The following is a 72,089-nucleotide window of genomic DNA, read 5'->3' on the forward strand; positions in this document are numbered from 1 at the left end:
GAGCAGGGCTCAGAAAGCTTGTGATTTTAAATAGACATGTTGGACTATAAACTGTTGGTGTGTGACTTCTGACTTTGTCCACTACAGTCCAACACCGGCACCTCTATATCACCCTTTATTTGCACATGGAGAGTACTGGATACTGATTCAGTTTCCTCAGAGCCAGCTCTCAGACTGACCAGAACCTCTGACACTCCTGTTTATATCTGTCAGCCAGGGCTCCTATTTGGACCTGATGAACTGGCCCAATCAGGGAACCCCTTCGATGTGGTCCACCTGGATGAACCCATTACAATCACCACCCCATTCTTGCAGGATATCTAAACAAAATAGACTGGTATTGCTACCAATGCTATATAGATTTAGACATTTTATAGGGAGCCACATGCAATCAACCTGCATACGATTTTTTTTCCTCAAGGCACTGTGGCATGGTTTTGAAACCAATATGAATATGAATCAAAATCTTGTCATCTGTGTTTTTGAAAGGAAATTACATCACATGCTTTTCTTTGTTTTAAAAAAAATCATGCGGTTATTTAATTGGCATATACTGTGGCATTTTTACTGCTGGTGTTGAAATTCTGGAACATAAATAATTGAAGGTCAGTCCTCTAATAAATTAAAGGTGTGTTGGAAATATTGGATGAGGGAAAGTGAATTTATCTAGATGAAGCAATACAAATGTTTGAGAAGCAAAGATACAACAAGAAACAAATCCAAGGAAAATAACATTTATTTTAGCAAACAGTTCAGGTGATTTGTTGCAAGAAGGTAAATTATTAAGCCAAAGAAGTTGAATTCAGTACAAAGTTAGAGTCCAAAACAGGGGCAGTCTGGATGGAATCTAGAAACACAGGGCACATTCACACATACAGTATGAACCAAAATTTTTCAAGATCTCTTCATAAAACTTGCACAAAGAGTAAATTTTGAACAGATTTGAAAGCTTAATGCTTAAACAATGAAATAATTGTGAAACAAAATGATTGCACATTACAAATTTCAAGTTGAAGTCTTCACATAAGTTAATGTTCTAACACCTTTAGATGATGTGTGAATCCTTCATTGCTCCTTCAGGAGCCTCCCACAACTACTGTGAAGTTCCTGCTGATTTTATTAGTTTTTGTGGGGCAGGCAGTAAGACAGTGCATATGTACTGCCACATTCACACTACACACACACACACACACACACACACACACACACACACACACACACACCTAATACCAACTTTAAATTTTCACTTGTACTTGTACTTGAGTGAAGGATTCCTGTTCCAACTGCTGGTGATAAAAGGGCAAATTTTTCTGTTATACGTTTATATGCACGTCTGCATATAATCATGCACATTTCTGCCAGTGTACACATTTGTTTACTCTTTAAAATGGCAGATTTATGCAATTTATTCTATTGGGTGTTTTGCCAGTTGATTCTTTTGGATAAAATCTCTTTGTTAAGGAATTCATTACAAGCAAGAGTTCCTCAGTGTCAGAGTTTTGTTGGCTCCAGCTTCCAAAGATGTCAGAAAAGGATCCAGTTTGCACTCCAAAATAGTTCTGATGATGTTCTGCCCTGTTGGTGGTACAATTTTTCAAATGAGGTGTCAAACTAAGGCCTTGCCTGGCCTTCCTGTTGATACATCATGGCATGAATTAAAAACTATTCTTCCCAACTGGTGTCCTGGCCAACGTGTAACCTCCAAACAACGTCATTTAAACCTTTTCACAATATTACGTCCTGTTTGACTTGCCCCTCCCCACCTTTCTTTTTCACAGAACTAAACCACCTTTTCCATCTCGTAAGTTCTGACAGAAAGCTATGTCACAGTGGAAATATTTACTATGTTTCTCTCTCCACAGTTGTCAAACCTTCTGACTTTCTCCACCATTCTGTTGCTATTGAAGATTTCCAATATTCATGGTACTTTGCTTTTGTCACTTTCTGTTTATTTCTGATACCAATCAACTCACCAATAGTTCAATAGTTTGTCTATCTCAGCCTTGAATGTATTCAATGATCCTTCCTCCATGGATCTCTGGAGAGACAATTCCAAAAGATATGCAACCCCTTCAGAATTAAAAGAAAAAGCACCCTTGTCATATTAAATGCATGAAGCCTTTTTTTTCTGAATCATTGTCCTCCACTTCTACATTCTCTCAACATCCACACTATTAAGCTCCTTCGGAACCTTGCACATTTCAATGAGAACGCCTCTCATTCTTCAAATCTCCTTTTAGTCACTTGTCTCCCTCTGTGCAAATGACATGTAACAAGATCAAAATTTCTTTCAAACTCAATTGATCTCCTTTCTGAAGTCAATGTTGCTATGTTTATAATATTGTAAGCAAGACACTACAATGTCAGTTTCATAAATTATACTTGTTCTGTTTGCTTATATTTGCTTCAGTCAAACAGGAAAGACTTCAAAGCACAAGGGGGCAGACATCCCACATCAACTTGTTGTCAGCAATAATTACACATAATGTATGTTCTTTGGCAAAAAAGTAACAGATATATTTCTTAGAGCCAATGAAGGAAAATAATAAATGCCTGATGAAGAACAATGGCATTCATGACCACACCATTATAGGTTGGTAATTATAGTAATAGATTTCATTGAACAGAAAATTTTATAAGAATGTCACCCTACTGCTTAAAATGGCATGAATGATTAATATATTAGGTCATCTTTTTGAAATACATCATTAAACATTTGTGTTGTCATGTCTGCAGTTTATGGTTCCTGATTTAGATTAGATTAGATTCCCTACAGTGTGGAAACAGGCCCTTCGGCCCAACAAATCCACACCACCCCTTGCAGCATCCCACCCAGACCCACCCCCCTTTCACCCACACACTCCTGAACACTACAGGCAATTTAGCATGGCTGATCTACCTACCCTGCACATCTTTGGACTGTGATTCAAACAGTCTATTAATTCTAATTTTCAGATTGTTTTGCAATGTTACATTCAATAAATTGCAGATTTTTCAGACTCTGTTTAACTAAGCCAGCACCATGGAATAATACTGAGTTCTGCGTTGAGGAAAGGACTACAAATGAAATGAAACAAATATACTGAACATTATGTTATACCTTAATGCTGAAACTCTGCAATTATATGAGAGCGGAGGTCTCAAAATTATTTCCAAACACTTCAATCCAACAAAGTTTCCTGCATTGATTTTATACTTACTGATAATGTTCAGTATATTTGTTTCATTTCATTTGTTAAAGGCTTGGGAGAATACATTATTTTAGGCAGAAGGAAAATACTCAAGACAAGGATACATTTGGAATTCTAAAAGTTGTCACTTATAGCTTCTGCTATATGAACATGTGCGTCAGACCATAAATACCAACTTTGCTGGACATGTCAGAAGAGACTTAGATTCAACAGTATCCGCCTTCATATAAGGACCAGTCATTGAGTTAGAGCATCTGATCCAGTCTGTCTAGCAGTCAAATTCAACAATGTAAATAATTCAACCTACAGCTATAATGCTGAATGCTGTACTAATCTTTTAAGCAACTGGACCATTTCTAAGCCATCACAGAAACATATGCCAGATTAGCTATCCTGCTATCCATAGACACATTGAGCAAACAACGAGCACCAAGTTTGCAAGAGAAAACATCTTTTTCACTTTACCTATGGAAAGGAGTAATCAATTGGACTGGTAACAAAACTGATACTGTCCAGCAAAATTCCCACAAGTACCAGGCACCAATGAAGCAATCTGAGATCCCTGCATCAACTCCAAATGCTTTATGAACATATTATCCTTCGATGTTCTGGGCTATATTTTAGGCATTATTTCATGATGCCTGAAGTATTGGAAAGGACAGAAAGACTAGACTAGAATAGCCCATGCCCAATGATTCCATTGAGAAAGAGCAAGTGAACAGAAATACAAGAAGGTGCATGCTTTAATCAGAATCAGTGTGGGGCACCCTCTTTGGTTTCCACAAAAATTTGACTTCTTAGTTCAATAATGAAAGTAGAAGGATCCTGCTGTTTACTCGTCAACAGTTTCAAATCCAAACAAATTGAAAAATTGCTGGAAAATCTCTGCAGGTCTGGCCATAGCCATGGAGAGAAATCAGAGTTAATGTTTCAGGTCAAGTGACCCTTCATCAGAACTCACTATATCCTGTTCTGAAGAAGGATCACTGGACCCAAAACATTAACTCTGTATTTTCTCCACAGTTACAGCTAGAACCTGAGATTTTCTAGCAATTTCTGTTTTTGTTTGTACACTTTTTTTTAACCTGTATCAAATCGCATCGCTATGACTAGACGCCAAGCGGCATTCCCAATATGAGTTCCTGGGTAAGAAGGGATGAACTGCCCCTTCTTTATTCACGACCTTCAGTTGGTTACAACAAGATTAATTTTAAAATGATCCCTTCCCATTCACCTTTCTCCCAGACCAAAATGAACTTACATTTTAAAAAGAGTCAATTAAACAATTTAAATGTTGAATTAACAAAGAGTTTACTAATTAGGAAATGTGACAAAAATCAGTAATACGGCATATTCGAAATAAGCAGTGAGTCCAAAAATATAAAAGTTTAAAATAAAGGATCAGTCTCTGAATTGTTTGTAATGAGTAGATAGTTGAACATTTTAGCATTTCCAGTGGATGTTACAGTAGCTTTAACTTTGTAGCTAAATGGTTACTTTTTGAGCAAACAAGGTGTAGAGCTGGATGAACACAGCAGACCAAGCAGCATTATAGGAGCAGGAAGGCTGACGTTTCGGGCCTAGACCCTTCATCAGAAATGGGCATTTCTGATGAAGGGCCTAGGCCCAAATGGTCAGCCTTCCTGCTCCTATGATGCTGTTTGGTCTGCTGTGTTCATCCAGCTCTACACCTTGTTATCTCAGATTCTCCAGCATCTGCAGTTCCTATTATCTCTATTATTTGAGATTCGTGGTTTTATGGGTTGATTGAATTTCCTTTATCCCAAGTTTTTTTTTAAAACTAACTGTACTCAGGATCTTCCTTTACCAGCAGCATTCAGTAGCTGTGAGATAGTCCTTTCACTGTGATCTTTACAGCACTCTAATGCCCGAATCCAGGCAGATACATATGAAAACAATCAGTTCCACTAATCCAATCCAGTAGAGTTGGAACTGACTTTTTAAACCCTTGATTTTGTGTATCCTTGAAAGGGGAAAAACACAAAATGTGTCTGGAGTTTGGGACACAACTTGAAGGGGTGGCTTGCTCTTAAGCAGGGTGTTGTCAGCCCTTCATTATCCATGTAGTCAAGAGATCACAGTCCGGCCTGTTTGAAGTTTCTTTGATACTTTTGGGTGTTACATTTCATTGGTCCTGAGCAGAAGTTTCTTTTTTAACATCTGCAGTCATTGTCCTTCTGGCAATCCTCTTTTCAAAGCACATTTTAGACATTACAGCTACAAATATTCACAGGATTTTAGGGTTCTGACCCATGGTCATGACACCATTCTCACCTCACCGGGGAATTATGCTTAGTAACTCTAAAACTCAATGCATTGTTTCAAGATCATTATGCTTATTTAAGAAACCCTCTACAGACTTATACCAAACTTACTACTGCAGATTTCTCCATCCCTATAGCCCAGCATCCACTCCATATGTTTCTGAACCTACACTGTTGTCCATCACAGTCTGTTCTCTGCTTTATCCCAGAGGGCTAAACTTCCAGCCAACATGGCACTTCAATTCAGTGAGTTCGGTTACTCTCTGTCTTTACACATCTCTAAGCTAGCTCTTTGACCAAGCCTCCAATTCTTCACAGCCCTGTTCTGTGCTCAATTCTACAAAGCATTTTAAAATATTTTGTTCAGCTCAGGAAATATAACATCACATTACAAACTTTACACATGCCACTCAGCAGCTCCAACGACAGTCATGCTTCACTTTTGATCCATGAATGTTGTCACGTACGCAGCTCCCCTGCTGGAGGAACAGAATACTTTGTTACCGCAAGGAGCTTCTGGCCATGATTGCACCCTTCACCTTTAATGCATTTTCACACCATCTAAAACTCTGCTGCTCATATTAGATTCTGCACCATGTTCCGCTACTTCATTGTTCATCTGCATCTTCACAGTTACTGGCTCCCAATTCTCTAACGTTTCATATTGTGTTTAAATCTCTTGACATTTCTATCACCATGAACCCTATGTGTCACTTCCTTGAAAACTCTGCAATCCTTAGGCCTCAAGCATACCCTCCACAACAACACTGATAGTCATACCTTCAGCTACCTAGTTGCTACTCACCAGACATCCCTTCCTGAAGAACTATGCCACTCTATCTCCTCCTTTAAGTTCCTTTTTTAAAAAGTATTTCAATATTCCTAACACTTTTTGTTGGCTCAGTGTTAGTTTTCCTTTTCTGATTATACTTCTGAGGAGCCTCAACTGCTTAAGTTGTTGTTAGAGGCATGTAGCTGCCTGTTGTTGAGATAAAAAGAGAAAAACTCATTCATTCTCCATGTCATCCTCTTATTTGGGATGTTGTGTATTTTTCAATTCCTTTCAATGCCTCAGTGGCATCAGCTGATATAACAATGTTCCATAGGAAATCACAAATAGCTGACTAACTACATTTGTACGGAAGTAGTGCTCCTCCACATTCTGTATTTGGGGCATACTGCCTTAGCTCAGTGAGGAATGAACAATGCTCTGAAATTTAGTGCAATTTGAATATTTTAATTCACTCCTTATGAAGAGCTGAAACATGTACTGCTCTGTTTTTAAATGTGTTAATAAGTTAGGATCTTTGAGATTAACATGAAATGAGTGTTTTTTTCCTATTTGTTTTACGCTTGCTAAAAAAAATCTGCAACACATTTAATAGATTTGGCAGCGCTTGCAGGTCATTTTTCATTCAAAATCTCTTGCCTGCAATAACCAGAACTTGCAATCACTGTATTGAGCACACTGGAAACATTAATATTGATATTTTATGGCTGCTCTGCTCTGAACGTAGGTAAAACTTTATTGCTGTTAGAGTACAGACACTGTGCACTCTGTGTGCTGATGTTCTTTATTACCTCTGTCTGACAAAGCACAAACTAGCACTTGGAAATTTTAAATTGGTGTGAAAAGGTTTAGGTTATTCTCTAAGTTTCCAGGGGCTCTGCAAATCATGTCACAACCAAAAACAATGGCCAAATGTTTGAGAGATATACCACGGGTGTGTTGATAATTAATTTGTACAGCAGCTATAACACCTGAAAGGAAAGCGTTCACCACTGAACTGCGATATTTGCCATTATTTATTGGATTTGCGCACAATGTGGCTTCCAAATAAGTGTGTGTCATTTATATGTCTCTCTATGAGGAAGAAGGGTTACCATAAAAATTACATTACAGGTGCATGAGAACTGTCCTGCATTCTCTGACACTGGAATACATGCCATTAGCCAGCTTCAAATCTTGCCATCTGTCTCTATTTGCTGTCTATTTCATGTGTAATTAATAAGAACTTACGCAATTATTCTCATCTGGTGTACTCCAAAGCAGGTGGAATACAAACTGTTTGCAGTGATCAATTTACAGGTAAGCTCGCAAATGGCAGTGACAATATTATTACAGGTAATTTCAGGTCTCAAAACAGTGTAGTTTCTTCACAATTAGCAGCATTTAATTTAATTTTGTTTTGCCCATCCACCTAATAAATTTACATGAATTGCCACAGCCCAAGGTAGAGGAGCAACTGTGGTTGAAAAAAGTGTCACAACAATGACAAGCAAGACCAAGCCTTGATTTTAAGGGAGTGTAGATTGGACAAAATATTGGGGAGGTCAGAAGTCCCACAGCTTGGAAAAAGATGAATTTGAGATGGTGGCAGCTCAAAATGTTTTTATTTGAATACCGTGAAGAACCCATAAGAAAAAGTGTACAAGATGGTTAAGACCTGAGACTTTGTGTTGCTAGTAAAATACTCGCTTCTGAGCCAAATGTTGGGGTCGAGTCCCAGTCTGCGGTCCCGAATACATAATTTAAACTGACACTTGCTTAATCTTTGCCTGTTCTGAGGCAGATATAAATAGTCCTGTGACACTATTTAAACTAAAGAAAAGATGACTGCTCTTTGTGTACTAATTACCTTTTGTTTTTCAAATGATGCCAATGAGCCTGATGACTTTGTAATTACCTTGCTGTGCATGAATTGGCTACTATGTTCCTCTACATAACAAGAGTGACTAAATTTCATCTTGGGACTGAGATCATCCTTAAATCACAAAAGATGCAATAAAAATGCAAGTTCCTTCATTTTCTCTTCACTGATTAACAATAGCATGAAAGGCAAATTAATTGGGGCAAAGAACAAACTAGTATCAATGTTATAGGAAAAGGTCATAACAGGAGATGTGATTGATGGCGACCGTTGAGGTGTTCCGTTTAGGTCTGTAAGACAGGGTGACAGAACCCAACCTCTTGCTTTATTCAAATCATTGATGGGCTTGTGATTTACACAGTTACTGATGGCATGCGTGATTAATGTAGGCAAAGTTAATTTGTAATTGAAGGTAGCAGAAACACAGTTTTGCACTTTCAGTTCCAGAAGATTACAAAAAGGTTCATTCAACATCATGCAGGCACTAAACAGTTATCATTCATTTGCAATGCAATGTCACACACGAAAGCATTTGATTGATTTGCAATCCATAATGATTGACTGGTACATAAAGTGTTCAAATGCACAGCATTTTGTTACCCTCCCTCTACCCAAACTGCAAGTTTCCTTCAACTGTAAGAACAGCTGACAGCTGGTCCTAGAGAAATCGCATCTGCCAAAGAACCACATCACTAATTAATAGGAATCTCTTTATTTCACCCTGCTGCATTACAGCCAAGGCTACAATAATGGGAGCTGCGAACCTGGTGGTAATGTCGCTTCTTTCTGCATACGAATTGGGTCACATGCGCCATCTCATTTGTATAACAACAGTTAACGAGATGCACTGCCAGTGATGTAATGTGCCATGTGAGTGAAGAGGGCAGTGAAATGAGAGGAAAGCTGAAAGCTTTTACAGCTGCGAATGTTTTCTTCTAAAGAAAAATGAGGAAAACATTTAGCTAGGCATTCTTTAAACATCCAAGTGTCAGATGAATCTTCAATACATCCTGTACATATTATCTGCTCCAACAATGCAACAATATAAATCAAAGTCCAAAAAAGAAATCATTGTCTGTTGTTATAATTTTAAAGTTGTTGACACCACAAAAATAAAAACTAAGCTGCATATTTACTCGTTTTATTTATTCAGTAAATAATGTACCATAGTATTCTCCTTATTCAGCCCGTGAATAATAATGGAATATCTCAACATTCAACAGTCCAATTATGCATTTTCCTCAATAACAATCTCAACACAATGGCAATTGTGACCATTAGCACAGGATGGCATTAGATAATATCAACTTCTTACAAAGGCAGTTGAGGGGAGAAGTTGCATTTCTAGGACAAATGGCAGAGGTAATACTATTGAACATTATTGTAATTATCTGAGTAATGAATGTACTATTTGTAGTTATGCCCTGACATCCACACATTGCATTGCACTTCCGAAAAGTTTGTTTCCATGGCAGATTTTTGGCAATTAAGCAAACCGAGGACATGCAAACCCATGAATACAAGAGTATTCATTAAATTTGTTATGATGTGTACACTACTGAAAATCTCAGTAGAAGGGTTTAACCAAGGATTTCATAGATGCAAAAATATATTTCACATTACTGTGAGTGTGTTCTGATCAGCAGATTCATTTGCTTTTGTTAATCTGATATGGTTTTATTGTTCATTATATCACAGTGTTTCATTCTTTTCAAAACATAAGATCATTGGTCGCCAACATTATCACCTTCAGAATGTTTCTGAGCATTCAGTTACCTGCACCAATAGTTATCAGCGAAAGAATTTCTTCCAATTTGGTGGATTATATCTTCATTTTTGACATGAATTTCAAAATGTTCCCTCTTGTTGCATTATGGTAATATCTACAATAAAATTTTCAGTGGCAGAGGTTCATGATGTCACAGCAAAAATTGGCAGTGATAAGGAAATATATCGTCAGAGAAAAACTTGAACAGAATGTTCATTAACACAAAATAAAATGGAATATTGTGAATTATGTATTGAATTATAAATTAATTGTTCTGTCAGATAACTTATATATTCCCGATCATTTGGATGGTGTGTGGTGTGCACAAACAGTTGGATCTTTTTCCTCATGGATAAATGTGCTATGCCATCATCATAGCCCACATCGAGAAACATTGGGCCAAATCCTCTAGTCCCCAGCTCATTGGAGACCAAATGTATCATGAACGATGCATGTTACCACTCAATTAAATTCCCAATGGGCAGATCCAGTTGGGAATCTCCCAGAAAGTATGAACTACTAATGGAGAATTTAAACTAGAGTCAGAGACTCCAGACAGACCCACAATGCTTAACTGAATAGCTATCTAGGTAAAATCGTATAGATTAAAGCCAAATGTAACACCTAGATAGCTCCACAGTTAACCTTTCTGATCAACATCGCCCACCACAAAATTACCCCCACCAACCCAACTACCTTCCTGATCCAACTACCTTTGATTATCTAAATACCTTCCCTGACCTGACTAGACTTCCCTCAACCAATTGACTATGCTCCAAAGCCAACTAAATTATCACCTAATAACAAGATGATCGACATGATCCAAGTGCACCTGAGCAGCTGACTGCACACCCTTGACCACCAACTTACCAAATCACCCAGCTACCAATTTTCTACCTGGATAACAAGGTGTGGAGCTGGATGAACACAGCAGACCAAGCAGCATCTTAGGAGCAGGAAAGCTGACATTTCGGCCTAGACCCTTAATCAGAAATGGGGGAGGGGAAGAGGGTTCTGAAATAAATAGGGAGAGAGGGGGAGGTGGATCGAAGATGGATAGAGGAGAAGATAGGTGGAGAGGAGACAGACAAGTTAAAGAGGCAGGGATGGAGCCAGTAAAGGTGGGGAGTTAGGGAGGGGTTAGGTCAGTCCAGGGAGGACGGACAGGTCATGGGGGCGGGATGGGGTTAGTAGGTAGGAAATGAGGGTGCGGCTTGAGGTGGGACTAGAGGATAGGTGAGAGGAAGAACAGGTTAGGGACGTGCTGGGCTGCTTTTGGGATGCGGTAGTGGGAGGGGAGATTTTGAAGCTTGTGAAGTCCACATTGATACCATTGGGCTTCAGGGTTCCCCAGCGGAATATGAGTTGCTGTTCCTGCAACCTTTGGGTGGCAGACAGTGAGCAGTTTTTCCGCCACCTTCGCTTCCACGCTTACTTCTTTAACCGTGCTGCTCCCACCAATTTTCTACCACACCCTTTCTTTCACTGATCTGTCCATCCACACATCCATTCGGTAACATCAAAGACTGGACCTTTGAACTCAGCATACGGCAGCTAGTGCTGCAGAAATAGAATGTGGCTTCGGTGTTGATCGACTTCACAGATCTCTGATGAATTCCAGCACTGAACTATTTCTCCTGGATGCTAGGTTAGAAGTCACAACCTTTTAATTGTAATTAAGTGAGGGCACAGTCTATGGACACAGCAATTCAAATGTTTCCCAGGACAGTTCACGCTTAGGGTTAGGATAGCATTGCTTGAATGATATCAATTAGTCAAAGTCATGTTGTCCCTAATACATAGCTGTTAATCCAGCTCTATACCTTGTTATCTCAGCTTCTCTAGCATCTGCAGTTCCTACTATTTCTTGTCCCTAATACTGCTTGACTAATGTGGGACAAAAAGTTTTGGGTGATAACCATTGTAGTTGCCTTCACTGTATGACTCCAACTGGTGCATAACTATGACCCCAGGTGGGGTCACAGACCAACCCTAGAATAAATGTTTCCAATCAACAGATGTATCTCACATCTGATGCTTGTTGCAATGTATAGTAGGTTCATTCTTTTGTCAAGCGCAAGTTGCAAGAGGCATGTACTGGCCTTTACCTGGGAACAAGAACATCAGAACAATACCAACGAGTACCCACAGCTCTGCTTGCCTGGCCTAAGGGTACAATGTTTCTGCCATGGATCTTCTTTTACCTGTATTCATCTGAAACAGAATGCAAGAATAAATCCAAATTGCAAAACCGTTCCTGATCAATAGACAAAGAAAAATATGTGTCATGTTCCTAAAAAAAAGATTCAAAATTAGCACCATGAAAGGTGGTGATAGGTCAGAGGAAAATATAAACATTACTGTCCAAATAGATCTTTATTTCTGTTGAAGTCAAGCAACAATTTAATATAAAACATGTTACACTTTGATTTAATTAATTCTGCCTTTTCCTTTGACCGCCATGAATAAATGTTACGTTTTATGACTAGAATCCAGCCAGTAATATGTTGTGGTTGGTTGGCTCAACGAGCTGGTTCTTTGTTTTTCCGCAGATGTTTCATTACCCTGCTGGGTAACATCATCAGTGCAGCCTCCAAAGAACGCCCTTGACCGCGTCTCCCGCATTTCCCGCGACACATCCCTCACACCCCGCCCCCGCCACAACCGCCCCAAGAGGATCCCCCTCGTTCTCACACACCACCCTACCAACCTCCGGATACAACGCATTATCCTCCGTCACTTCCGCCATTCACAATCCGACCCCACCACCCAAGACATTTTTCCATCCCCTCCCCTGTCTGCTTTCCGGAGAGACCACTCTCTCCATGACTCCCTTGTTCGCTCCACACTGCCCTCCAACCCCACCACACCCGGCACCTTCCCCTGCAACCGCAGGAAATGCTACACTTGAACCCACACCTCCTCCCTCACCCCCATCCCAGGCCCCAAGATGACATTCCACATTAAGCAGAGGTTCACCTGCACATCTGCCAATGTGGTATACTGCATCCACTGTACCCGGTGCGGCTTCCTCTACATTGGGGAAACCAAGCGGAGACTTGGTGACCGCTTTGCAGAACACCTCCGCTCAGTTCGCAACAAACAACTGCACCTCCCAGTCGCAAACCATTTCCACTCCCCCTCCCATTCTCTTGATGACATGTCCATCATGGGCCTCCTGCACTGCCACAATGATGCCACCCGAAGGTTGCAGGAACAGCAACTCATATTCCGCCTGGGAACCCTGCAGCCATATGGTATCAATGTGGACTTCACCAGTTTCAAAATCTCCCCTTCCCCCACTGCATCCCTAAACCAGCCCAGTTCATCCCCTCCCCCCACTGCACCACACAACCAGCCCAGCTCTTCCCCCCCACCCACTGCATCCCAAAACCAGTCCAACCTGTCTCTGCCTCCCTAACCGGTTCTTCCTCTCACCCATTCCTTCCTCCCACCCCTAGCCGCACCCCCAGCTACCTACTAACCTCATCCCACCTCCTTGACCTGTCCGTCTTCCCTGGACTGACCTATCCCCTCCCTACCTCCTCACCTACACCCTCTCCACCTATCTTCTTTACTCTCCATCTTCGGTCCGCCTCCCCCTCTCTCCCTATTTATTCCAGTTCCCTCCCCCCATCCCCCTCTCTGATGAAGGGTCTAGGCCCGAAACGTCAGCTTTTGTGCTCCTGAGATGCTGCTTGGCCTGCTGTGTTCATCCAGCCTCACATTTTATTATCTTGGAATCTCCAGCATCTGCAGTTCCCATTATCTCCAATGAAGCGCTGTTGTGTTTTCTCACCTGTTATTTGAACTCTGGAGTCTGTTGAGCTGGATTACCTCACTTCCAGTTTTCCTTCGCAGCGGAGTATATGTGGGGTCGAGCGCGATGTGTTCGTTAATACAACCAATACTCACTCATCTCTATCCACATGGATAAGGAGAACCACCCATTCGACTGGAACAACACCAAGATCCTGGGACAAGTAAAGCATAGACAAGCACAGGAATTCTGAGAAGCCTGGTACTCCACAAAGAAAGCCATCAACAAACACATAGAGCTCGACCCCATATACACTCCACTGCAAAGGAAAACCGACAGTGAGGTAATCCAGCCCAACAGGCTCCAGAGTTCAAATAACAGACGGGAAAACACATTGACGCTTCATCGGAGGCTACACTGATGATGTTACCCAGCCGGGTAATGAAACGTCTGTGGAAAAACAATGAACCTGCTTGGTGGGCCAACCAACCACAACATCCACAACCCAAGCTACAAATCTACACCAAAATCTTAGAAACCATTATTATTTCTTACACTGATATTTTGTGATAAAGATTCTTGCAGTATACAGATAAGCCAACATTTTGAGTCTTTCAACAACCTATCTGAATATAATACCAGTTGGCATGTTAATTACTTTATAAGACTGATGGAGTGGATTTATATCATGAAACATGTTTACCTATGTTGGTGTCCAAACTTGCAGAGTATGAAATTGGTTATGATGTAGTCAAGCACAACTTGAATACAACCCAATAAAAAAGAACAATGGTTACACTGGGATGCTGGCAGTTCCACACTGGAGTTTCCAATCATGATAAATTAATATCCAAACCAAAACAAAAGTACAAATTAAAGCCCGACACATTGGAGCCTCTTGCTCACAGACCCTGTGGCTGACATCAGGTCAGCACTCTGCCAACTTTGAATGTCACATAGCTCGTTCCCTAATTAGACATAGACATTGAAATTTCCCAGTGAATGCATTTCTCTTGTAAAATGCACATTTGCAACACCTTAAACAAACATTATTCATGAGTTCGCTTTAACACACCATCACTGCCACATTCTAAAAAGAGAGTGACTGCGATAATGTTAAGACAGCAGATGCCTTGATAGGGTTTAAAAGGGCACACAAAGTTAATGTGGTGGAAGCAAGTATTAGGAACATGTGGCCATCTATTTTTGTAACTAACGTCAATTGCACAAAATAATTTCATTCATGCTGGCAAGAACAGCTCAAGCCTTAAAAAAAACGAGCACCATTGTCAGTCAGTTTGCTTTACACAAGCTGTAAAGCAAGCCGACTTATCATTTTACACTGAATCTAAAGGGAAAAGTGCAGCACAGTGGCTCAGTGGTTAGCACTGCTGCCTCACAGCACCAGTGATCCGGGTTTGATCCCATCCTCAGGCGCCTGTGTGGAGTTTGCACATTGTCCTCGTGTCCAGGTGGGTTTCTTTCCACAGTCCAAGTATGTGCAAGTTAAGTGGATTGGCCATTCAAAGTTGCCCAGGGCGTCCAGGGATGCTTAGGTTAGGTGGGTTAGACATGGGAAATGCAGGGATAGGGGAATGGGTCTGGGTGGAATGGTTTTCAGAGGGACAGTGTGGACTTGATGGGCCAAATGCCCTGTTTCCACATTGTAGAATTTTGGTGAAAGACTTTGAATTTGTAAGAAGTGTATTTAGAAAGTACCTTATTTTAAAAAAAACTGGACTAAGGAAATGAATAAACCAGAACTCAAAAATATCATTTAGATGTTAACGTTTTCCTTCTCAAGAGTGTTTGGGTAACTTTTTGGCCTGGAGTTTTTTGTGGTTAGAACATTTTGGTTCATTTCTTACTATCTTAGATCTATGAAATACTTACTAGCTTCAATGAATGAAATGAATAAATGAAATCCTTACCCATCTCTTCCTCCTCTTGATCTACATGATCTTATTTCTTGTTCTTTCATTTATGAATCAATCTCGTGCTCCTTTCCATTCTCCAAAATCTTTCTCATTCATTAAAATTAGGTTTATCATTGATGGTGTTTCCCAAAGTGCCCTTTTAAGCTGGAATGGCTGAACCGTCGGATGCTTCTGTAACTGTGGTCAGCATAAGCCCAAGATAACCATTAAAGGACAGCTGGTGAGTTACAAAGATTTTGTTATATACTTCCAATAAATGCCAGATACTCAAAATCCAAGTATGAGTGTTTAGTTTTCAGGGTAATCTAATTCTTCATTTCATGACATTGGAGGTAGTTTCGCTTTAAGTGCTATAAATGCCTTATAATGCAGTCTCCCTTTACGATAATCATGAATGCACAACACAATCAACCCAGAACACCATATCCCACAACAATAAAATTTGAAAACTTTTAAAAGTTTACTATCTTATCCAATCTTTATAATATGTACTCAGATTATTGGAGTCAAAGGGAAATTATGAGATTGCCAACACCTTATAATATTATACTACAGTAATGATGTTTGAAATTCATACTATGAAATATCCCTCCAGCATCATGTTTCTCAAAATATGTTAACTTTCATTCCAAATGCCGTCCTCAGAATTTGAACAAAAAAGTTAAAAATATTGACTGAAGCAATTGTGGTCTACCACAAACACTTTCAGATTCAATACAAAATAGACACTTCACATTTTGATATAATTGCCAATTCCATAGATTATTAAATTGAAAATTAATTTTATTTGGAAACATATATTTGTCACTTTGTCCATTTATAGTAACGGATGCCATACATTTGTTGCAATCAGAACAGGGGAATGAACTAGTGATGGGAGTTTTTCAACAAAACTATCAACATCCAAGTAGATGAGAAGCACAGTTACACTACTCTTTTTTACACTAAATTGGTACATCTCACTGTATCAAGCTGCATCAAGGGATTTATTGGGAATAAATAGAACTCATTTCCAAAAACAGCATGAAAAATTCGGAAACATGACAATATGCAGGTGTGCAGATCATTATTAACTAGAATTCTTAAGTTTATCCCTAACCAAAACATGAAAGACAGTTCATTATCTTTTTGTCTTCTTTAGATCTTTTAGTCAAACATTGTCCAAGACAAACAGAATGTAAAAGTAATAAGGACTAACACAAAACCCAACCAATAAAATTATCAGCACTACCAATGCTACCTTCCAATTATTAACTGAAAGAAGTTTCCATGCTTATGAAAGCAAATAATTTGAGCCCACAGAAAGGCATTTTCCCAGGAATAATCAGATTGGACTTTTAGATGCATATACATAACAGAAACATAAGCAGTTTTCATTGTGAGTAAGACAATAAAGACAATTAGAAAACCATAACTGTTCGTTATTGACTTGATATTCACTGTGCAATATGCAATTATAGATCAGTAAAGTGTATCAACCTCAGAAGGCTTCTTCTGGTCGACTGCCTGAAAATTGTGCAAATTAACACAATTAAGCAATTTTCCTTCATTAAGCAACTGGTCATTATCCTAATGCAATCTGGACTCTCAGACTACCAAGCAGGATTCCCTACAGCTCTTTTCAAATTATCAGCGCCAACATCAACAGAACCACAAGCTATCTCAAGGATCAAATTTACAATGACAGAACATTTTAATTACATTTCTAATAAAATAAACTAGTGCCATCCTCTCATGCTAGACACTAGTGAAGTGTGCCTAAAGGTTTTCAATTACTTGCACCATTCTGGGCTCTTGCAGGTTTATTAGCTTCTTAGCATAATCAAAAAGCTATTTTGCTTCTTAGCCCTAATTACCATTGTTGCAAAGCTTTGTCTATTCAACAGTTACTGACCCTAATTGAGGTCTATCGACTATAAGGCCACTCAATTATTTTTAGCATAAATATGACTCCACAGAACCCATATGTCCCCTCAAAATGGTAGTAACGCAATAAATAAAAAGTTTTGTTTAAATGGCTTTCAGCTGATTAATGATGCAATCCTCTGCATTTTACAAAGAGTTGAGCCCAGGAATTTGTGCACTATCCATCATGTAATCTGCAATGAATTAGCTTTACAGTTAACATTATCTAATGATGTATTGTTACCACAGCTCTGACGATACTTCAAAAATCATCTATTGTGATGCAAAAGTGTCGTCCACAGACAATGCAAGATGTTATTTAATCATAAATCTTCCTTCACTCTTTGAACTATGATATTACTGCAAAGCAAAAATGCAAATGATGTAAGTTTGCATTAGGGACTTAATAGTACTCTAGAGCATAAACTCACTGGTGAATAGAATTTGCAACCACATTAAGCCCAACTCTGGGCTTCCAATATAAGACATACACAACAGCAGTCTAGCTAAAGCATAACAAAATAATTGTGAGAGTACATACTTAACCATTGCAACATACTGATCCAACTCTCCAGATAAAATCACATGCCAAGGATTCCAAACTCTTTAAATCTATCTTTATTAGCAGTGACCATAGTGTATACTGGTTTATAGTGCAGAAAAATTTGGATGAAAAATGCAAGAGACTTCACAAGGTCAACTGCAACCATGTTTTATTTTCAAAAAAATAGATCATTCTGACCTCTTTGCAAGAATTAAGTGCAAAGTTTCACAGCTGCATAACCCAGATGCTTAACTGCGGCCCAAAATTTTAAATTCGTTTTTTGAATCTCAAACTTATTGCAAGGGACCATCAGCCAGTTTGGTGAATTTTGTTTTGTTCTAGCCAAAGTGAAATCAATACGCAGAAAAGTGAAATAATGAAACTAAGTGGCAATATGATATCACAGCACTCTGATACCCGAGAGGTGCTAATGCCATAACTTTTATATGAAACCATTCAGTTATCATTTTCCAGTGACTGCTCCTGTAACTCTGCGGAATATTTCGTTAGACAACACAGTTAGGGGTCCAACGGTACTCAACCCTGATATTCTGCATGTGTGAAACTGGAGTCACAAAACATATAAATGAAGAAACAGTATAACACAGTATAGAGCTAGAGGAACACAACAAGCTAGGCAGCATCAGAGGAGCAGGAAAGCTGGCCCATATCGGGCCAGGGTGCTTCTTCAGAAACTTCTGCCATTTCTGAAGAAGGGTTCTGACCCGAAATGTCAGCTTTCCTGCTGCTCAGATATTGCCTGGCCTGCTGCCTTCCTCCAGCTCCTTATTGTGATATCTCTGATTCCAGCATCAGCAGTTCTTACTATCTCTAGATGAAAAAACATGTGTTTGGGAAATGCAGCAGCAAAAAAAGAACATTAACAAAACTGAATTAAATTTTAACAAAACCTGTTAAAATAGAAACAGACAGGTACAAGTTTCAAACATTGTTTAGCACCTAGGTAAATCAGGTATGTTCTCATTACGTCCTCCTCTTCATTATATAATTTCAGAGCCAAAATAGCATGGTTCAGGAACATCCTAGGATGTGACTAGCATTAAGCAAGGGTAAAGTACACAACTGCTTCATAGGCGCTTTAACAAACAACGCAGTTCACAAAGTTATCAGTCTGGAAACCATCCCTCATTATCCACATACGACAGCTCAGATATAGCTTTCAATAAAGAAAGAATGATTTTGCTTTCCATTCATCTTGCTGACAACTGCCTGTTGACTTTTTAAGGCTTGTTAACAGAATTTCCATTAAACTTGCATCTTTTCCAAAATGCTGTCCTCCACTGTGGCATCTGCGAATAGCCTAAGCGCAGTGAAGCTCTACAACCAGAGTATATAAGACACTCTCACTGAGACAATCAGAATCAAAAGCAGAAAGAACAAAGCATAATAGACAAACTAGACTTAAATAATGAAGAGTCGGTGAAATAAATGTTCAGAAATGCAGATTGCATTGAAAGGATTTTTAACAAGGCAAGCAGGAAAAATATGTTTTAAAAAATAATGTGTCATAAATTTTCTTCAGAAGAAATGAGCCTCCATACTTATAAAATTAAACTTTCAGAGTTAAAGATGTTGTCAAAATCATTTTCACTTATCATATCATTAAAGACTTATTTCTAAATGCAACAAGGTAAACAGTCACATCTTGTGCAGAATTAGTTGTATGCATGTTTGAGCCATTAAAGTGATTCCATTGTTAGACCTGTTGGCAAGGAATGCAATAGTGCAACATAGAGAAAAACTGGGCACTGCAGCCAGCAACCTCTACATTTCTGTGCTTAACTGCACAGTGCAGACAGATGTTGCTTTCAGCTTTACCCTGCAATAATGGTGAGTACTGATAGCCTCAAGGTTACTATTACAGCAAATTCCAGAGCATTACAATGTTACAGCAAGGAAACTGATGAGATGTAATGTAGAAATCAGCTACTAACCTACAAAATGGCTTTGACTCCCTCCCAACCTCTTTATCTGAAAAAAATTGAATAAACCTAACACTGCAACAGTAATAATTCTTTAGCTTGGTCAAGGCTACAATGAAGGTATTTGTAATGAACCCTTGATAAGGAAATTTAGACTTGTATTTAGTATCTAATTATTAATTATTTAGGCAAGGTAATGCATGCCCATCATAATTATTTTCAAACAGCATTGTATATTTTAAATTTGCAAACAAGTTGAATTCATTCTGAACATGATTAAAGTACAATTTCAGATAGTTTACAATGATTCATTCTGCCTCACTTGTTTCTGCTTGATTATGTCTGTTGTTAATTGAAATGTAGCCACTACCGGAACTACACAATATATTTGTTTGGGTTACGCTGGCACAGGAAGAGGATTTCAAACTCACTTGCAGTTATTAGTGATCTCATCTGCATGACATTATCTGTACTACAGGATTCCCTTGGGTTACCCCATCTGGTAAGCATCTGGCGGTAAGTACGCATACAAGACTGGGCCTCCAAGATGTTCTTTCTTATCAAAGTTTATAGCCCAGGCAGTGAAGCAGACACCTCATTGGTTTTGCAAGGACCTAAAACCCTTAAACATCTGGCTTTCATCTCACCTGTCAACTTTATCAAAAACTGGTTTTAATTTCTGAAGTTATAGTCATATTGATAAGAAACAGAGGATTGTTTACCTATTTTCACATCTTGTATTTTGTATCTTCAATAGTAGGACAAAGTAGCAAGAAGCATTTTTTACCCTCTCATCAACTCACTATTATGCAAAATGTGTAAGGGTAGTTAACACTTTCTTTCATTTAACTGTATTGATTTTGGTTTTTGTGTAGATTTTGTCTCTTGTTATTAAATAATGCAGGTGGTTAGAATATGATATTTTTTTCCTGGCCTGAATTTGACTTATGTACAAAGTAATATTATTGGGCTAACATAAGAAACATAAGTGAAGCATCTGTGCAAACTATCACTGCCAAATATCACAATTACGCAAACAATGGCACACAAGTGAAGTATCTCCACTTCGAATGTACATTGTTTCTTTCAAGCAGAGAAAGGGAACAGAAGTAATAAATTGTTAAAATCAAACATACAAAGGCGCTCCACTGAGTTAGACATTCTGCTCCTTCATGCATTGTTTTGTTCACACAAACTAAACATTTATTTTCATGCATCCTCTGTTAATTTCACAGTAGCACATTAAGGGTGAGATTTTTAACTCATTCAAATCTCATATGCTTTCACAAAGTGAAAAATCAGACCTGATCTGTTCAAATTACTGATCTTAATCGTACTCATCTGAAACACATATCTAAAATATTTGTAATTAATTCCTATGGGAAGATAAACAGAAATAAAGGAGTATTTAACACAGCATTTTGATTTTATCTTTTAATGTAGTTGCATTAGCACATTTTCAATAACCACTTATTTGAATATTTATATAAATCCTTCCCTGTGATAATTTATCTATTAAGCCTCTTTTAACAGGTTTGCATTTGGATTAAAATTGCAGAGACAGAAATTGCTGCAAATGGATTATTGATATGTTAAAATAGCACACAGAATACATTAAACTCACAATTTGCTTCAAATCTAAAAAGCATTCTTAAAACATTTCACAAGAAATATACAGTAAGGCACTTTTACTTGATAAGTCATAAATAAGTAAGTTAATAAGAAATTTTACAATAACATTCATTCTTAGAGTTTCTAGTCTTAACACATGCAGTCCACAGTAAACACATTTCTGAAAATACATCTTCTGAGTTGTAAAGGTCATTTTTGTGTTACAATTATGAACTTCCTGTATCTGCAGCTGTCTGGTCCAATACAACTGCATGCTTATTTACCGGAATCAGGCCATCATGGATTTATTTTTAATTATAGGCTGTACTATCCATCAAAATATGTGAACCATTTATACTGTCTCACCTTATCATTTCTGTGTAACTTAATTTAAGGTTAAAGAGTAAATTTAGAAACCGATGAAAAGATAAAGAAATCATAAATTAAATGAATGGGATTATATCTACCTTTTGTGTATAGGGTGGTGGTGTCAAGTGTAGTTCAATTGCTAGCTGTTTCATCTAACTGAGAAGCTTGTGGGTTCAAATCTCAATCTAGAGACCTGAAGCCAAAACCTAGGCTAGAATTCTAGTGCAGCACTCAGGAAGAGCTGTACTGTCAAGTGGTACTGTTTAACCAGATTGATGTGAACATTCCATGATGCTGTTTTAAACAAATACCCCCAACCAACACTACTGATACAGGCAATCGAATCATGTATCTTCTTGTTGTTTATAGGTAGTTTGCTTTATGCAGACTGTCACTGTGTTTCCCATATCATAACACTGAGTACACAGTTGAAATATGGAAGAGTGTGAGAGCATCTACATAAATGCAAGCTTATTTTCCTTGCACTGAGAGGAAAATAATAAAAAATAAACTTATAGAGAGCTTCCCACACATGCTTAATTGTCAACATGATTTCAAGGTGGGCTTTGATTTACGAAGCTAATGCTCCTGCAGGGGAAATTATTCCATGCAAATCGGGGTATTAGTATATTTTTAGGACCCAATAGCATTTTTGTCTTCATCACTTATACGGTTCCTCATAACACTTTACACTGCCCATTGTTTAAGCATGCATCAAGCAGTAGGTCAAATGAATGTATAACTCATTGCCTGTGAGGGTGAAAGAAGCAGAAATTTTGAGATTCAATTCATACAAAGCTATCAACCAAGTGCTGGAAATGGGACTGGAATAGTTCGGTGTCTGATTTTGACTGATGCAGTGTGAGTGGGCTGAAGGGTCTTTTTCTGTGCTGAAGATGTCTCTTATTCTAGGAAACTATGGATATCAATAGCACCAGTGCACCTGTGATCCTGATTTCTCAGTCATGATCTCTGCAACATCAGTATATATCCAAGACAATGAATAAGCAAAGTTGGATACTATGGGGTAGGAATATGTTCAAAGCAATAAATGAACAGAAACTATGGTACAGCCATACTAGAGATGGAAGAGAAAGATTCAGTATTTCCCAGCAATCTTCAAAATCAAGTTAACAGCCCAGGATCTCAAACAGGTCAACATTTTAACAGATATTGTATCATGCTTCAATTTCAGTAGGTTGCATAAAGACGCGATGTAATTTCTATATTGGTAGGTAACCGATATCAGGGTAGGGGAGGGGGGAGTTACTCAACTCTGGATCAAAGAAGATTGATAAAATGAGATTGAGCCATCCTGTGCATATGCAGTCATCATCACTCCAAATGGGTCTTCTGTTCTCTAATTTGACTGAAGCTGCAGGATTACAGTGAGATTGGTGATTATAACTGTAACTGGTCACCACAGAAAAAGTAATAATTCTATTGCTTTCTTTCAAGATATTAAAGGGACTTCTAGAAAACAGAAATCATTTTGACCCATATTTGTGATTATGCTCAAGCAACGACAAGAGAGTGTAATTGTAAATTTTGTAATCTGCAGGCCTTTCTTTGAAACCAAAGGTTCATTTTTCAACTTGATAAAACGCAGATTTTTCGAGCAAGGCTTTTTATTATATCTTACTGCAGTGCAAGCTGTTCTTGAAATGGCAGTCCTCTCATTACTTAAGTGTTTTTAACAAAGAAGTTCAAATCTGACAGCAAATTCTCTGCACAACTAAAATAACTTGTGTACATCTATCCCAGCATTCTGAAGCTTTGCCGTTTGTGCTTCCTTGTATGAAAGGTTATGCCATCAAAAGGTCAGCCACAATTTGCAAGTGATGACTGTCAGTATGCCCAGACTGTGTAAAATATTTAGAATAGTAAAACAGTGCACAGATGGCACATTGTATATTTATTGGAATTCAAGACACATGGTGACAGAGATTAAATCAAAACATAACCTTTTACAGATGTTCAGTCAAACCACCCTCGCCTTGTTTGTTTACTTTTGCTTCCACTATGAGTAGCAGGCAGCCTTCTTGCTAACCATGCCATGCTGATGCTGGGGGCAATGGTACCAAATTATTTTGTGGCAAAGCAATTTCTTTACCACGAGTGGCAGATTGTAGATTCATTTGAGATCCTCAAGCCAAAAGTACACTATCTGCGTTTCTGCTGTAAGATCTTCATGGGGGCCAATTAACTCAGATGGCTCAACAGCTACTGTGTGGATCAATAAACTCAAACCCAATGAGGTGGGTTCAGGGTCTGCCTCCTCACCTTACTTATAGTAAAATCATGGCATGTTCTCCTTCAGTGAGGCTTGGCCCAGACCTGCCTTTAGACTGAAAACCCAAGAAGAGGAAGTTATTTGTTATTAAGATTTCAAATGCCTACAATGTGAGAAACTATGGTGGAAAATTCAACATTCTTTCACCAATTTGTCAGGTGTAACATGAAGGATAAAAGGACAATCTAAGGACAACTAGACTGCATCGAAATGTCACACCTTTTGGTCAAATCTCTGTGTCTTCCTAATGGAAATCGGTGTTCTATTAACAGTTATAAAACCACAATTGATATTGGACTATGAACAAGTGGGGCTTATGTCACACACATTTCACTGGTACTTTTGCTCTTGAGCAACAACTGTCTGTAAGAAAACTGTTCAAGGCCTCTTGTGCGCCTGAACACCTTCAGCAAGTTACATCGCTGTGGATTCAACAATAGAAGAAATATACAGGAGAACAATTATTTCTGACAAATATAGAAATTGCCAACATTTCTGTTGGGTGTAATGGACTTATTGAACAGGATTAATCAAAATGCCCATGGTTTATAAGTCCACTCATATGGTAAATAATACTATGTAGGAACAGAATTCTTCAGCAGTGAAACATTGCAACATTTACTTTAAAGCATTTTTACATGATGTCTTATCGAAGTACAAATGGAATCAGACAGGACCGATTTGGAGAAAAATCCAGGATATCTTATTGACTCAATCTGACTAAGTTCAGGTTGGGGTTATGCTCACCTGAGTCACTACTCACTCATCTTTCCTTCTTTAATAATACTTTAATGCAAGTTTACATTTATTTTCCACTCATACCCTCACTGCCGTGACCACGTCTTTGTGCTTGGAAAGGCAACTGAGTGCTAAAGTCATCTTTTCCATTTGAATCTGTTGAATTGCCAGTTGTGGTTTGCACCATTAATTAATCTGAAAAGCCGAGGACAGTAACAAATTTCTCCATGACTGTGAGGAACTTTATAATATGTTGTTTTAATGGAAGTAATTTTAAATAACCTAAGTTCTGCCATCATTGATGTTTAACAATCTTCTCTTAGGCTATATTTACCAAGGCTTGTGTTGTGCTAATGTAAATGAGAAAAGTTACACAGGTAAGTGCTTATCAACCGGCCTCCTGTATCCAACCTAAGTTGTTCTTCAGGCCAATAGATATTTTCCTGTAACTGGCTACTTCACAGCTGCCAAAGAAACATTTTAGAAACTTGACGTCATGTATAGGGGTCTATCAGGAAACACTGAATTGCAATTCATCTGTGAAAAAGAAATAAAGCTTGTGTGCTCATTGCAGGCAGTATAAAAAGAGATTGTTGGTAAGTTTCACTCTTTGTCAGCTATCGAAAAAAGACTATGACAGTGCCAATTTGAAAGCAAGCGTGGATATCTAAATTAACAGCATTTTGTTTTGACTGTCACTTGAAAACTGAGATTTTTGGGCTCTCCTTTTGAAGAGTTGAAACACTATTTGAGAAGCTGAAGAGAAATCTTGTTTGCTTTAAGGAACCTGTAATGCAATCTGTAAAGCCAAAGGGTGGTCCCAATCAGCATGGAGCAATTGTACTACAATTTTTCCTGACAGAGCCTGAGGCGTGACATCAGTTTTCCGCTTCCTGATTTATACAATATTGTTTGTCAAGCGCTGATGCATCTAATCACCAAACATTTGGAAGTCAATCTCTGGGGACCAATCCTTTCCTTTAAAGTCACCTCATCCGATACAATGTTGAAAAGAACATAACAGAGAAAAAATGTCATGATATTTATTTAATCAACAGTATATGTCTCTATTGCAAAGCTCTAATCAGAATCTGATAGAGTTTCATGTGAATAATTGACAATTTTACCCTATATTTTTGTGTTAACCTTTCGTGCAGTGAATTGTTTGTGGTGGCAAATTACAGGCATGGTGCTTGTCAAAGACTATGTGGAAGTCCAGAGCAATAGAGAGAGCAAAAACATATAAATCCATAATTTATATCTGATAGGACAGAATTCTGCTGTCTGTCACTCATAAGGAAAATGAAATGTGCTGATGGAGTGCCAACTGAGTTGTCATGAAGGCTACAGAACAAAGATACTCACGATTAGGCCATATATCAGCAGGGGTCACTAAATGTTCTGCAAATTTATTTCAAAAACCTGGCCATATTCAGAAATGGAATGCTTGCTGATGGAAAATAAAGTGCCTGTTCATTCTGATCAAATACCACCGCTTTTTTTCATGTGCTTGAATTTTCTGTGACAAAGTTCCTGGTGGTCCGACCTCTCATCTAACTCAGGCAGACATCTAGAATATAGAACAATACAGCACAGTACAGGCTCTATGGCCCACGATGTTGTGCTAACCTATTATCCTACTAAAATCAAACTACCCTGCAAACGCTACATTTTGCTATACTCCATGTGTCTATCCAAGAGTCTCTTAAAAGTCTCTAAGGTATCTGACTTTTTTTCAGTTTCACAAATCTCGTGAAGATGATTGTACTGGGACCAACCAGTATATTTTGACACCAGCACCATTTTCCAAACTTATTTGACTAACATTTTGTCCCCATTCACCAACCAACGGATGATATTAATCCTGAGGCAGCCATACTGCTCAGTTCTTCTCTCAGGCAAAAGGAGCTCTGGAGTCATTAACTGATGTTAACTTGTTTTTATTTTAAATCTTAAATTGGCCATTGTTACTATTACAGACTCCAAATTATGAACGGACTTCTCACAATTTTATCAGCAAGTCTCTAATATTGAAAATCGAGCTTGCAGCAATTGTGCAGTTTACAGAGGAGCAAAAAGCAAGGTTCATCACACTGTGAAAAAGATCTCTAAAAGAAAGGCTGCAAAAGGAGGAGATAGTAGGAACTGCTGACGCTAGAGAATCTGAGATAACGAGGTCGAGAGCTGGATGAACACACCAGGCCAGGCAGCATCAGAGGAGCAGGAAAGCTGATGTTTTGGGTCTGTGCCCTTCTTCAGAAATCTGAAGATTTTCTGAAGAAGAGTCCCAACCGGAAATGTCAGCTTTCCTGCTCGTCAGGTGCTGCTAGGCTTGCTGTGTTCATCCAGCTCTACACCTTGTTATCTGAGATAAAATTGAGCTTGATTGTGTAAGGATCATATTCTTCAAGTGGAGCTGACCACCAGTACGATTTTAGATTGCTTCACGTGGAAACTGGGTCCAAAATTGGAAAAGTTTCACTCTCGCTATACAGGGTACAACAGTTCAATATTTTGTTTTTTTTTCAAAGTGTTCACAGAGAAGAGAAAATCATTTTTCAAATGGTGAAGGTCACCTGATATGAAAGCAAATAATTTTTGTAACACATCAAATGAAACAGTAATTTCAGTGCATCAATCATGTGAGAAAGCTTCCAATCTTAAAACGGAATATAGAAGAAAAACACTTCACTCTCCAACCTATGTGAGCAGTGAAAGGTCATTGTTGATTTTCACAGTCCTTTCTGATACATCCTTGGTTGAAAATGATATTGGCCAATGCTAGATTAGTTGACAAAGTTATTTTATTTTTTTTAGGCTCGTTGCTATGGCAGCAAAACCCAGAAACAGAAGTTCGACTAACTTTGGTTTATCAAGAAGCTAGTGTACAGACCCAGCTGCTTAAATCCTCCCCAGGAAACCCAAGGCCATTTCTTGCCAGCACAGAATGGCTCAGACACTTGCTAACAAAAAAAAAGCAGCACAGACCCACTGAGTGATGAAACAGGTTTCATTATCTCTGTACACAAAAGCAAATTTCTTCCAAAAAAACTAACAGTACCAATGTTTAATCTATTCAGCCTTTCAGCCATTCATTTAATGTGGAATATTAACGAAAGTCCCACAAAAGAAGCATTGCTTTAAATTTCTCCACACATTTAAATGTGGATTTTAGTTTTGACAGTGGACAGTGCTTTACTGCCTCTTTTGTTCGGTATTTCTAGCAATATACCTAATATTAGCTTAGATTCTTCTTTTGACAGTATTTATTCTACTCAAGGCATTCTTCTGTTTGCTATTTTAAACCAATTAAAATCTGTTAATCTTGATTTTTTTAAAAATTAATTCACAGGATGTGGGAATCGCTGGCTAGGCCCAGCATTTATTGCCTGTTCCAAATAGGCCAGAGGGCAGTTGAGAGTCAACCACATTGCTAAGGGTCTGGAGTCACATGCAGGCCAGACAAAGTAAAAATGGGCAGATTTCCTTTCTGAACAGACAGTGAGGCAGATGGGAATTCCTTTCAGCAATATTCGCTTGTGTTTTAATTCCAGATTTTATTGAATTCAAATTTCACCATTTTTCACAGTGGGAGTTGAATGCATGTCCTGAGAACATTGGTCTAGGAGTTCTGGATTGTAGATTCAACAAGATTATCTCAATGGTATTACCTCCCTGTTGCTTCAAAAGCAAAACAATACCCTAAGCAAAGGTGCATTCCTAAGAGATGGAAACATTTTCTTCAGGTTTTTAAACCAAAGTGGGTGAGCAATATTCACAACATCAGCTTTTCATACCATCTTTGGGTGCCCTGAGAAACAGGTAGTGATCACCCTCTTGAACCACTGAAGCTCTGGTGGAGATGGGACTCCCAGAAGTGGTACAAGGGAGGGAGTTCCGGGATATATTTCTACTGGTGATGAAGGAATGTTGATTAAAGTCAAGATGGTGTATGATTTGTTGCGAAATATGATTTGAAGTGCTGATGCTCCGAAGAACTTGCTTCTCTTGGCCTCTTGTCATATCAACATTTTTTTTAATTCATTCGTGAGACGAGGGCACCAATGGTCAGGCCAAAATTTATTGCCCATCACGAGTTGCCCAGAGGTCAGTTAAAAGTAAATCACATTGCTGTGGGTCTGGAGTCACATGTAGGACAGACCGGGTAAGGATGGCAGTTTCCTTCCTTAAAGGACATTCGTGAAACAGATGAGTTTTTTCCAAAAATCAATAGTGGTTTCATAGTCATTGTTGGACATTTATTTCCAGAAATTTTTACTTTCCAATTCCACCATCTGCCATGGCAGGATTTGAACCCAGGTCCCCATTGAGTAAGAGGGAGGTGATTTTGAGGTAAGCTTTGGGAGTAGCAATACTTCATTCATGCTGCCAACATCCTGTTTTGGGCTGCTAAGTGCAAGTCAGCATCAGTAAGCTTTGCATGGTCAACAAGGAAAGATTTTGCTCACAGTGAGACACAGCCGGAGTGAATATTTCATTCAGGGACTTTGGAAACAGCATCGGAATTCAGTTCAGAGGGAAGGCATGCTTTTTTGGCTTGCATTTTTGGCTCATAGTCTGTGAGGTTTATTTTGAATAGGGTAAGCTGAAGCCCAGGATTGGGATCCCAGCACAAAATGGAAATTGACATTACAGGAAAACCATAGCTTCTTTGGTTAGAAATAGCTGCCAATTTGATGATTAAAACTTGGTAGAGTGGAGACACGGGGCCTGTGCTATACCTGCATGATATGGGAGCTGGTGGACCCCATTGTGAATCATAGTGACACATCTGCAGCAAGAGTTAGTTGCTTGGAGGATGTCCAGTTCAGAGTTGATGAAGCTGGAATCTGAGCTTCAAACACTGTGTGTGATACATTAGGGAGGGAGCAGTTACCCGGATGCTGTGTTTCAGACACAGTTATGAGGGGTCTAGGCCCGAAACGTCAGCTTTTGTGCTCCTGAGATGCTGCTGGGCCTGCTGTGTTCATCCAGCCTCACATTTTATTGTCTTGGATTCTCCAGCATCTGCAGTTCCCATTATCACATCACATCACATTACACCCATTAGACTAACTGTTGAGAAATTTGGTTAATGGTCAGGGGCAGGAGGGTGTGCGCAAGAGTGAGGTAAGTAGAGGGATCGAGGAGATGGTGCTGAAGGAGTCTCAACCTTTGATACTGTTCAAAAGATTTGAGATTCTTACTCCCTATGTGGGCAAGAGCAAGGGCAATAGTGAAGGCAAATAAACTAACCATAGCTCCATGGAAATGGGAGTCATTCAAGAAGGGCAGTAAAGAGAAATGCAGCTGTAACTGAGGGTGGTACAGTAAGGGGAATAGACACTCTTCTCTGTGGCCAGGATCGATAGTCCCAAGGGCTGTATAGCCTGGTGATCAGGTTCAGGACATCTCATCTGGGCTGTGGGAGAACTTAGAGTGAGAGGGGAAAAATTTAGTTGTCATGGAAAGAATCTCTGCTGAGGGAGTATGAGCAGATAGAATCTAAAGTACAAAGCAGAACAAAAAGGTAATCATCTCTGGATTACAATCTGAGCCACAATCTAATTGGCATGAGGTTAACAAGATTAAATAGGGAAACATATGGCTCAAAGATTTATGTGGGAGAAAGAGGCTCAAATTCACAACACATTGACACCAGAACTCAGGAAGGACGGAGTTGTTCTCGTCGGACAGACTCCAGCTGCATCATAAAAAAACAAAAGAACTGCGGATGCTGTAAATCAGGAACAAAAACAAAGTTGCTGGAAAAGCTCAGCAGGTCTGGCAGCATCTATGAAGGAAAAAACAGAGTTAATGTTTCAGGACTGGTGACTATTCTGAGGAAGGGTCACTGGACCCAAAACGCTAATTCTGTTTTCATTTCACAGGTGCTGCCGGACCTGCTCAGCTTTTCCAGCAATTTTGTTTTTGTTTCCACCCAAATGATGCTGGGACCAGAGTCCTGCGAACTGCATGATTAGGGCTTTAAACTAAATTGTGGGGGTCATGGGGGGATAGGCTCAGTTGAGTTGAACTCAGGAGAGATTATTAAAGTTTCCAGAACAAGTAACAAGACTGAAAGTATGGAAAGGGTCAGGAACTGATATTTTGGCCAAGTGGGATAAAGGAACAAATAGAAGAAGGGGAGAGGACTGAGTGAATTGTTCTAACAAAAGGGCATGGAGTATATGAAACAAGGTAAATGAGCACAGATTGATATTATGGGTACAATGTTGTAGGTAATGTAGAGATGTAGCTTCAAGGGGATCAGGACTGGAACTGAACAGCCAAGGATAGACATCCTATTGAAAGGACAGGCAGATGTGCGGATGGTGGGGTGGGGTTGGGGCTGGGTGTGGACAGTTGCCTTGCTTGGAAGAAATTAATTTAAACGAATAACAAGAAACAATATTGGGCCAGAAGGTGTAGAATCTCAGTGATTAGAATTGAAGAACCACAAAAAGATCCTGGTGGGAGCTATGTACAGGCTTCCTAGCTGTAGTCAGGATGTGGTCAATAAAATAAATCAGGAGATAGAAAAGACACGTTGGAAAGGAACTATTACAACTATCGTAGAAACTTCAATTTGTCGGTGGACCATGAAAATAAGGTTCGTAGCAGATCTCAAGAAAAGGAAATTGTGGATTGTCGACAAAGTGGTTTGTTGGAACAGCTTGTGGTAGAGCCCACGAGGGAATAGGCAATTCTAGATTTGGTGATGAGTAATGAAGCAGATTTTATGAGAGACCTTAAGACGAAAGAATCCCTTGGGGGCAGTGACCATAATATAGAATTCACCCTGCAGTTTGAGAGGGAGAAGCTGGAATCAGCTGTAATGGTACTACAATTGAGGAAAAATAACTAAAAAGATGTGAGTGAGGAGCTAGCCAGAGTTGATTGGACGGGGACCATAGCAGAGAAGATGGTGGAGCAGCAATGGCAGGTGTTTCTAGGGTTGATTTAGGAAGCAAAGCCGAAATTCAGTGCAAGGTAAAAAAAAATGACTCAAGGGAGAATGAGGCAACCATGACCAACAAGGGAAGTCAGGAACAGCATTAAAGCAGGAGAAAAAGTATACAATGAGGTGAAGGTCAGTAGAAGGCACAGAATTGGTAAGACTGCGACTTTTTCACTCAGAGAATTGTTCGTATGGGGAATGAACTGCCAGAGAAGTGGTAGATGCATTTACACTTACAACATTTAAAAGACATTTGGACAGATACATGAATAGGAAAGATTTTGAGGGATATAGGCCAAACACAGGCAAATGGGACTAGTTTAGTTTGGGAAACTTGGTTGGCATGGACCAAAGGGTCTTTTTCTGTGCTGTATGATTCAATATCTCCATAGCTTAAAATGCAAAAAATGGGAAGATAAAATATGAGGATGAACTAGCTAGTAATATACAAGAAAGCTGCAAAAAGTTTTTCTAGATATATAAAAGGTAACAGAGACAAGAGTGGATTGTTGGACAACTGGAAAATGAAACAGTAGTTGAGGACAACAAAATGGCTAAGGAACTGAAGGGGTACCTTGTATTAGTCTTCATGGTGGAAAACACCAGCAGCATTACAGAACTTCAAGAATGTCAGGGCCAGAGATGGGTGTAGTGATCATCATTAAGAGGAAGTATTGGGGAGTTGGAAAGTCTGAAGGTAGATAAAACACATGGACTGGATGGGTTGCACTCCAAAGTTCTGAAGGAGAGAGCAGAGGAGATTGTGGAAGCCTTGCTGGGGATCTTTCAGGAATCACTGGAGTCAATGAGGGTCCTAGAGGACTGGAAAATAGCCAATGTAACGTAACTGTTTCAAAAGGAGGGAAATAGAAGATAGGAAATTATAGGCCTGTTAGCCTAAACTCAGTCTTTAGTAAGATTTTCAAGTCGACAATTATGGATAAGATAGATGGCTTAGTACATAGGATTGGTTGACTGGTAGAAGGCAGAGAGTCAAGAAAAAGGCGTGTCTTTTCAGGATGGCAGACAGTGACTAGAGCAGTTCTGCAGGGCTCAGTGTTTGGGGCCATAACTATTCACGTCATTCATTAACAATTTAGACAAAGGAACAAAGGGCATTGTTGTTAAGTCTGCAGTTGACACTTTGATAGGTGGAGGGACAGGAATGTTGGGGAGACAGGGAGGCTGCAGTGTAACTCAGACAGACCAAGGAAGTGGCAGGTGGAATACAATGTGGGCAAGTGAGATGTTATGTATTTTGGTAGGAAGAATAAAGTGTAGACTATTTTGGGAAAGGATTCAGAAATTGCATTTAGAATATTGTTTGCAGTTTTGGCCCCCATATCGAAGGAAAGATATGTTGGCCTTGCAGGGAATCCAGAGGAGGTTTACAAGAATGATCCTAGGGATGAAGGGCTTGTCATATGAGGACCTGTTGGGGACTCCGGATCTATACTCGATGGAGTTTAAAAGGGTGAGGAGGGATCTCATTGAAACTTGTTCTAGGCAACACGGGATAAAATATATTTAACCTGCATGGATGAGTACAGCTCCAACAACACTCAGGAAGCTCACTATTCACAACAAATTAGCTTAATTTGGCATTTCATCCACCACCTTCACATTCACTGTCTACATCATCAACACATTTTATGAGCCATCTACAAGACACCCAACAGCAACTCACTGAGGCTCTTTTGACAGCACCATCCAAACCAATGACCGTATTCCCTAAAAGGACAAGGTAATGAGAGCACCATTACCTACAGATTTCCCTGTAATCTCATAACATCCTGAATTGAAAGTGTAATATCGTTCCTTCACTGTCAATGGGTTGAAATCATGGAATTCCCTCCCTGTCAGCTGTGGGTTCTGCCAACACTTTAAGAACTTCAACAGTTCAAGGAGGCAGCTCCATTCCACCTGCTCCATGGCAATAAGCAATGGGCAATAAATACTGACCCCACCGATGACATCCATATTCCATGAACAATTTTTCAAAAATGGTGAGTTCATTTTCCCAAACTTTGTCCACACAGAAGACCTCATAGTATTTTCTCCTATTAATGATGGATGTCAACAATTGCTGAGGAATGGTGGTGTACTTAAGTACATTTATTAGTCATTGCATTGCGAATGGGAATTGGGACGTCATGTTGCAGATTTACAGTACGTTGGTTAGGCTACTGTTGGAATACTGCATGCAATTCTGATCTCCCAGCTAGAGGAAGGATGTTGTGAAACTTGAAAGAGTTCAGAAAAGATTTACAAGGATGTTGCCCAGAGATGGATTGTTTAAGGTGTAGGGAGAGGCTGAATAGGCTGGGGCTATTTTCCCTGGAGTCTTAGTGGCTGACGGGGTGACCTTATTGAGGTTTGTAAAATCATGAGGGGCATGAATAGGATAACTAAACAAGTTCTTTTCCTTGGGATGGGGGAGTCCAATAGTTTAAGGTGAGAAAGGAAGGATTTAAAACGGAACTAAAGAGCATTTTTTTTCATGCAGAGGGTGGTATGTGTATGGAATGAGCTGCTGGAGGAAATGGTAGAGGCTAGAACAATTACAACAGTTAAAAAGCATCTGGATGGATACAAGAATAGGAAGGGTTGAGAGGGATTTGGATCAAATGCTGGCAAATGGGATTGGATACATTTCGGATATCTGGTCAGCATGGACTAGTTGGGCTGAAGGGTCTGTTTCTGTGCTGTACATCTCTATGGCTCTCTTTGAAGAGAATAATAAGACTGACAACAATATTAAAACTCCTGCATCAGTTTCCCAATTTTTTTATATCTTGATGGGTAGTTCTTTAAAGACATAGGCTTAGAAAAACCTTTGTGGCTATTGCTGTGCTCTCTTATTTCTCTCCATTCCCAACATGGGGTTTAATAAATTTCCTGATGAGACTCCCCTTTTTTCGGAAGGACAATAATAATGTTGTCTATCTACTAGCATTTTCAAATGACTATCTGCAGATAGTAGTCTACCTGCATTCAGTTGAAAACAGGAAACTTGTCTGCACGAATACCTTGACAATTGCCAAGAAATTTCCAAACCATACTGTGCTGCACTAAGCTACACAGTACTAAAACTACACAGTACCACTTTGGTAGGAGTAACCCGAAGGCAAAGTACTGGGCTAATGGTAAGATTCTTGGTAGTGTAGATGAGCAGAGAGATCTCGGTGTCCATGTACACAGATCCTTGAAAGTTGCCACCCAGGTTGACAGGGCTGTTAAGAAAGCATACAGTGCTTTAGCTTTTAGCAATAGAGGGATCGAGTTCCGGAACCAAGAGGTTATGGTGAAGCTGTACAAAACTCTGGTGCGGCCGCAGTTGGAGTATTGTGTACAGTTCTGGTCACCGCATTATAAGAAGGATGTGGAAGCTTTGGAAAGGGTGCATAGGAGATTTACTAGGATGTTGCCTGGTATGGAGGGACGTGAAGCTGTTTTCGTTAGAGAGAAGAAGGTTGAGAGGTGATTTAATTGAGACATATAAAATAATCAGAGGGTTAGATAGGGTGGATAGGGAGAGCCTTTTTCCTAGGATGGTGACAGCGAGCACGAGGGGGCATAGCTTTAAATTGAGAGGTGAAAGATCTAGGACAGATATCAGAGGTAGTTTCTTTACTCAGAGAGTAGTAAGGGTATGGAACGCTTTGCCTGCAACGGTAGTAGATTTGCCAACTTTAAGTACATTTAAGTCGTCATTGGACAAGCATATAGACGTACATGGAATAGTGTAGTTTAGATGGGCTTCAGATTGGTATGGCAGGTCGGCACAACATCGAGGCCGAAGGGCCTGTAATGTTCTATGTTCTATGTTAAAATCGCTATGTTATACAGCATAACCTGCATGGCTATACCCAAAATACCACCAGCTAAGTTTGCAAGAATTGACAGAGCTAGCTAAAAAAAAGGGACATGGGGAACAGTCAGTAGACGGTCAAATGCAAAGTTGTTGTAAAAGCCACAAGGACACTTATAACTGGTATATGTCGTCAGCGAGAATAGCCAGTGATATTAATGATCAGATGGGGTTCTCATTCTCCAGACATGCTGTAATGTTGGACTCTGAAGGTGAGGAATGGGAAACAAGACCTGCCTTATCAGAGGTGCTATCTTAAATAAGTTACATTAATCCACCTGGTCTCTGAACGGGGCTGGTATTACTTTAGAGAAGAGAAGGGGAGTTACCTGTTCTGTTCACCAGATAATGGTCACTGGACCTGAAATACTGACTCTGCTTTCTCTTTGCACAGGTCCTGCCAGACCTGCAGTGATTCTCCAGCAATTTCTGATTTTGCTTCTGATTTCAACCATCTGTAGTTCTTGGTTTGATATTGGTGGAATTATATCAATGTTTTGGCCAATATTTTTTCCTGAGTCAATATTTCTGATGGTGGAAGCCTGCCACCTGTAAATTAGCTGCCCCTTTCCTAAGTTACTGTCATAATGGCAATTAAAAGAACTTCAGGGGCTGTAAAATGCTTTATTTCCCAGGTTCTCTTTCAGAAACATTACGAAAGAGTTCACATTGATGACACGGACACAAAAGTGAGAGGGAAGACATTGACAGGAATGGTTCTAGCACTGAAGAACTTCAGTTGGGTAAATAGATGTTCAAGTTAGAACTGTTCTTCCAAAAGAAGGGAAGGTTGAAAGATATTCAAGATTGAAGAGGTGTCCCGGATTGAATAGATAGGGGGAAAGCAGTCCCAACTGGTGAGTACATCAGGAACTGGAGGTACTGCTTTAAGGTGACTGGTGAAAGAAGCACCATCAACATGAGGAAAAATAATTTTATACATCATGTGGTTAGGATCTGGAGTAGACAATCTGAGGCTGCAGATCATTTTCTGTAAAGGAAAATATGCAGCTCTGTGAGGAGAGAGTGGATGAGTGTGGCCAGGTAAATTGTGCCTTCTGAAGACAGCATAGATATGTCAGAGTGAATGGCCTTCTTTTGTGGTATAACCTTATCACAGGTGAATGTACTAAGTCCTGCAAGGTGCATGATAAATGCAAGTATTTTTAAATGATAAGAGATTAGAACCTGTTGATATCTGAAGGGACCTGGTTGTCTTTGCCCATAACTCACTGAAAGCTAACATGCAGCTAGGTGCAGCTAACAATGCAGAAGACAAATGGTGTGGTAGCCATTACCCAAGGGGAGGAGGTCTAAAACCTGGGGATATCATCTCAGAAATAGGGCAAGCCTGTTATAGAACTGACATGGAGAGGAATTTGTTCAGTCAGAGAGTGGTGAATCTTTGGAATCCTCTATTCTGGAGGAATGTGGAAGTCTTTGAGTATGTTCAAGACAAAGATTGATAGGCATTTAGAAATTAACAATATCAAGGGATATGGCATTAACTCAGGAAAATAGTGTCGAGGTAGACAATGATGACCCCATTGAATAGCAGAGGCAGCTTAAGGGCTGCTCTCTTCCTGCTTCCATATTCTAGTACTCCTAAAGATTTTTCTTTTATCTTCCTAACAGTTGTCCTGTAAGCCATCATTTCCACTATTGCAGCCATCAACCAAGAGGTCAGATTTTGAGCCTCTCTTCAAATGAATGTAGATTTGTTCCTGTCATCACCAAGGCAACTAACAATTCCAATGAACAACTCAGCAACAACAAAGAAAATTTATTGAAGCAATTGTATTTGTGAAAAGTTATGTTTCTATCTTCATAAATATGTCAAAAAATATTCATTTAAACTATAGGCGTATAAAGGACCTCGGAAACCTATTACAACCCACTTAGCTAGCTCCAGTTGTGAGGAAGTATCACATCCTACTAAACATATTATACCTATCTGTCAATCTTCTTCAGACAATTTGCTGATAGAATCAATTACACGTCTTTCCTTCACAGATCCTTCAGAACATTTGCTAACTTCAATTTAAAGCAGTTACATCTAAACCATCTTTTCACTCTCGGTCTTTCAGACTTGAAATTAGCCCATCCTGCTGTAGATTATTCATCAAAAAAAAATGACAGTTACTTGTTCAAGTCCATGAAATTACCTCACATAACAATGAATTGAATGAAACTGAAGCCAAATTCAAACTTTCCGATCAAACGTTTGCTTTTAATCAATTTTTTGGAGTCACTTCATCCTTGCGTCCTGTAGGATAACCAGATGTAGGTTTCCAACAGAGGAAATGACGTCCAATTTACCTAACCATTTCTACCCATGACCTTAATTATATATGCTGCATCGCTGGAGGCTACTTCCCAAGGATAATAGGAACCGTCTGTCAGAGCCCCCAGGAGCAGTCACCTGTAATCACCAAGAAAGAAAAAGAGACCAAATTATTAGCAGGTCAACACTCACATCTTTTTCTCATTGGGCACTCCTCATTAAGTGATCTCTAAAAGTCAAACACAGGTGAGGCATCCAATGAGCAAAACGTCCATACGTTACTGAGCTCATCTCAGAAGCAACTGAACACGCACAGAAATGCTTAATTACTGCAAAGTCAAAGAGTATTTGGGGTGCTTAACATATTTGACACATTATTTTCAGTGCAGTGGTTAAATCATTTGCACCGATTCCTAGTCTGGGCTATTTCAGAATAATGACTTTGTTAGATATTTTTATTCATGTTAAATAATACAGAACGAAGAATGCACCTTTTTCGTAACTTAAACTATGTAATTAAAATTTTACGCACTAAGTTGAACAATTAAATTTGTGCAAAAAAACAGTGAAATTATCTTTCTTTTATTTTTCTTTTACAAACAAGGTACAAATCGTTCCTTCTAACTCAAAAATAAATTGTTAAAATGTAACTGACTGTAAAGCAAGCTGTTTCATATATTAGCAAAGCTTGTGCTTTTTGTATTGTTTAATGCATGTCTTTCACTTAAAATAAATTTCTGCACTGAATAAATTATGATTTTCGAATATTCATCACAGACAGTAAAAGTACCACAATTTAAATCATTAATTATACAAACAAAGCTAACTTTTGGCAATCATGTACTTTTCACCTTCAATTCATGCAGTTAAGCATTTGTTTATAACATGTAACAGTTTTACTCAATAGTCAAAGTTAAAAATCACCAAATCTACAGAAAAGCTTCAGAATTATTAATAAGCTCTGCAATGATTACAGTGAAAATAAACTGTCAGTATTACATTTTCATCCTTTGACTTTGATACCTGAAATTTTCATAGACAAAATAAAATTAGTTTTAAGACTGATTTAATATGGTTGCAGTGATCACCTGACAAATCCAGGCTATCCACACTGAATATACAACACTGAGACTCAGTGATTGTTGAAGAATTTGTTTACTTTTTAACTCATATTTGCACAATTACACTAGACTGGGAATATGTAAATTAATGGTAGTAGTTATCTTTGATAAAGCAAAGGTACCTGCAAATTTCACCACTCTGGAAGAAAATGGACAGCAGGCAAGCAATTGGGATTTTGGTTTCAATCCTGCAGTCTTGACAAAGACTTTAAAGAAAATTGTAGATTGCAAGTGCCTTTATCACCCTTTCCATTGTGGATAACCCTCCTTCCCCGAATTTTTGTGTAAGCTCACTATCTGTGTGTGTTACAGGTGGCACATTTCATTAAGTTTTTCGAATAATAAACAATAAAATGCCACTCTCTTTCTCTCAGAAAATCTTAGGAATTTTCTTCACTCCACCTTTTGAATTGGAGAACTAAATTTAATTTAATTGCGATACTCTAAGAAGGGGTAAAAAAAGATATTTGTTGTAACTGACCAAGACAGGCTTTTAAAAAAGGAGCCGTAATCCTTCTTGACCTGGAGGCAATTATTGCAGAATTCCAGGAGATAAAACACGGGGAACCTGGTATCTGGAAGTTGTCACAGAACAGAGAGAAAAATAAGGCTGAGGTAAATACCCCAGAGACAAGCTAGAGAAAAAAGGTAGGTCAGACAGGGAAGACAGAACTGCCCCAACCATTTAAAAGAGTGAATTGAATAAGAGGCAGGTGAAAAGCCACCCAAGTGTTTCCACTGTGTGAAACCAGAGAATGTAAAGTAAAATTGTTGTTTCCAGTCTTTCCCAGAATCATAAGCTGCAAGACTGTAGCACTAATGTATGGCCAAAAATCTGATTGTTGACCAGGATTGCTGTCAGCAGCTGGTATCAAAGGGAACAGTGACCACTGACTGCTTTAAACAGCCAGAGAGTGTGGTGACCATCAAGTGTCTCAGAGACAATTGACGCTCACAGACTCTGCTAGCAGGGAAAATAAAACACTTTCCACCTGGAAGCAAATTAAATTCCAGTGTCCAAATAAAAATAGTTCATGACAGGAATATGAAGTTGAGGCCCCTTGTGGCACAATGGCAATGTCCCTTTACATGAGTCAGGAGGCCTGGGTTCAAGTCATGTAAGCCCCAGAGATGAGTTCTAACATCTCTAAACAAGTGATTAAAATACCTACAGATGAGCCAATAGTTAAAGCTTACTTAAAGAGTGAACTTTTTTTTTAGTTCTGGTAACAGTGAGAGTCCCAAGATTGCTACTGGTAGGGATTGTCATTTTATTGGAGAATGGTTTTGCCAGTCACAAAATATAGTCTCCCACAAATAGAAAGGAATAGTCTAGAGAAGTTGGAAAGGCCGGTCAAAAAGTACTGCTAACAGCAGGAAAGCCGAGAACCAGAAGTCTTTTGGAAATCCTACAGGAAATGGGAGACCTGTAATGTTTAAGATAGCCCACGAAGGATCACTTGATTTAAATCAGGCTAAGGTCAAGCTAGACACGTAAGAGAGGGTCAGGATCAATTCACAATGAGTTACACGGGCCAGAACTAAACCAATAACCATAAACGAACACACAAATACACAAAGATACAAACATGAAATAAGAACAGAAGGAAGCATTTAACCTTTGTTTTCTCTTGTTGGAGAATGCAGGATCAGAGGATGTAATCTCAGAATAAGGAGTTGCACATTTAAGACAGAGCTGAGGAGGTTTTCCTTCTTTCAGGAGTTAGTGAATCTGTGGAATTCTGAGGGCTGTCAAGGTTGGCATATTCAAAGTTGCAGTATAGAGATAGGAAGGGGATCAAGGGTTATGGGAAAAAGGTAGGAAAGTGGATTTGAGGATTATCAGATCAGCCATGATCTCAATAAATGATGGAGAAATTTGATATGTTGAATGTCCTACTTCTGCTCCCAGCATGCTGTTATGACGTCTGGAATCTTCTCCACCATTCACTTCAATTATAGCTGATCCATTTAGTTTTCTAAAACCACATTATCTCTGATAACCTTTGAATCCCCTACCTGAAAATAAACTTTCCCCAAAAAACAAAGAATTGTGGATCCCAGAAATCTGATATATAGACAGAAATTGCAGGAGAAACTCAGCACGTCTTGCAGTACCTGAGGAGACAATTAATGTTGACTTAACATTTTGGGTCCAGTGAACTTTCTTCAGCGTTCTGTTTTATTGTTAAGAGTTTTTCCACCATTGTTTTAATTATCCCATTTCTACTGCCTTCTGAGCCAGTGAGTTCCAAAGGCACACAAGCCTCTGGGAGAGAAACAATATTCTCTTCATCGCTTTCCACATTGGGTAACCCTTAATTTCCAAATATTGCCTTATTAGCTATGACAAATTTGAGCCAGGGATTAGATTAACAGAGCCTTTCCTGATAAAATTATGAGTCACTGAAGATCTCAAGCTGGCCGGAAACTGTGAAGGTAATGAAAACAGAAATTGCTGGAAAAGCGCAGCAGGCCTAGCAACACCCGTGGAGTGAAATCAGAGTTAATATTTTGGCTCGAGTGACCTTCTTCAGAAGACGGTTCTGACAAAGTGCCACTCAACCAGAAACGTTAACTCTGTTTTCTACCTGCAGATGCTGCCAGACCTGCTGAGCTTTTCCAACGATTTCTGCTTTTGTTTCTTTGCTGATTTACGACATCTGCACTTGTTTCAGTTTTTAACCATGAAGGTAATACCTCACTTAGTGGGTTAGCTACATGGGGGAGTAGGATTTGAGCATCCACTTAATGTAGATAGTATTCCAGGGTATCTGGAACAGATTGGGGGAAAAGCGATTCCCAAAACAAGGGAAAGGGTAAGGGAACATACTCCAGAGGTGACATTTCTAATACAGGCTACCAGGTGCACAGCATTGAGTTGAACACCCACTGGGACATTCAAAGGAACATAACCAAGCCTCAGATCTCAATTGCTCAAATCAAGTTGAAGAAATGAGCCAGAGGTACAACTCGTTTACAGGAAGGAAACCTGAGATTACTTGCCAACTATTTTTCTGGAAATCAATTTTGTAAAAAATTAGCAATGAAGGGGTAAGACACACGAATGTGGCTCAGCTCAACAAACATGTCTTGACTGCTAGTGCCAAAGTGCTTTTTAAACCAAGATTAGGACAAGGCTGAACGTGAAGCATTTTTGTGGTGTCATCCCCACTTTTGTATGGTGCTTTCATATTGATCCTATCACAGGACACCAAAATTCAGTGAGCTGTCAAGAAATTTGCATTTGTTGTTTTACAGACACTTGCCTGTTAACTTCACAGATTGAAAGATGAAAGAATATGTGCAGGATGTCCAGTTTGGAAAAGGCCATAGAGCTACAGTGGGCATGTACAGAGGGATTACATTTCAGAATCCTGTTTTGAGCAACTAAGTGAGGAAGTAACGTGGACTAAATGTAGGAAGGACACAGAAAGCTCTTCTGTCCCTTTCAATACCTTTTTCAATCTCAGCAAACCAGCACCAGTAAAGAGCAATTCGAAAAACATTTGTTGATTAAGAAATCAATGTTAGCTACAATCTTTATCACTCAGAGAAAACATTTTAAACTCAAGTTTCACTCTTGCAACTCAAGGACTCTGAACAAAAACTGTCAACTGCAATTCGCTTTATCTCCCTCTCTATACTCGACATCTCCTCACCCTCAGCCCAAGTAAGCTTAATACCTGTGTTTGTGTCTGTGTCGATTATCACAGATTTTTTGGTAAAAGAACTCCACGCTCTTTCACCGAAGAAAATTTAGAATTGATTATCTTTCAAAATTAGGAACTTGAGTCGATGCACCATACTATAGCATGTATCAATTACCTGAAGTGCTATAATGGAAAGAAAGACCCATGACTCACACCTATTTGAGGTCAGTGCTGGCAGAGATAATCACCAATTGGACATAAACACTTCTGCAAAGAAAGAGAATGAAACAATGGACAAAATTCTCCCAAGTTCAGACTGATGTGGGCAAAAGCAAGGTATTTTGGAGATTCCTATGAGCTGGCCAGTGATCAGCTTCTTGACATCGAAAGCAGAGGGTCCCACTTTCCAACTATGTCCTGAATGGCAGGAAGAGATTCTCACCAGTATGTGGAGAGAATAGATAACAGAGAACCAGTGGATGCATTATATTTGGATTTCAGGAGGATTTTTGATAAAGTCACACAGGATAGGCTAGTGGGCAAAATTGTAGCATATGCAATTGGGGGTGATATTTGACCATGAATTGACCAATGAAGTTCAATACACTGGCAATAAAAACTGAGAACAAAGATCTTTTTTGAGTGGTAGGTATGACTAGTGCTGTACTCACGGAAAGAGTATTTGGGCCCCAGCTATTCATAACAAACACTAATGGCTTGGGTGAGAGAACCAAATGCAATATTTCTAAGTTTGTTGACGACACAAAACTAGGTGGGATTGTGAACTGTGAGGAGGATGGAAGTAGGCTTCAATGAAATCTAGACAAGCTGTGTGTGTGGACGAACAGTTGGCTGATGCAGTATAACATGATTAAATCATATCATAGAATCCCTACAGTGCGGAAACAGGCCAATCAGCCCTACAAATCCACAAATTCCCTCCAAGGACCATCCCACCCAGGCCAATCTCCCTACCCTTTCCCTGTAACCCTGCCCTTTCCTCTGGCTAATCCACCTAACTTCCACATCCCTGGACACTACAGGCAATTTAGCAATCCACCCAATCTGTGCATCTTTGCACTGCAGGAAGAAACCAGAGCACCTGGTGGAAACCCATGGAAACACGGGGAGAATGTGCCAACTCCATTCAGACAGTTGCCCAAGGATGGAATTGAACAATGCTCAGTGGTTAGCAGTGGGCGACTAAATGTAAAGTCTAACATTGCAGTGTGAAAAACTGAAAGATAGAATATTAATGATTGATTGTGAAACATGGATATGAATAAGTATCTTGATGTCCTTGTATGCCAGTCAATCAATCAAAGTAAACAGGCAGTTTCAGCAAGCAGTGAGGATGACAAATGGTCTTCCTTACAAGATGATTTGTGTTCAGAAGTACAGACGCCTTATTGCTTTTACACAGGGCCTTAGTAAGATTGCTCATTGAGTATTGTGTGCTGTTTTGGTCTCGCTAACCCAGAAAGGATATACTCCATAGATGGAGTGCAGCAAAGATTCACCAGGTTGATACTGAGGATGTTAGGACTATTGTCTAAAGTGAGATTGGTTAGATTGGGCCTGTATTTACTATTGTTTAGAATTATAAGAGAGGATCTGATTTAACAGTATAAGGTGCTAACAGAGTTACAAAGATCAGATGCAGGGAAGTTGACTCCACTGGTTGAGGAGTAAAGAACCAGGGGTCACAAACTTAGAATGTGTAGGTCATTTAGGACCAAGATGACAAAAACTCTTGAGGGGGTTAACCTGTGGAATTCACTCCCACAAAAGGCAGTAGAGGCCAAGCCACTTAGTAAATTTATGAAGGAGATTGATAAACTTTTAGATATTAAAGGCATCAAGGGATATGGTGGAGGACACAGAAAAATGGCACTGAGAGCAGCCATGAATACATTGAATGGCAGAAGAGGCTTGAAGGACCTAGTGGCCAACCGCTGCACCTGCTATATATGAGAGAACTACTTGCGTCTTTTAGCATACCTTAATATTCACATTATTTGATCATCTTTCTTTACTGTTATATTCCCCATTATGCCTCCCACTGGGTATAAACTGGAAAGCAACAATTCCCAACCTGAAAGACAGTGAAATGAACTGATGTCCTCCAGCCATCAATCAGGGACCAACTTCTTGGGACATGCTCCATGGGCAGTAACCACACCCACTCCAGTCCACCAGGATCTCCAGGTCCCCAAAGGCATAGCATGGCATCAATTGCCCCTCCATCTGACATGTTCCAGGGCAAATAAAACAAACCATACGACCTAATGTTTCAGAGATAGTAGGAACTGCAGATGCTGGAGAATCTGAGATAACAAGACATAGAGCTGAATGAACACAGCAGGCCAAGCAGTATCAGAGGAGCAGGAAGGCTGACATTTCGAGCCTAGACCCTTCTTCAGAAATGGGGGAGGGGAAGGAGGTTCTGAAATAAATAGGGAAAGAGTGGGAGGCGGATAGAAAATGGATAGAGGAGAAGATAGGTCAAAGAGGTGGGGATAGAGCCAGTAAAGGTGAGTGTAGGTGGAGAGTTAGGGAGGAGAAAGGTCAGTCCGGAGAGGACGGACAGGTCAATGGGTCGGGATGCCACTATTCCTGTTGTGGCCTCCTCTACATCGGAGTAACCAAGCGACGGCTTGGGGACACTTTGCGGAACAGCTACGCTCAGTTCGGACTAAACAACTGGATCTCCCAGAGGCAAGCCATTTCAACTGCCCCTCCCATTCCTCAGATGACATGTCCATCCCGGACCTCCTGCAGTGCCATAACAATGCCACCCGAAGGTGGCAGGAACAGCAACTCATATTCAGCTTGGGAACCCTGCAGCCCAATGGTATCAATGTGGACATCACAAGCTTCAAAATCTTCCCTCCCACTACCATATCCCAAAATCAGCCCAGCTCATCCCTTCCTCCTTAACCTGCCATTCCTCCCACCTATCCCCTCTTCCCACCTCAAGACCCATCCCCATCTGCCCTCCCTGGGCTGACCTATCTGCTCCCTAACTCCCCACCTACACTCACCTTTACTTGCTCCATCTCCGCCTCTTTGACCTGTCTGTCTCCTCTCCACCTATCTTCTCCTCTAACCATCTTCTATATGCCTCCCCCCTCTCCCTGTTTATTTCAGAACCTCCTTCCCCTCCCCCATTTCTGAAGAAGGATCTAGGCCAGAAACGTCAGCTTTCCTGCTCCACCGATGCTGCTTGACCTGCTGCATTCATCCAACTCTACACCTTGTTTCTTCATTCCACCTAATGCATGGCTATGCTTCAAAGATGGAGCCAGTGCAAGGAATCAGAGGATGCCCCGATTATAGCTAATACTTCCACCTGAGGTGAGTGGCAGAACAGGAAGAATGGAGCACCATCTGAGGTGTGGTGGCTGAGAAATGAGGAAGTGTGGGAAGACAGCCTGAGGGAACCCACTAGGGTCCACAGAGAGAAACCCTCCATAAAATTTGGTAAATTAACACAGCCAATTTCAGGCAAATTTCAGCCTAATGTTGGATTAATAACGCCAGTTCATTCATCTTCAAGCAGCTACCTCAGCAATAGTGAATGACCATGAACAAGGCACCCAGAGGCATTCACTGTGGGTAACTTTAACATTGGCATTTCTGTAAACAGAATTATACTCAATTGGTCCCTAGACGTACTTTTCCCCTTGCTAATTGTTCCACTGAAGCCTTTCTGATATTGCCCCACTTCTACTAAAAAAGCGAAATTCTCTGTCACAGTTTGGGTGAAAAATTAAGAAATGGGAGCACAAGTGGGCTTTATGGCCCCCAGTCAACATTCAAATAAGATCAAACCTAATCACCAACCCCTACTTGTTTTTCCTGCTGATCTAAATAAACATTATGCCCCCAAGAGAGATAAAAAGAGAATATAGAGAGAATAAATTGCAAGTAAATTCAGAAGTTTTTCTACAGTTAACATTTATACAAGATTGGCATTTGTTTTGTAATGAATCATGGGACATGGGCATCACTAGCTGGGCTGGCACTTATTGCCCATCCTTAGTTGCCCTTGAGAAGTCGGTGGTGAGTTGCCTTCTTGAACTGCTGCAGCCATGGGCTGTAGATAGACTCACAATGCCATTAGGGTCAGAATTCCAATGTTTTGAGTCAGCAACACTGAAGGAACCAAGCCTCAGCAAAGTTTTATAAAACTAACAGTTTTAGTTAACAGGTAGGGCAGCCCAGTAAATGCGGTCTGTGGTTTCAGGTCTGTGTTGATGCTTCAATTTACAACAATATGTACTAAATGCTACTACTTATTGCTGTGAATATGATAGCAAAGTAATACATTTTAAATCAGGGTGTGATTGTACTCCTGCCAGAGTGTGTGGCACTTTCCAGCCTGTGAAAGCCTCCAGTTGTATCACACTTGATCTGACAGCTCAAGGTTATGCGACCAACTGCCTTCTTTTTATAGAGAAGATGCTGGGTCATTTTTGCCTCCTCTTCACCATAGCTAAGATACTAAACCATCCTCAGTTGCTTCAGCTTCACTTTCCTTCCAACACAAGGTCAGCAGTGTGGAATTTCATGGATGATTTCACAATGTTTGGCGCCATTCATGACTCCTCAGATATTGAAATAACCGAGGCCCACATCCATTAAGACTTGGGCAACATTAATGGGCTGATAACAAGCATGTGACACAAGTGCCAGGCAATGACCATCTCTAACCGGAGAGATTCTAACAATATCCCCTTGACATTCAATGGAGTACCATCACTGAATTCTCTACTATGAACAGCCTGGGGGTTACCATCAACCAGAAACTGAACTGGATCCTCACCATATAAACACAGTAGTTATAGTAGCTGGTGGACGAGAACCTGGGAGGTCTGTGGTAAATAATATGTCTCCTGACACCCAAAAGCTATGCACCATCTATAAGGCACAAGCCAGGAGTGAGATTGTCTACTCACAACTTGTGCGGAGCCTCCATTGTCTTAAATATGCACTCTCTCCACCATCAATGCATAGAGAGCAGTGTGTAAAATATATAAGCTGCATAGCAGAAACCTATGAAGGCTGTTTTGGTAACACCTCCCAAATCTCCAACCTTTTGGCTAGAAACACAGGGGCAGCAGATGCCAGAGATCTCCATCACATATTGTTTGCCCTCCAGGTTAAACACTATCCTGCTTTGAAACTGCATAGCCATTTTTTCCTGTGTTATTGGGTCAAAATCCTGAAACTGCCTTGACAGCAGCATTGTGGATGTACCTACATTACACAGACTTCAGCAGTTCAAGCAGGTGTGTCACCAAAGCCTTCTTAAAGGCAAAGGCAATTAGGATGAGTGACAAGTGTCAACACTCCTTACATCCTGCAAAAGAATGGGTTTTAAAATATTGGTGACATAGCAATGTTTCAAAGATGGGTTTTGAATAGTTATTAAAATAAAGAGGGCAGCTGCATATTGCAATTGCAATATGCTACATTACTGTACAGTCCAAAATTTCTATTGAGACCGTCACACTTGCTGCCAAAACTCGCTAAATCTTAGCGAAGCTTTCTCCCCACTTCTAGCCATTGACTTTTAGCCAATTTCTCCAAAGATTCCAATGATAATTCAGTGCAGAACCTGGAAATTCCAGGCAGATGTTGAGCCCTTTTCCACTTCCGGTCTGTATATAGAGCTCTCTGGCAGCACATCAGCAGGACGACAGTCTAATTTAACCTAAAGGTTTTTGCACTTTGCCATCAGCTGACTAATAACATGTTCTCCCCTCCAAAAGAACGGTTTCTGCCAGCTCTTTCCACCAATTTCAGATGCTGTCACTGAAGCTCTGAAGGTTAGACCAAGCCAGTAATGAAATCTTTTGACCAGCCAGAATGCGAGAATGACCACCCAAACGGAGCAGTACTGATTATTTGAGTCCTTGAAAAGAAATCTCCATTTCTCATGCCTGATCATCTGAGAATCCATAAAGGAAAGGCAGGGTGGAAATTTCAAGTAAATTTAATTACATCATGTCTATTATGTAAATGTAGCTTAAAGTAAAAATACAATTTTGAAACATAATCTATGGAATGATTTTCCTTTCCCAGTGTTATGCACTGCATTCATAAACTTTAAGGAATGCATCCTGGCACATTATGGAATGAAATGTTACTTAAATGTGCATTGCTTTTTTTTTAAATTGCAAATCCCCTTTCTCCCAACCAATACTGGCTCCTCCCAACAAAAAAAATACATCTCACTGAGGCAGTGAAGTCCCAAATATATTGGAATCAAATGGCGGAATAAACAGTTCTATATAATTAATTGCAAAAAAAAAGTGAGCCACTTTATGAAACATTTGAGAATCTTAAGCATGGAAAAAATTTTGCGTCAAGAAGTTGGGTCTGACAAGGTTTGCGTTTTGTTTTTCCCTTGAAGCCCTGCATGTATTAAAACTTAATAGTTTTTGAATTCTTGCATACTTCCTTGCCACAGACTCCAGGCTTTCAAGAACTCAACATCATTATCAGAAGGATGTACACATGTATTTCTTGTGCAGCTGTAGACTTTATGCACAACCAGAGACTGTTGTATGTTTTATTATACATCATGGAACGTCCTAATATGATATTCTGAAATTACCCCAGTTTTGTGTCAGAAAAACATTTTTTTACACAGGAACAAAAAGAAACTTGTTTAACAAACACCTCTAATCATGACCTGACATTGCGATTTTAACTAAAATTGCAAGCCAAAAAATGCATGAGTTGCAAAATTTGTATCCACCATAGAGGAGGAACCACATTAAGTCCTTTAATTTCTCCAATGCTTCTTTATCTAGCAGAATTCTTCTGCAGTGCTATGAGAGCAAAAACAATACATCATGATAAAACAAACTGTATGCCTGAGACAATGGATCTTTTCCAGATGGAAGGAGGGTTGCAAAGAATAAGGATCGAAGAAAGAAGAAGAAGAATTAGAGCAAGGGTGCTGAAGATTTGATTGTGGATGGTGAAGCAGAGTGCCAATAAGACCGTGTTCAAATTCTGGAAAACCAGTCAGAAAAGTCACCGGCAGAAACAGCCCTGTTGCAACCCACAGCAGGTGGACCGTAGCAGTTTAAGAGGGCAGCTCACCACCACCTTCTCAAGGGCAACTAGGGATGGGCAAGAAATGCTGGTCAGCCAGTGCTGCCCACGTACCACAAATGAATAGGAAAAAAAAATCCTCGCTTTAATGCTACAATATTCTGGTCATTTCCAAATCCAAAATCATGGAATCCTAACCCATCACATTTGACTGGCTTCATTCTCCCAGTCATAGTGAGGATAATTAGTGGGGATTAGCCTCAGGCAAAATTGGAATGAAGAGGCTGGTTGAATGTTAGTCAACATCAGTCTTAATAGTGACTATTTTAGCAGTATTTGAATATTGATACAGTTTACACATTTGAAAGTTGCTGCATTTGACAGTGGACGGTAGCAGTACTTGTAACTAAGGACAATGATTCAGGAAACAGTATGGACACCAATTTACCATACAGTTTTAGTGATTTACAGGGTTCCCCTCAAGGATCTGCTGTAGAATCTGGGGAGATGAATGCACTTTTCCATGATGAGCCAATTTTACATATGAGTTCAAGCTGGGAATCCAACTGATGCAGCAAAGCTGACTCACTACTGAGTCTGTACACAGAGGCAAAGTCATGGAAAAGTTATAAAAGGACTAACGACTGATTTAATGTAATAATTGCCAGAGTTTCCTGGCATCCCCCATGTCAGTTGTAATGAAGCAAAGTACCTGTAGGTTTTAGATTCTGTTAATGGATAGTTTGAAGCAACAGCTGACAGATTACCCCTTCAGCTATGAAATGTATGCATGCTGCAGTGTTCCTGTGAGAATTCCTTCTCGGGAATTAATACTCCTAGGCACGTCAGGGGCACTGCACAGTAAATCACCAAGTTTACCAGCACACACGAATCCTTCACTTGTTTCTTAAACTGAGAGAAACCATTGCCCAGGCTCACACTGGGAAGGGGAGACTAGTTAAGCTTTGCAGCAGTGAGTGGAAATCACACTTCACTGTGAATGAAGTGCTAGTCGGACAAATGAGAATGACAACAAAATGAAATTAATGGTGTCCCGTCATTACCATGGAACATTATACCTCTTACTGCTCATGACATACCAAGTTTTCTGCAGCACTCACTTTTTGAATGGTAAATATTATCTGCACAAGGGTTGACTTTTCAAGAGACTGATGGCAAGTTTTCTAATATTCACAATCCATCTCTGCATGCATGTGCATATTGCAATAGACGGAAACATGAAGAGTGAGCAATTGGGCTGGTTTGCACCTATTTTGCAGGGACTGTGCATGCTTCAAAATAGGATCTATGGTGTGCATGGACACATCTGTGACATATTGTGCCAGATACCATAATAGTGGGAGCACTCACAGACGCTGAACATCAACTGAAGTAAACAGTGCTGGCTACTCAGACATCAATCAGCTTGCAATGCTGATTTGGTGTCGGGAGTGCCAGTTTGGAACTCAACATGCTGACAAACAAAGGCAGAAACTGATGGAAATACTCAACAGATCAACAGCATCTATGGGACAGAGTGCAGATTAGTTGTTTCAGGTTGACAATCTTTCAGCAGAGCTGGGAGAAGTTAGAAATTGTATAGATTTTGAGCAAGCAATGGCAAGTCAGAGGCAAAGGGGGATATCCTGACATGCTGAGAGACAAGCAAGATTGAGTGATGGAAGAGGAAGTCTTGCAGGGTCAAGGGGAATGGAGATGTGTCAAGAAAAGAAGGGAAGAAAAGATGTACCTAGATAAGTGTGCTGCTGTTTGAATGCAAAAGTAAGGAAAAACTTAAACAAAAATAAAAAGAAACAAAATGGAAACGTAGAGTTTATTGTGTGAAACTGTTGAATTTATTGCTGGCTCCAGAAGCCAATAATTACCTTACTGAAAGATGAGATGCTATTTCTCAACTTTACACTGAATTTCACTGGAACAGTGCAACAGGCCAAGGGCAGAGAGGTCAGTGTGAGAGCAAAGTGGCAAATTAAAATATCAGACCACTGGAAGCTCAGGGTCATGTTTACAAAGTGAATGCAGGTGCTTCACAGAGCGATTACACAATCTGCATCTAATTCAACAGACAAAAAATTGAAGGAAGTCAATGCAAATCACTGCTTTAACAGAGCCTTGGATTGTGCGGAGACAGGAAGTAAACAAAGCAGGCGTTACATTTTCTGAATGTGCATAGAATGGTGCCAAGGGAAGGGGGTGGAGTGCTCTGGGGTGATGGAGAAATGAATCAGAATATCATGAAGAGATTGACCCATTTGCAATGCTGAAAGGACACAAGAGAGGAACATATGATTGAAGGTGACATCTTGGTGGGATGGATGCAAATAGTGAGAAAAGACCAAATGAACACAGAGGGTTGAGGGTTTGGAGGTCAAAACAAGGGGAACCCTATTGTGGTGTTGAGAGTGAATGAAAGGGATGAACCAGAATTTCAGAAAATGTAACAGATATGGTTAAGCACCCGGTCAACTACATTGGTGACAAGTTGGGTAGTAGCTCGGTTGAAGAAAAAAACATGGTATCTGAGAAGATGTAGTGCGGAAAGTTGCATCTTCAGAACAGTTGTGACAAATGGAGACAAAGGAACTGGAAGACTGGAATGGAGATCTTACATGGCCACATCCTTTTTTAGATGCATCATGTGGATCATGTGTTCAGCAACATGAAGAACACCCTACTAGAAAATTTTAAAGGATCATCAATTGTTTCTTAATTAGTTGCTGGTTGATTTCTTCTGGCTGTTGTTGCTGTTCTGGGTTGGATGCTTTCTATGGATGCTTCAAGTTGCAAAGGTCTACAGGGAGCAGTGTGGATGAAACCAAAAGGCTTCACATGGGATTCAGGGTGAACTTGCCAATTGGATACAATTGGCTTAATGGCAGGAGATGGAGGTTAATGGTAGAGGATTGCTTTTCAGACTGGAGGCCTGTGACCAGCAGTGTTCCACAGGTATCAGTTCTGGACCCTCCTTTGTTTGTCATTTATATAAATGATTTCAATGAGAATGCAGAAGGCACAGTTAGAATGTCTGCAGGTGACATCAAAATTGGTGGCATTGTAGACAGTGAAGAAGGTTTTCTAAGATTACAAAGGGATTTTGTTGAAATGGGTCAATGGGCTGAAAAATGGCTGATATCGTTCAATCTGGAGAAAGACGAGGTATTATGCTTTGGTATAAAAAATAAGGGTAGAACTTATACAGTTAATGGTAGGACCGTGGATAGTGTTGTGTTGAACAGAGGGACCTAGGGGTGCAGCAACATAATTCTTTAAAGTTTGCATTACATATAGACAAGATGCTTGCCTTCATTGCTCAGTCCTTTGAGTATGGGACATTATGTTGAGCTGGTACAGGGCATCGGTGAGGCGTCTTCTGAAATACTGCGTCCAGTTCTGATCGCTCAGGGAGGATATTATCAAGCTGGAGAGGGTTCAGAAGAGATTTACCAGGATGTCACCTGGTATGGAAAGTTTGAGTTATAAGGAATAGCTGGATAGGCTGGGACTTCTTTCACTGGAGTGTAGGCGGTTGAGAGGTTACCTAAAAGAACTTTATAAAATGACGAGAGGTATAGATAGAACTGATGGAGAATTTCAAGACTCGGTGAGAGGAGTGAGATTTAAATAAAGACTTAAGATGAAAATTTTTTACACAGTGGATGTTTTGCGTGTGGAATGAACTTTCTGTTAAAATGCTGAATGCAAGTACAATTTCAATGTTTAAAAGACATTTGGATAGATATATGAATAGGACAGATTTGGAGGAATTTGGGCCAGAAGCAGGCAGGTGGGACCAGTTTAATTTATGATTATGTTCGGCATGAGCTGATTGGACTGAAGGGTCTGTTTCCATGTTGTAGGATTCTATGCTGACTCCTGCACAAACTTATCGTTCACAGGCTTGAGCAGAGTGGAAGGCATTCCTTTCCTCTGAAATACAAAATGACCCAGGTCAAAACTTTTCTAATGGTGCACTTCCCAACCTGCTCAATTGAAGAACTGGATGGGGAAAGCAACCCTGCTAATAAGACCAGTCCCACAGTCAATCAATGTTCACAGGAGGAAAGTGGGGATGGGAGATGGTGAGGGAGAGTTCAACAAGGAGAAGGAGCACCTATGAGGCAGAGCTTGGGGTGGCAGCCAATTTGAAAAGTGGGCTCTTTATGGAGGTGCAACAACTTCCTGCTTAAGGTCTGACCAGGATGATATAAGAGGTTTCCCTTCTGCCTCTGAATTTCCCTTGATGGGCTCAAAATTGAGATGATTGAGAGATTTTGAGTTTGGTGGAAGGTTACCCAGGGAATTTAACAGGCCTCACAAAGTATAAAATTCTGCCTTGGGGGAGTTTGGAGTGGCGGTGCAGAGAGAAGAGCAAATTACTAGAAGAAGGATCAGGAAGAAGAGTGGGCAAAAGCTCTCAGCAGTTAGCAATGTACACCTTCAGAGAAAAATGGTTCAAATTGAGCTTTGATACAGAACAATATGTGGAATGTTTGCACTTCATCGAGCAGAGCTTCACTGAAACATGCTATCTGAAACAGCTACGACCTGCCAACTCAACAAGTCAACAGCCACACTGTCAAGGTGGCAAGAAACATTACACATCCAGCTTCTGCCAGATTAGAGCCGAGATTTTCCAATACGTTCTGCTGCTGAATGAAAGATGCTCTCTGTTCAACGGGAGCTCATGACTTGCATTTTCTGTTGGTGGTGGAAAGCAGGTGGAGTGAGCAGAGTCTCAGCTCTGTGAAGTTTGCAGGTTTCCCAAAGTGTACGCTGCTACTGAATCCACCCAAACACTTTGGGAGCACAGCATTTCAACTCTACCCCATACCATGCTTCCACTCACTTAAAATCCAGTGTCTTGTGCAGAGTGATGATTGCTATCCTGGCAGCCATCATGATGCCTTCTCTTTGCAGCGTTTCACACTTCTGTGCAGCCTGTCCTTGAACTAACACCGCAAGTGAAAGGTAGCTCCTGGGACACAGTGACTACGCTTTGACAACATTGCTGATGACTGGTGCATCGCACGTGCACATGTGGGCAGCATACATACATGAAAGATATGCCAAGTGACTTGGAATTCTATATAGCAGACCACTGATGTGATGAAACAATCTTTCTGCTGCAGTATTCAGCAGAGTAGACATCATGCTCTGCACGCTGCATAACCTGCCATTCCAACAACTGTATGGCCAACAGCTTGGGAACAGTAGAAGTGAAGACAGAAGAACAAGGAGCAAAAGAAGAAGGAAGGAAGTAACTGTGACAGTGCTGCCCCAGCCAGACTATCCATGAACAGCTTATTCACATCTGAAAGCAGTGACAGGTACCTCAGTTTCTTAATTAGCAGCAAGCTCAAACCTCTGTTATCAAGGCCATGCTCACTAGGCCATAATGTAATAATAAACTGCACTGAAAAAATCAAACAAACTTACACACAAAACTGTACACAGAAAACTCTAAATTTCAATGCCCACCACCAAGAGTGGCCTCAACCTCCACCGCACCCCCAAGCCGAGCTGATCAAGCCCTAAAAGACATAGCTGCTAGACTGGGTCTGAGAGAAATAATGAAGGAACCAACAAAAGGGAAAGGCATACTTGAACTCACCCTCACCAATGTTCTTATCACAAATGTATCTGTGGATGACAATTTCAGTAGGAGCGACTGCCCACTTGTCTTTGTGGAGACAAAGCATCATCTTCATATCAAGTATCACCTCTATCATGTTGTGTGGCGTAATCTCCATGATAAATGTGGTAGTCTTTGGCCAAAATATGCCACTGAAGACTGGGCACCTATGAGGAGTTGTGGGACATTAACAGCAACTGAATTATTCTAAAACACGATCTGCACACTCATGACCTAGCGTATCCATCAGTCTATGATTATCAACAAGCTGTTTCATTTCCTCTCTTAAGCAGTCATTTTTAAACAAAACAGCTTTCAAACAGTTTAGATGAACATCCCGTGGGGTCATCAATTAAAAATCATTTACATAGTTCTCTTTCAGGGAACTTCATTATGCTTACACTTTAGATAAAAGCTCAGTCTTCAGTATCGACTGTATGATCACACTTGCTCAATAGATCTTTCTTTAGCTAAAACTAAATACAGGTGCTGAGGTCATTCCTTTCAACGCTCACTCATCTTTCCACCTTTCCACCTTTTAATTGATGTGAATAGTTCTCACATGCTCCCTCGTGTTATGGTCACCATATTCTGTGGCCATTCATCTGAGGTAACACATTGAAAGGACATGTGGTTTCCTGCTAGGAATTATGGGCAAGTGATGTAATCAAAGACTCACTGTTTCAATCCAATAGCCTGTCCTGTTCTATCAATTTTATTCCTTAACTGAAATGTCATCAACCCAGGTGGCCTGACATGGTGATGGTAAAATGCTCTAACCAAAGAAATAGGAAACAGCTGACACAGATTCACATCCATTCCAAACAGGGGAAAGTAAGTAAATGAGGATAGAAATGAAACAAATTACTTCACCACTGTAGCTTAGATATCTTTGAAGAGAAGTCTATATAAAGTACTTTGTAACTGCATTTTAATCAGCATAGAGCAAGAACTGTGCAAGCCCTGGAGAAATGGTTAAAAGTAGCTGTTTGAGCTGTTACACTACAATCTTGATCAATTACTTTGTGCCAAAATTATTGTAGGGTGTCAGGAGTACATCACAGAAATCGCGAGCCATGGTAACACGCCTGAGAATTGAGTTGATTCACAACTTTGATACAGAAAACCTAAAATGCAGTTAAAAGCTACACTTATAATTAACATCAAGGTATCTTTTTTCTGCCATTTCAATTAGTAAATGTAACCAAGGGTGGGAACAATCAGTCTGTGGAAGGATTCTCACAAAAACAAATGTTTCAACAGAACAGTATCATATAGTTAGGTCGTTAAGGACAGCTTTAAAATAACTGGAAGGATATTTGACTTCTAAAGGACAATAATAATAGCATCCCCAAAACTAAATACATCATAAATATGGTAATTTAAGTTTAATAAGTTTAAAAAAGTGTGCTCATTGAAATCTCATACACTGAAAAAGAGAAGAAGCTAATGGACGTGGGCACAGTGAGTGTCAGGAAATTGGGTATGTCAGAGCACGTATCCAGAAAGGAACTCACCCAATTTTTCCTCAATTAATTAAAATGGATGGAAAATCAGAAGGCTTTCCTGACAGGCGGTGCTCCAACCTGCCCAATTTTCCAATATTTGCTGCACTCCATGTAATCTCGTACACCTGGGCACAGGCCCAGGAAAACCAGGAAAAATATTCAGAAGTTTAACTTTCAGACAGCCTGCTGTTGTAATTTTCACTCAAAACTAAACCAAAGGACTGACAGTCCTTCTTTTCCATGTGCCCCATCTTATTTAGTACCGCAGAGGGATAGATTTTAGTGGCTGTGCATTCATATGTTGTTCAGCTCAGTGCCGTTGAACAAAATGTAGCTGTGTTCATAATTGGAACTGCACCATATTCCGAATAATAAGTTTATTTGAGGAGTGCCTTTACTCGCAAGGTAAAGCACCTAAAGGTGAATAGTGTGACAAGTGCAGACAAGACTTCCCATTACATAAAGCCCTTCACACAATAGTCTGGTTATTTGCTTCAGCCTAATCTATTATTTGTGCAGTGATTTTTACTATTATTCAATAAACTTGAAAACCTTTCTCCAACAAAATCCATCAATCATTTGCACATTTAAAACTGTTTAGCTGAAATACCCTCTTAACTGAAGACAGCTGAAGTAAGTTGGCAATGCAGAGCTAAGGCCAAACAGTCCAGATGCTAGAAATCTGAATTAAAAACAGAAAATCTGAAAGCACTCAACAGTTCAGGAACTCCTCTAGAGAGTAACAGAATTATCATTTCAGATAGTAGACTTTTTATATCACGTGAAGTGTTACTCTATCTCTCTCTTCGTAGATTTTGTCTGACCTTCTAAATATTTGCTGCATTTCTGTTTCTATTTTAGTTGATGACACCTCACATGACCATAATATTGTGTGACGCATCTTAAAGGGTGGAAATTATTTCAAATTTATTTGATGCTTGGCAAATGGATTTTAAAATGTGTTCTATTAAAATTGAGGACAAACTGCAGAATTATTTACCTGTGAAGTACTTACAGATGATGTGCATTCAGAGCATGGGATCAGACCCCTGTATCAGGTGATGTTTCTGTTCAGTTGGATTCCGTCCTCAGTTTCAGGCAAAGCAACATAATGGGTAAAGTAACTGGTTAGATTCCACGAGTTGCCAAATCTGCACCTCTTATGGACCATCTGAGGAACAACATCACAAAGAATTTCAAACCATGCTACAATTCACAGCATCAACATTTAAGGGAGAAAAGTGGTGGCATGAGAGGATACTTAGAGAGGTGCAGTTGTAACATTGGTGCCAGTTTAAAATATCAATTAAAGGTATGATGAAAATAAGCAATTTGATACAGGAGGAGATTTGGGCAGCTGCTGAATTTCTGAAATCACGTAAATCATGAATCCTGATGATAATATCAAGTGAATAAGATAGGAAGAATGGCCAACTCTGTCTGTGTGAAGAGTCTGCAGAATTAGTACTGCTCAAAAGACACAACTGTTGTGCATTCAGTGTATATCTAGATTCCATGTCTATTTCTACAATTACAACAGGGCATTGCAAATCTACAGATCTTGGTGAAAGGGAATCGAATAGCCAGGACCAATTAAACCCATCTGATTTACTGGAAGAGGCAAATTAATGCCTTTCCTAATGGAAGTCTTGGTATTAAGTTCAGATGTCAACGTTGATTTGAAGCTCAACAAAGAGATGTACTTATTTGTACAGCGTCCATTGCTAATCAATTAAATGAAAAACATTTAAAAATAGGTTATGAATAACACAGATAAAAGTTCCAGCCATAATACAACAGGGTGACTTCTGACTCAAGGCACCACCACAGGAGAAACATTAATATTTGTAGCAAAGGGAAGTAGATTTCATTTTCCCCGATGTATGAATCTTTCCATTCTGGCCTGTTCCTGGCAATGCTATCTACATTTCATTTTGCACCATCTCACTCCTGTCTTCTTTTTACTCAAGGAATTCCACCTGGGTTTAAAATAACTTATTCTGAAAAAAACAATTCATCTAGATACAGCAGCAAACAAAATATTTTCATGTTCTTTTAGCATTCTAACTTTTGGAAAATATTCAGCAAGTTTTCACATTAGATTGCAGTGGTTAAATCTTTTAATATTTGTTTTTCCACATTTTGTTGTGTGTATGTTTATATTATGCACTATATATATTTATCATAAGTGCATTTTTTCATCTTTAGAAGATATTCATGTATAACTTACAACGTGCAGCCCAATATGTGCTCATATTTTACACGAGGAATACATGAAGGCTGAAAATATTGCCTATTTCTTGACCAGTTACATTGACAATGGACTCTGAATTAATTACTTTAAATTTCCCATGAGTATATAGAATGTACTCATAAAATGACTTGCTATTAAAGAATTGCTTTGAATATACTTTAATAAAATACACACAGCATATCAATTTTAAGCATACATTTCTTCGAAATCTGAATATCTCATTCTATACCAAACGTCCAACTTATAGCTTTTTTTGAGTAATTTACAGGGATTCAATTAGATATACTCTAAATTAAAATTCAGACACTCTCACAATATTGCACGATAATATACGCACAAATTTAAAAATGTAACTTCTAGATCTAATCACCCAAACCCTATACAAATCTGCAAATACACATCAGGTCTGTTAGATCTGAAAAGCTAAATAGTTTCAATGGTTCAACAGTGTGGATCTTCAACAGAACACCAGCTAAAACTGCAAATAGCGCATCTGCTAATGTGGTATACTGTATCTGCTGCTCTCGAAGTGGCCTCCTCTACATCGGGGAAACCAAACGGAGGCTTGAAGACCACTTTGTGGAACACTTGCACTCAGTTTTCAGCAAACGACTGTCCAGCCGAGAACCAAATCAACACCCCCTCCCATTCCTTAGACGACATGTCCATCCTGGGTATCCTCCAGTGCCACAATGAGGCCACCTGAAGGTTGCAAGAACAGCACCTCATATTCCACTTGGGAACCCTGCAGCCCAATGGTATCATTGTGGACTTCACAAGCTTCTAAATCTCCCCTTCCCCCGACTGCATCCCAAAACCAGCCCAGCCCATCCCTGCCTCCCTAACCTGTCCTTCCTCCCATCTATCCACTCCTCCCACTCAAGCCCCATCCCCATCTCCTATCTACCAGCCTCATCCTGCCTCCTTGACCTGTCCGTCTTCCATGGACTGACCAACCCCCACCCTAACACCCTACCTACACTCACCTTTTCTGGCTCCATCCCTGTCTCTTTGACCTGTCTATCTGCTCGCCACCTATCTGCTCCTATCTGCTCCTTTAACCATCTTCCATCCACCTCCCCCTCTCTCTATACTTATTTCAAAATCCTTTTCTCCTCCTCCATTTCTGAAGAAGGGCCCAGACCCGAAACATCAGCTTTCCTGCTCCTCTGATGCTGCTTGGCCTTCTGTGTTCATCCAGTTCTACACCTTGTTATTGTAAATTTAAAGGTTAGCTGACTGTTTTGTAGGATTTGAAGACAGAACAGATGAACACATAGAAGTGAAGAATCAGGTATGCTGAATCAAATGTACAAATAATGGGCGAAGAGTAAGAGTGAACGACTGAATAGCTTATAAAAAATATGATGTATCGGTGCCAGTGTTGGATTGAGGTGGATAAAGTCAGAAGTTGTCACTTCACCTGATGAAGGAGCAGCACTCTGAAAGCTTGTGATATCAAATAAACCCGTTGGATTATAACCTGGTGTTCATGTGACTTCAGACTTTATAAAAATATGAAGAAACAATAGTACACACAACATCAAGAAATGGTGAATACACAAGCACAGCAAAAGCTTACTGGCCCTGATAATTTCCAGACTGTAATGCTGAAGACCTGTACTTCACAACAAGGTACAGAAAAACACACATGTTCGGGATTAATTGGGAAGCAACATTCATGCCACACTTAAAGGCATATCAATGACAATATCTATGCTTGACATTAAATGCTATTGGCAACATTGAAACTCCCATCAATAACAGCCTCAAAGTCCTGTCACTAATACTAACATTGCCATATGCATGACTCAGCATCAAATTTTGTTTTGTAACATTCTGGTAGGCATTTGGTGCTCTTTGCGCTCTATTGGGACTGAAGGGGGAAAAAAGTGTTCTCTTATTCAAAAAAACATTGGCATGCTAACCTCTAAACCAAATGGTGATTGCTATGTTTACACCCTATGCCCAGAAAAACAGAACTGTATGGTTATTGGCTGACGAGAAAGTCAAGTTTATATAAGGAGAGGTGGGTATTAGTAAGCGAGGATAGCTAGGGAGTAAATGGTTTGGGGCTATTTAGAGAAAGAGAGATCAATGGCTGTCTGGGAACTTAAAGGTTTGGAATTCTTATATATTTCAATCATTCTATTATCTGCTTTACCAACAAATTAACATTTGTATGAATATTTCAAGCAACCACACACTCTTCCTTTGCAGCCTAAAATAATCTACAGGTTTACCAATCACACAGTATTAGCTTTAATGATTAAATTTAACGCAAACAGGTTAGCAACCTTAATTCAGACATAATTTATGGGAAACAAGTACTGATGTCCCCAGGAATGATTTATGTCCCAATCTGGTAAATTCCTTCAAATTTCATGTACACCACAGCCTGCTCTCAATGTTTTCCAAGATCCACTTCAGCCATGGCTTAGTTTGTAACACTCAAACTAACGTCACAAGTTTATGAGTTCAAGTATTTAAGCATAATAATCTTGGTTGATACCCCAGGACAGGACTGAAGGAGTGCCGCACCAACAGAGGTGCTGTCGTTTTGATGAGACCATAAATGGAGGCCCTGTATGCCTTCTCAGATGAATGTAATAGATCTTTTGACACCATGTTGAGAAAGAAGAGTGAGCCCAAGTGTTTTGGCCAATATTTATCATTCCATCACCAGCACAAACAAATAGAAAAACTGGCCAGAGTTCTCACATTGCTGTTTATTGGCACACGTTCTGAACAAATTAGCAGCCAATATAAAGAAGACTGTAGCAAAGCTAATGCCTTATTAGACAAAGAATTGAAATAGTAGTGGGACTTCATCAAGCTTCAATTATTCAACTGCACTTGATAAATAGAAATAAAACCTGGTATTATAAGACAGCAAAATTTCTTGCTATAGTTATTGTACTTCAAAAGTGCTTTGTTGGCTGTAAATTGGTGAGGGGCATTCTGAGGAAGTGAAAGGTACTGTTTAAATGTAATTTATTCCAAAGAAAAACATTTGGTACTTCAGTAACCTTACATATGCCGACTTATATTGGCCAAAACATTTAATTCTTCATGGTACACAGACTGCTTCTTGCTTGTACAATTAATTGTGTCTTTAGTATAAGTGTTACAAACTAAGCCATGGCTGAAGTGGACTTTGGAAGACATTGACAACAGGCTGTGGTACTTATGAAATTTGAAGGAATTTACTGGATTGGGAAATATTTAATGAAGGCTAGCGAGTTTTGAGAAGATTTGTAGCTCGGGTTGATTTAATGAAGGGCATTGGATACTTGGGTTTACTGTTAAAACATCTTCAATTACTCATGTGTCACTCTTTAAATCTAATTTAGATCAAAATAGGACATATATAATTAGAGGTTATTAATACAGATTCAGAATGACTAGCAATTCACTTGCACAGCAAATTAATGCCTCTGACTAATTTAACAATGTGCTTAACACTTACTATTTCATTGTGTGAAAGAAATCAGACAGAAATTCAAGAAATTGTAATTATAATAATTTTTCAACTAAAGCAGCATCTTTTAATCAAAGTGAAGTTACGGGAGACAAGGTGGAGTCATCTAATGTGCTCTTCTGAAATAAAGAAGCACAATGTGTATCACCGTTAGCGAGGTGAGTGCTGTTCAGAGTGGCGTGTAGTGTGTATCTCGACCAGCTGTTTAATTGTGTATAACTAGTTTATCTGAATGAAATGTAGCAGTCGCGACAGTACGTAATTTTGTGGTATGGCGCAATATACTGTGGTCAGTTTCAGGAATCTGTTTCAGGATCCTGCTCCAAAGTTATAGGTCATAAATGTCACAAACCTCTGCAACAAAGATTTACATGGAAATACATAAAACGCAAGCAGTCTGCGGTATAATTTTCAAAGAAACTAAACATGAGATTACTATTTTTCCGTAACTGCTACATTTTAATCGCATTTCAAGGAAAACATCATTAGACTATGCATTAGAAAATGTCATTAAAATGCCACAAAGATGCTTCCAAATATGAGAGAATAAACTAACAGAGTTGTTGCAGAAAAGCTTCCCTCTCATGAATGGTGTCTTTTAACTGCTTCAACTGGAAATTGCACTTTTACTGTCTAGCGTAAAAAAAGCCTTAACTCTTTCAACCACTTCAGCCTACTTACTAAGTTCGAGTCTGGACAGCTTATCTCCAAAGATGATCCAAAAGGCTTCACAGAATTCACTGACGCGTTGAAGAAAGGAGGTGGTTGTATAACCATTGAAGCAGAACTCCATGTCAGACCTTGATAACTGCTGTGAGAAACTACAATTTGCTATTTTAATGGCAAATTTGAGAAATAAAATCAGATTTACAGCCTTCTTTGCTGATATTTCAGTCATTGTGAATGTAGATCAGCAGTGAAGTTGCCTAAAAGGGAACAGTGTCCTTCAGATTTTTAAACCACTTCAGAATTTGCTTGTGACTTTGATATTTTGATGTATCACTTGTGTACAATGATTGTATATTAACATTACAAATTAAAACAAAACAAATTGGTTAACTGCAGTCTTTCCTTCATGACTTAAGGGTTTTCATCTTTGTGGAGACAATGATTAAAATGACTTGCACAAATAAGCTTTTGAACAGCATTAGATCATGAAGAGCTATCTGTCTCTCTTTCAACACTTAATGAATTTTCAGCAATGCTTTCCAATCTCAATTGCTCAATGTAGTAAAAAATGCATCATTGCATGTAATCTCAAAAGAAAATTGGTTTAAGCATAAAATCTAAAGATGCTTCTTATCATTCTAAAAGCACATAAGAAATTGGGCTCGTCTTTCAGAATGTTTAAAGGAAAAATATATTTTAAAAAGCACACATTCAAATTCAAGATTAATTTGATAAATACACCACTGGGACTTGTCAAAACTGTTGTTGTTACATCAAGTTGTGATGTGAGAGCTCTGAAATATGGCTTCAAATGTACTGTGCTCACAAGTGCATGTACTTGGTAGAGCCTTTTGCATTTAGTATTAGATTAATGTTGCATAGAAATAACCCAATGCTCCCTAATACACTAACAATAATAGTAAATCAGTCATGGTTACTTGAACGAAGTCTTCTATCTGAAAGTATAAATTTTCAGGCATTATGCAGTGCAATGTTATACAAAGCCCTGGCTTGACCACATCTGGGGTACTCATTTAGTCTGGGCATCAGACATTATAAAGGATAAATTGGCTTTAGAAAGAGAGCCGCACAGATTCACTGAATTGTTAATAATGTTCCAAGGGTGACCAAATATCAGGGTGTAAAGTTAAGGGACATTTTGGCAGGAGGACTGCATGAACAGGGCTGGGTGTGGGGCTGTGGTTACCGACTGAGGTATGGAATTTTACTGGCAAGGCTGTTCATCTGGGCTGCTGTTAGGGTGCAGAGATTGTCAATCAATCTGTCAGACCAAAGGAGGGGTTAGTAATAGGAAACCTTTGAGAGTGGGGGCCCAGAAGTAGAATGCTATGGGGGAAAGGCAAAGATGAAGAATCAGGATGAAGCAGCCTCCCATCAGCAGACAACCTAGGACACAGGATAGGCACGTCAAATATGGGACAGTCCTGTAAAATCCAGAAAGAATGGTAATTCTGGTTCGACTGTAGGGAAACATCACATAAACTATACTTGCATTCCCCAAATTGTAGAAAGTTTGGCAGTGATATTTTAGAGCCTTAAGGAATTTGAACATAACTGGTGGGTTCCATGGATCAAAACATTTTGTTCTGATGGTGGGTGAGTACTGAACAAAGGAACCTGACTTTTAAATCAGAGCCAAGTAATTCAGAAGATAGATGATGGAATGCTTTGCTACAATTCTTTACCACACTAAGCAGTGGAGACTACCTCAGTCAAACTACTAAAATTTGAGATTGAAAGATCTCGGCAAGCATATATATCTACATATAGTACCAAAGGAATTAAATGGAGTCAGGTCGCTTATCAGCCCAGTATTTCATGGAATGTTACAATAGGCTTTAAGAGCCATAAGGTTTACTCTTGTTCCTTATTCCTTTAGAAGTACATCAGAATAACTAAGTGTTATGTTCTGTTATAATATTTGGACTGAGATTTTTGCATTTAATACAAGTAATGCTGTAAGTTTCAAATCAGTGTATTTAATGTAACCCAATGCTGCATGATTGGAAAACAAACTTTGTTGCAGATATGTGATTCACCATATAACCTTGTTTAACAAGTCCTCAATAAAAACAACTGCTGCAGTGCAATGCTTCTGTCTTCTTATGGCCCAACACAGAGTGAATGATTAAAGTATTTATTTATTTTCACACATATCTTGAAGATACACCAAAGAGAATTTTGTTGCTACAATCTGGCATCATTTTGAGTTCCATTAAGGATAAAAAGAAATTACTCAATTAAGACTTCATATTCTGTTTAAATTGGGGTCTCAAGTGCAGCTTCAAGATTCTGTATGCACTGTACTTTGCAATAAATAGAAATAAGAATCATTTTTTTTCAGTGGTAGCTGTAGTTTCTGTAGTTAATATAACAAAAACCAATTGATAAAGACTGCTGATGTCAACATTTGATGACTGACAGGTAAGAGGTAAACTGTTTTACTTGAAGCATTTCCAGTGATACCATTTACAAAGCTGCTCTGAAGAAGAATTGTATGGGCGTGAAACATTAATTCTGTTTCTCTCTCTCTACATGGGCTGCCAGGCCGACTGAGTTTCTCCAGCATTTTGTGTTTGTCATTTATATTGCTGTACTATTCTTTTAAACCATGCATTCCAATCTGCATCACAACTAAAGTAACGAGCTTTAACATCTATGCAAGGTGTCCTTATTTTGAAGTGGTGGCTTTCAATGGAGAAAATGTTTTATCATTGAAAACTGGTGTTTAACTGGATTGAGTGAAGTGTCAAATGAAACAACAGTGATGTTTAAAACAGTAGCATTCAGAACTGCCCAAGCTTTCTGACTTCTGAGACAGCAACTGTAAAGTATATAAAAGCTGCAAAAAAAAAACAAATTCATAATATTGATGACGTAGATCAAGACCTAACATTAATTGTTTGATTTTATGGCACAGATTTCTTTTCTTATCCTTTTGTAAAGAAAGAGCAATGGTTATTTTGCTAAGTAAGAAAAAAAAACTTCAAAGCCATTAAATATTCAATCTGACAATGTCAGGAGGAATAGTATTTATATTTACATTTTACTATCACCCTCAAAATATTAAGCCATTGATTTTTAGCTAGTGTTACACATTATAGGTTTCTGCATCATTACAGTCTCAAACATTAAGATAATGAAAACAGCAGAATCAAAGCTTTGTTGTGGAAGCAATGAAAGTAGATTCTCAATTTCAATGACGTAGACTCAGGACAAAAGGTATTGCATTTACCTTTGGGTGTTGCATTCCTATTGCTGAATGATCATGCTGCACAGGTCCTGAAGTAATCCAAAGGAAAGAAAAATCAGTCAGAGCACCTGTCCCTTTAACAAAAACTTTCAGATCGTATCTGTGTCTTTCCCTTTCCATCGTGTTTGCATAAGATTATTGGTCTGTCTTCAACTCTTCACAAAAGGAGGGCTGACAACATAAATTTATGCAAAGATAGCCAAATTAGCAATTCCAGATTATCTTCAAAAGTTTTAAGAAAATTTATGAAATATTTAACAGTGAAATTCTTTAAGCGTAAATGTGTCAGGATTGCTCCATGGAATTGTTATATGAATGTTCACTATTGCAATACATTTGAAACAAATCCACACTGTAACTGTTGTTCTTCGAGAACACAAATTGATAAGAGAAACACTGCGATATAAGCAATCCTCCAGTGACTTTTCTCTGAAAGTACAAAGACCTAATGGAATTTTCCCACAGGCATTTTGTTTAATCCAGTTTCATACTGGGCATTACAGTTTCCTAAAGTTACTGAAATCAGGAATGAGAATTTCTAACACAAGTGGGAGTTCAGACTGTGCCAGGGCCAGTTATTTGTGAATCATGAATATGAATGTTTACATATTTGAAGAGGTATAGAATTTACCAGTCCCCTTTGTCCTGGAATAGCAAGGAATTCATTAAAACTGCAGTTTTCAATGTTAAAAACATTTCATGACATCCAAAAGCCATAGCTTCAAAGCAAGGCCACCATAATTTGTAGAAAATCCGTTCTAATCTTCAGATTGTATCTACATATTTGCAATGGCCTTACTTTCTTTTGGCCTTCAAGACAATCCCAAACAAGGAAGGACTCCACAGATGTATTTATTAGATTCTTTCAGACTGAAGAGGGGGCGGTTTTTCCAACCATTAATATGGATTCCAATTACAGGAAGCAAAAATATCATGAAAATGTGCTAACCTACAACTTCACCCTGTTCCCTGAAGTCTGCTTGTAGTGAGTTCCAGTAAACTCTTTGTTTTATTAAAACAAGTATTGATACAAACTGGTTAATTCCTGTGTGTGTGTTATGGTATACAGACCATAATTTTAATGGACAATACATTGTGAATTCTACTCAAGTAACTAATGGCCATACTGAAGTATTCATTCATATTTTTACTCGTTTTACTGAACAAAAAGCTCTTGTAACTGAACCAGGCCAAATTTTAAAAGGATCAGCAATTATTACCAATGCACCATAGTACAAGAGCAAGTAATTGTAGGACTGTGACTCAAAACTTTCTTTTCAGAAACGATCATAAGGTGTAATCTATGCTATTGTCAATTGCATTCAGAGTTTGACTTCTTTCTACACAGGTAGCAGGTATTAAACAAAGACTGTACAAAGTGAAATCAGAGACATAAAGAAATACAAAAAGGAACAAAATATTTATGCACAATATCAAAAAAACCTAGTTACTATCACAGAACAAAACCCATGCATAATTATCGGAGTGATTCAGAGTCAATACACACAGCAATGAAGACACTTCATACACCCTTTAGCAAGGCCCAACAAAAAAGCAAGTTTTATATTCTGAAAGATAGTACAATCTCGAGATAGTATCTTGGCCTCTTCAACACAATATTTAAAATTGAGAAGCTAGATACAGTTGCAAATGAGATATTTGGACAGGGAAATTGCCACATTGCTTAGTCAGGGCCTGTAATATTCTCTGCTTCTCTTCCAGTTCTAATTGGTAGATACTTGATCCCTAATGACACTTAATTCATGCTCCCTGGAGGCAATTGGGGGTGAATGATATGTGTGGGAAAACCACAGCCGTGTTGGTGCACCTGCCTCATGTGTATCTCTTCCATCTCCCCCCACCCATTACACTGCGCATTTTTCTCTTATTACAGCTATTCAAAGAATACAAGCAGGACATAAAGAAGGAACAAACACAATTCCTGTGCACTCATGCCAAGTCATTCAAACAAGCAACAAAAACAAAACCCAAGAAGGATTGTCAACCCTTCTACTCATACTGAATTGACTCTGCATAATGTGACATGTTTCTCAAACCTGATCTCTCATGGATCTACCTTTTGAATTTATAAGTAGTAATGCCATGGTTCCAGAACTGTCCCAGTACTTCACTTTGAACTTTTTAAAAGATAGTCAGGCTGTTTATAATAATGATAACCAATTCACAAAACTTATTTCAATCAATATTGTCCTAGTTTAACATTGATGTATTTCCAATACTTGTATTATATTGAAATCTGAACACTGATTTTCTGTCATAATATGCAGGTTTTCATATTTTGGTATCATAAGCAGCAGGGTCTATGCTAATGTTTGAGCTCTGTCATTGAAGATGTGATTTTTTGAGGTTCTGCTCCCAGTGTGGACCCCTATGTTGCATACCCATCTCCAAACTGCACTTCCATCATCCCACAAACAGATTTCAGAACAATAGCAACATGCATCTTAATTCTGGGCTTACGTAAAAGGTCAGTGCAAATGTCAGCCAAAAACACTGAATTGTATCTATCAGTAACTGGTATCATAGCTATATTGCCCTGGAAAGATAGGTCTACCCATTTATCCTTTGCAGGGGCCATAAATTATGGAGATAAAATACATGTAGAAGTGATTACATGTTGTGTAAATCAATGGTCACAAGCATGTCACATTGAATTAATTTTAAAAGATTGCTTTAAGTATCAACTGAATTTGTTACTTGCAAATTTAAGCAAACAGGCTTTATTTTATCTTACCAAATACAGTGCCAGAGATGCTATCCTTTTGATAAGATGTTGAACTATGGCTCTGTCTGCCTCATCAAATGAGCATCTCATGCCACCACTTCAAAAGAAAATGGGAACATATTCCTAGCCAGTACTTGTCATTTAACCTACATCACTGAGGTACAGATTTGTTGATTGTAATCCTTTTTTCAACAATGGGATCTTCCTGTGTGTAAATTGCCGACAGCACCAACCTATATTGCAACTGGAAAATGTACTTCATTGGCTGTAAAGCACATTGGAATGATCTGCAGATGTACAAGGCACTGTATGAATGCAAGTCTTTCTTTTTACAGATAAATATTACCAGGATGCTGCCTGGATTAGAGGGTATGAACTATAAGGAGAGGCTGGAAAACTCAAGTTGTTTTCTCTGGAATGGTGGAGGCTGAGGTGACACTTGATAGAAGGCTATAAGATTATGAGCTGTATGGACTATCAGAGTTGAAATGTCTAACAAAGGGCATGCATTTAAGATGAAGAGGGTAAGTTTAAAGGAGATGTAAGGGGCAGGCTTCTTACACAGAGAGCAGTATGAGTCAGGAATGTGCTGCCAGGGTAGTGGTAGAGACAGATACATTAAGGGCTGTTTAAGGGACTTTTGGATAAGCACATGAATATGCAAGGGGACCAAAGGCAGGGAGAAGGAATTAATTTAATTTGGCATCATGTTCAGCACAACATTGTTCCTCTGCTGTACATATTAGTATATTATCTGTTATTGTATTATGCATTATTATTATATTATTCTGTTCTACGTGCTAAGATATTTATCACTCAAACAAGCTGCTCAATATTATCTTTTTCAAATAACTATATGCAGATACCAATTAAAATATTGACAAGGTAATTTTCAAACAATTGGCCAGACATAAATGGGGCTGGTGTGCAGTTTTAATCTGATGGATTACTTAACCACTTTTGGGATGGCTGGTCCTTATTTTAACCTGTTTAGTTGAGCGCACAGCAAAATTCCCTCTCTGACTTTCTACCTGAAATTGAAGGAAAGATGGGCCAATAGGAATTAAATGAAGTTTGAAGGTTTCATTGCCAAACCCACTAAATAGTGGATGAATATCCACCTACATGGCACGGTAGCTTAGTGGTTAGGGTTCAATTCCACCCCCAGGCAACTGTCTGCTGGGCTTTGCACATTCTCCCTGTGCCCACGTATGTTTCCTTTGGGTGCTCCAGTTTCCTCCTGTAGTCCAAAGATGTGCAAGCTAGAGAAATTGGTTGTGGGAAATGCAGAGTTACAGGGATAAGGTAGGGGGTTGGTAGGTCTCAGTGGGCTGCTCTTCAGAGGGTCAGTTTGGGTTCAACGGGCTGAATGCTCTACTTCCACACTGCAGGGATTCTATGATTCTTTTACTACTATTCATTTGTCCAAACCTAACCTCTTGATGTGTGTGAACACTTCCAGAGAGAGAGAGAAATGTACTTTTACCCAACGTGATCATTAAAGTAACTAAATTAGATGCCAAAATTGTTAGATTCCTAATTCCTATAGCTTAGCATCATCGAAACACATGAAATTAAAGAACTGGGCAATTTTAGCAGAAGCAATGAGTCTTTATTAACAGTGGCTTAAATTATAGAACCACAAGTAATTAAATGGGACAAAATTGGTCACTCTCAAAAGGCATAAACGTAATTCCATTCAAAGTTAACTTGGATTCTGCTGACCCAGATATTGATCTTTGACATTGGACAGCAACTATTCATTAAAGTGAGATATGTTCAAGAACACTCTGACTCTCTAACACTAATTTCATATTGTGAGCTAAATATCATTAATAATACTTCCAACATACGGGAGCTCAATCGTAACATACTTGTCTAACTAGGCATGTTGTTGTGCAATAGATTAACAAATCCAGTTTCAAGTAGTAAATCATTTGCCAAAATAATGTAAGATAAATTAAGTTTAAGTCTTAACCATTGGTTTATTTTCGTGAAGGACAACACAATGCCACAATGCACATTGCATTAAAGAGATTCTGCAGATAACTCAAAGATCACAGAAATGCAAAGAGATGTTGTCCTTCACTAAAATAAACCAATGTTTAAGACTTAAACTTAAATAGGAGTTTTAAACTGCATGGTAGTAATGTGCTCAATGTGAGTGGAGGCCTCACCTGGGTGAGGCAACGGTCGAGCAGGGATTTCTGGGAGTTAGATCCAAAGTGGGAATTTGCTGCAAAGTTGAGAAGATATGCTTTCAATAAGATTTATCGCGAGAATTAAAGTTTCAGAGTGAGGGCTGAGCAGAAAACGGATAAAGGCAATTGAGAAGTTTACCAGCAGTGGACTGACATCACAGACAACAACTTGTCGCAAAGAATGAAATGAGGTTCGCACTGTTGTTCTTCATGGTTGGTAGAGAATCTTCAGCTAGTTGGGAGCTTTTTTGCAATGAACATGAAAAATGTCAACGTACAGGGTGTGGCACACTGATATTCAATTACTATTTGCCTCTTCAATTTATTCATTGAAAATCTTGTGACTG

At 39.3% G+C, this 72,089-nt stretch overlaps 1 long non-coding RNA gene across 1 annotated transcript; it reads left to right on the forward strand.

Annotated features, from left to right (window-relative positions):
- Nucleotides 1-19,802: 19,802 nt before the first annotated feature.
- Nucleotides 19,803-38,589, forward strand: LOC125463831 (uncharacterized). Its single transcript, XR_007249919.1, has 3 exons — nt 19,803-19,892; nt 20,348-20,500; nt 37,463-38,589. It is a non-coding gene; the product is annotated as an uncharacterized LOC125463831 (long non-coding RNA).
- Nucleotides 38,590-72,089: the final 33,500 nt, after the last annotated feature.

Source organism: Stegostoma tigrinum, chromosome 22 (genome assembly GCF_030684315.1).
Source record: "Stegostoma tigrinum isolate sSteTig4 chromosome 22, sSteTig4.hap1, whole genome shotgun sequence".
Taxonomy (NCBI): Eukaryota; Metazoa; Chordata; class Chondrichthyes; order Orectolobiformes; family Stegostomatidae; genus Stegostoma; species Stegostoma tigrinum.